Consider the following 71,718-nt stretch of genomic DNA (forward strand, 5'->3'; position numbering starts at 1 on the left):
GCAAGTCGAGCGACGATTTAGCGTTCCACATATCCTGTTTTTCGAAACCTTCTGGAAGGTTCCTGACCGATTCAGGTCTTTTTTATGTTTTTCTTTTTCTTGTTGTTTCTCTTATAGATGTTCAGTGGTTTCCCTATCTTTTTCCCCTTTTTTGCTTTTTAAAAATGTTTACTTTTCAAAATGAAAAGGTTCAGCATTTTTACAAAATGCTCACGTATTCAAAAAAATATGCCGATTTTTTTCAAAAATTGTTTGTGTTTTAAAATATTGTTGAGAACTTCAAAAAATATTCCCATTTTCAAAAGTTGTTCACAAATTCAAAAAATATTTCGAAATACCAAAAAATGTTTGTATTTAAGATTGTTCAGAATTTTAAAAATGTTAGGATTTTTAAAAATTGTTCTCATTTCAAAAAGTGTTCATATTTTCAAAAAAAATCAAGCAACAGAGAATTGATTATTTTTAGGGGTAAAGCTAAGTTTTCTTTATCATAGTCCACATGTTGTGGGATACAATACGGATCGTGAGGATGAGCCAACCAAATGTGGCGTCTCGAACCAAGAGCATGCGAGTACTTAGCTAAATTTCGTGCTTCGCCGTCAACTGCATGACCTTCAAAAATAAAGTTACAATAAAAAGTTGCTGCTAACTTGATCTCTATAATAATGGACCCATAGCGGCCCTGGTTGCCCTTGACGATGTCGCCCACCACTTGCCTGAAGTATGACGAGATGGTGAAATTCTGAAGAGGGGATCCTCCGCCAGGGCAAGGCCTCCCTGAACGCTATCGCCTCCAGTGTAGCAGGATCAAGTAATCCCTCGATGACTAGTGACGAACTCCCAAGATAATTACCTGAAACATTGCGACACACTTCAGTTGCTGATCCGCCTCTTGTTCGCGTGAGACACCCCATCCACATGGACTTTTGCATGTCCAGGAGGTGGTGTCGATGGCCTCGCATGGTTATGTCTCAACCTGGTTATATGCCGGGCCGGACCAGGTTTCAGGACGGGCTTCAAAAGGCCCGAACCCTAGACTCCAAGCCTGAGCCTGACCCGAAGCCTGAGAATACACATTTTCTCAAGCCCGAGCCTGGCCTGAATGATGTTTCCCATTGCTGTTACATGTAAGCTCAGCCCGAATAGTGGTTGGGCATTCGGCGCAGCGAGGAGGCCTCCTTCGGGCCTTCTTCGTGTTTTGGGCCTTGGTGGGTTGCTACTGTGCGGGCTGAACACCTAGGGAGCTGATGTTGTGTATCGCTCATAGCGAGGGCAAATCTTATACGACGCCCTTTTGCTTCGGTTTGTTGAGCAGGGATGTATTAACGAGCTGCTCGGCTCGTTAAGTTCGTGCTCATTAAGACTAGGCTCATTAAGCTCGTTATGCTTAAGAGCAAAAAAACCTTGCTCGGCTCTGTTCATTAGAAGCTTGTTAAGTTCGTGAGCGCTCGCGGACGCTCGTTAACAGACCATGATGTGTTACAGTGTACGGGCTGAGAGTGTAGGTGTGGTTTTTATAAAGGAAGATGGTGACTACATGAGTAAGTGCGCTAGTTTTCAACCTCCTATGGGCTTGGTTGGTTCAATTAGATGGACAGATGCTACAAAAATATTATAACGAAGACAAAAAAATGTATTGTGATGTACTAACGAGCTGCTCGTAAAACTTGTTAGCTCCTTCATTAAGCTCGTTAAGCTTAATGACCTGAAATTGGTTATTGGCTCTGTTCATTAAGAAGCGAACTTCAAGCTTAACAAGTTGAACTATCAAGCGCTTATTAAGCTCGCGAGCTATGAGTTTTTGGTCCAGCCCTAGTCGAGCAAGCACACAGACGGAGCAAGTCGAGCGACGATTTAGCGTTCCACATATCCTGTTTTTCGAAACCTTCTGGAAGGTTCCTGACCGATTCAGGTCTTTTTTATGTTTTTCTTTTTCTTGTTGTTTCTCTTATAGATGTTCAGTGGTTTCCCTATCTTTTTCCCCTTTTTTGCTTTTTAAAAATGTTTACTTTTCAAAATGAAAAGGTTCAGCATTTTTACAAAATGCTCACGTATTCAAAAAAATATGCCGATTTTTTTCAAAAATTGTTTGTGTTTTAAAATATTGTTGAGAACTTCAAAAAATATTCCCATTTTCAAAAGTTGTTCACAAATTCAAAAAATATTTCGAAATACCAAAAAATGTTTGTATTTAAGATTGTTCAGAATTTTAAAAATGTTAGGATTTTTAAAAATTGTTCTCATTTCAAAAAGTGTTCATATTTTCAAAAAAAATCAAGCAACAGAGAATTGATTATTTTTAGGGGTAAAGCTAAGTTTTCTTTATCATAGTCCACATGTTGTGGGATACAATACGGATCGTGAAGATGAGCCAACCAAATGTGGCGTCTCGAACCAAGAGCATGCGAGTACTTAGCTAAATTTCGTGCTTCGCCGTCAACTGCATGACCTTCAAAAATAAAGTTACAATAAAAAGTTGCTGCTAACTTGATCTCTATAATAATGGACCCATAGCGGCCCTGGTTGCCCTTGACGATGTCGCCCACCACTTGCCTGAAGTATGACGAGATGGTGAAATTCTAAAGAGGGGATCCTCCGCCAGGGCAAGGCCTCCCTGAACGCTATCGCCTCCAGTGTAGCAGGATCAAGTAATCCCTCGATGACTAGTGACGAACTCCCAAGATAATTACCTGAAACATTGCGACACACTTCAGTTGCTGATCCGCCTCTTGTTCGCGTGAGACACCCCATCCACATGGACTTTTGCATGTCCAGGAGGTGGTGTCGATGGCCTCGCATGGTTATGTCTCAACCTGGTTATATGCCGGGCCGGACCAGGTTTCAGGACGGGCTTCAAAAGGCCCGAACCCTAGACTCCAAGCCTGAGCCTGACCCGAAGCCTGAGAATACACATTTTCTCAAGCCCGAGCCTGGCCTGAATGATGTTTCCCATTGCTGTTACATGTAAGCTCAGCCCGAATAGTGCAAGAACGAAAGCCCAACCCAGCCCGAATATACATCCGGGATGCAAAACAAAGCCTGAGCCCGCCCTGAGAGGCAAGCCTGACCCGGCCCGGGCCGGGCTGCCCATGATCAGGTTTAGTTCTATCGAGCTGCGTTGATCGGAGGTGCAACTTGTGAGCTCATCGGTGGCTTCTCCTTCAGTAATTCGAGCTCTGTAATTAATCTATTTATGAATGTGTTAGTCGCTTGCAGACTTTGAAAGATTCCTTCGTGGATGGCCTTCCCCCGTGCCGACCATATAGCCCACATCGTTACCGCCAACTGGACAAACTCCGGGAAGCTTACTAATTTGCCCCCAAAGTTCTGTAGCACTTCCGACAATAGCAAATCTTCACATCTGATCGGCACCAGCGAAGATTTCTCCTGGTTCAGTTTCAAACTAGTTGCATGTCCAAAGAAATGTAGGAGCTCCATCAGTACTAGATCGGCATCGCGCCTTGGCGCGGGGTGCCCGTCCCAACACATGGTCAAGCGATTATTAAAGATCAAGCATTAGTGAGAAGGCAAGTTTAGCACATTTATTCAACATAAGAACTAATTTTCTGGTTCAAGATAAAAAAAATCATCATTCACTCTGCACCACAAGCAAGACAACATCAAGTTCAGCACGGTCATGAGATTATAAAATATAATATGTCACAAAAGCAAGCAACATTGGGTTCAGTACAGTCAAGAGATTACATGGCATGATGCTTTAGTAAAAAGGTAAGTTTACCACATGTATTCGACATGACAATTGTTTTCTGGTATATGAGAGAAAGAAGAAACATTCAACACGATCATGATGAGATTATAAAAGCTAATAAGAGAACAACAGGCAATGGAGATGCTAAAACTATACAATACTACGACAATAAGTAGACCCTAAATTCAACTCTTAATGGTTCAACATTCCTCAATGATTCATTATTGGCCAGCATCGACAGCGGTAAGAAAACTCGGTCAATTCGCCACAACAAATACAACCTAAGGACAAGCCATAAAAAATAGACGTGTTCCCAGTTTTCCTGATTCACTCTTCTTGCTCCACTTCTTCACATGGCTTGAGCATCGACAATTTCCTCTCCAACCCACCTTTGCAAGTACAGTTTCTGCAGGTTAATTCCATTGGTGTATTTAACAATAATAAATAGGAATATACTCAAATTGATAGTTTAACTGAAAATTCTACAAAGGATACATTTCATGGATGTGGTACCCACTTCAGCTTTGTATACAATGGTGCGGGAGGCAATTTAATTATAGGAAAACAGGTTGAATTTTGAACCTGTTGGAACATGAGGTCTATGGTTGTATGCCATTTTTTTATGCAGGGAGATAGACCGACATTATTATCATTTATGGGTAATAAACAAAATGGTTGTAAGCCATGTTTACATCTCAAAACTCATGGATTTTGCTATCTATGATTTAGCAAGAAACATCCAACATCTTGACTTACCAGAACATGGATCAAGTATCTAAAACTATTTATTTTTTCAAGGGAAGTATCTAAAACCTTCACTCAAGCGAAGAAATAATCCATGCAAACTGAAGGGAAATAAAAAGGGGAAACGGAATGAAAGGGGTACAATTGTATGCCTAATCATGATCTCAACATATGTGACTTTGGTACATGTATTTCTTTGATCATTTTTCATTTGAATAATCGTGATCTTAAAATTATGATGGTTCAGTTTGATTATAATCAAATAAATTAACCAGCTATGCAAGCATGGTGGTTATCAACAGAGAGCCACATTACACCAGTTCTAAATTTCATGATACGTGCTTACTATATTTTTCTAAGATTGGCATGCATCTTGTTAGAATGATGAAATACATGTATACGCCAGCAGCTAGTGCTCACACGGGAACTGAATTATGCTGATGCATCGCCATGAATATTTTACTGAATATATATGGTGGATTTACTTTGTTTTTTCAGCTGGCATGGACAAAAGTTCTAAAATTGACTTATATGCTACAAAAATATTTACCAGAATTGCTAGGCTTTCCACCGTGAGGATTCTTCCATGCAGGACAAGCCAGGCGAAGAGCTTGCATTTGGGGGTGGCCTGTGCTTTCCAAACCTTAGCAGAGCAGAAAGGCACCAAGATCCAGTTGCTTTCTCATTCGCGAGTAATCCGCATGCCGGTGATGTTTGAGAGGCTCCCCCGCCTCCAGACTCTTGTAGGGAAAAGCCTTGTGTAAACTATTTGTAACACTCTCTTCTTCTACTTGAAAGGCAGCGCTCCTGACAGTTTATCGAAATTAAATAAAAGCAAGGCACAAAGATAGCCCAGAATAACCAATCTATTTGATTCTACTATTGTATAGTAACAGATTACACATATAGATAGCTTTGGTTAAACGCCTTATCATGTGACTCGCTCAAGCATAGCGCTATAATGACCTGTTCAACACCGACTGCTGAAATTTTCAGTATAATCATGGAGTGCTAGAACAATATCTAAATCAACAGGCAAACCTTGGACCAGGCGTGGAAGTGCAGTGAAGTTAGCTTCTCGGAGTTGACTTGACCCATGCTGATATTAAGGCTCTGGCTTTGACCAATGTAGCAGCCACGATTGACAGCCATGCCAAGAACAATTTTCTGCTTGATATCCCAAACAGTCCTGGTTTAATTATAAACGTTTTGAAACTAAAGCATTGGGTGGTCATATTTCACGTACGACAAAAGGACAGACAAAAATTACACAACGGAAGAAATGGAAAGTGAAGCAACACAAATAGATGCTTTTAATTTAAAACATACAGTGTGCGGTTAATATTACCTGAAAGTGAGAATTATTCAGACAACCTGCAATCTGGCGGAAAAGAGGAACCGTGCATTTCTGAAACTCCGCAGGCTGTGTAGCTTCTAGTATCTCTTCCAACTCTCCCAAACACATCACCTCCTTGGTGCTGTTTCTAATGGGCCAATATTTCAGTAGGCCCTTGATAACTGTGTATGAAAGCTTGCAATCTTTTTCGACAAACTGGGTAATGTAGTAAGACAACTGTTGATGGTACATTGCAATGCACTTGGCTTGTGAAGTGGAATCAAGGCCCAGGTAAGGAACAATTCATGCTCTTCCTTAAGTGGCAATACGAATCCGTTGATGACGCTCCCTAAGATCTGCAGTAGCTTAAGGACAATGCTTGGACGGGCATGAATTGCTCCTTACCCGGGTCACGAATACTAAGTGTGTTGTTACAAGTACAAATATATATATATATAATCAATCATTTGTACATCTCTAACCTCTACGCTCTAGCCATGATTACATTGTAACTATGAAGTTCTTAACTTTCTCTTCATTTATAATTAGAACACAACACACTACCTTGATATATCCCCTTATTGACAGAGATCCTAAAAAACATCAAGCACATAAGCCTAAAACAAAACAGTGGTGATTACCTTGGAAAAAGATCACTTTGACCCCTGTCTTTCTACATTAATGAATGAACCAAATTCTACTCTAGATGGCCACATCTTGCCCATTCATATTTTTTATAAGGTGTGATTATAATCACATACCGAACCAAGGTGGATCCAGGTTAAAATGTTTTCGGAAAGATCTAATTTATGCAGGACACAATTGAGCTACTCCCTTTGGACTAAACGGAAGCACTAAACATGGCCATAACAGAGAGAGAGAGAGAGCAGCTGAAGGAAATATGCCCTAGAGGCAATAATAAAGTATTATTTATTTCCTTGTATCATGATAAATGTTTATTATTCATGCTAGAATTGTATTAACCGGAAACATAATACATGTGTGAATATATAGACAAACAGAGTGTCACTAGTATGCCTCTACTTGACTAGCTCGTTAATCAAAGATGGTTATGTTTCCTAGCCATAAACATAAGTTGTCATTTGATTAACGAGATCACCTCATTAGGAGAATGACATGATTGACTTGACCCATTCCGTTAGCTTAGCACTCGATCGTTTAGTATGTTGCTATTGCTTTCTTCATGACTTATACATGTTCCTATGACTATGAGATTATGCAACTCCCGTTTACCGGAGGAACACTTTGTGTGCTACCAAACGTCACAACGTAAATGGGTGATTATAAAAGTGCTCTACAGGTGTCTCCAAAGGTACTTGTTGGGTTGGCGTATTTCTAGATTAGGATTTGTCACTCCAATTGTCGGAGAGGTATCTCTGGGCCCACTCGGTAATGCACATCACTATAAGCCTTGCAAGCATTGTGACTAATGAGTTAGTTGCGGGATGATGTGTTACGGAACGAGTAAAGAGACTTGCCGGTAACGAGATTGAACTAGGTATCGAGATACCGACGATCAAATCTCGGGCAAGTAACATACCGGTGACAAAGGGAACAAGGTATGTTGTTATGCGGTCTGACCGATAAAGATCTTCGTAGAATATGTGGGAGCCAATATGGGCATCCAGGTCCCGCTATTGGTTATTGACCGGAGACGTGTCTCGGTCATGTCTACATAGATCTCGAACCCGTAGGGTCCGCACGCTTAACGTTACGATGACAGTTTTATTGAGTTTTGATGTACCGAAGGAGTTCGGAGTCCCGGATGAGATCGGGGATATGACGAGGAGTCTCGAAATGGTCGAGACGTAAAAATCGATATATTGGACGACTATATTCGGACTTCGGAAAGGTTCCGAGTGATTCGGGTATTTTTCGGAGTACCGGAGAGTTACGGGAATTCGTATTGGGCCTTAATGGGCCATACGGGAAAGGAGAGAAAGGCCTCAAAAGGTGGCCGCACCCCTCCCCATGGTCTGGTCCGAATTGGACTAGGGAAGGGGGGCGCACCCTTCCTTCTTTCTCCTTCCCCCTTCCCTGCTCCTACTCCCACAAGGAAAGGAGGAGTCCTACTCCCGGTGGGAGTAGGACTCCCCCCTATGGCGCGCCTCTCCCCTTGGCCGGCTGCCTCCCCCTTGCTCCTTTATATACGGGGGCAGGGGGCACCCCAGAGACACAACAATTGATCCTTGAGATCTCTTAGCCGTGTGCGGTGCCCCCCTCCACCATATTACACCTCGATAATACCGTTGCGGAGCTTAGGTGAAGACCTGCGTCGGTGGAACATCATCATCGTCACCACGCCGTCGTGCTGACGAAACTCTCCCTCAACACTCGGCTGGATCGGAGTTCGAGGGACGTCATCGAGCTGAACGTGTGTAGAACTCGGAGGTGCCGTACGTTCGGTACTTGATCGGTCGGATCGTGAAGACGTACGACTACATCATCCGCGTTGTGGTAACGCTTCCGCTGTCGGTCTACGAGGGTACGTGGACAACACTCTCCCCTCTCGTTGCTATGCATCACCATGATCTTGCGTGTGCGTAGGAATTTTTTTGAAATTACTACGTTCTCCAACAGTGGCATCCGAGCCTGGTTTTATGCGTTGATGCTATGCACGAGTAGAACACAAGTGAGTTGTGGGCGAGATAAGTCATACTGCTTACCAGCATGTCATACTTTGGTTCAGCGGTATTGTGAGATGAAGCGGCCCGGACCGACATTACGCGTACGCTTACGCGAGACTGGTTTCACCGTTGCGAGCACTCATTGCTTAAAGGTGACCGGCGGGTGTCTGTCTCTCTCACTTTAGTTGAACCGAGTGTGGCTACGCCCGGTCCTTGCGAAGGTTAAAACAGCATCAACTTGACAAACTATCGTTGTGGTTTTGATGCGTAGGTAAGAACGGTTCTTGCTTAGCCCGTAGCAGCCACGTAAAACATGCAACAACAAAGTAGAGGACGTCTAACTTGTTTTTGCAGGGCATGTTGTGATGTGATATGGTCAAGACATGATGTGATATAATTTGTTGTATGAGATGATCATGTTTTGTAACCGAGTTATCGGCAACTGGCAGGAGCCATATGGTTGACGCTTTATTGTATGAAATGCAATCGCCATGTAATAGTTTTACTTTATCACTAAGCGGTAGCGATAGTAGTAAAAGAAAAAGTTGGCGAGACAACAACGATACTACGATGGAGATCAAGGTGTCGCGCTGGTGACGATGGTGATCATGACGGTGCTTCGGAGATGGAGATCACAAGCACGGTGCTTCGGAGATGGAGATCACAAGCACAAGATGATGATGGCCATATCATATCACTTATATTGATTGCATGTGATGTTAATCCTTTATGCATCTTATCTTGCTTTGTTTGACGGTAGCATTATAAGATGATCCTTCACTAAATTATCAAAGTATAAGTGTTCTCCCTGAGTATGCACCGTTGCGAAAGTTCTTCGTGCTGAGACACCACGTGATGATCGGGTGTGATAGGCTCTACGTTCAAATACAACGGGTGCAAAATAGTTGCACACGCGGAATACTCAGGTTAAACTTGACGAGCCTAGCATATAACAGATATGGCCTCGGAACACGGAGACCGAAAGGTCGAGCGTGAATCATATAGTAGATATGATCAACATAGTGATGTTCACCATTGAAACTACTCCATCTCACGTGATGATCGGACATGGTTTAGTTGATATGGATCACGTGATCACTTAGAGGATTAGAGGGATGTCTATCTAAGTGGGAGTTCTTAAGTAATATGATTAATTGAACTTGAATTTATCATGAACTTAGTACCTGATAGTATTTTGCTTGTCTATGTTAATTGTAGATAGATGGCCCGTGCTGTTGTTCCGTTGAATTTTAATGCGTTTCTTGAGAAAGCAAAGTTGAAAGATGATGGTAGCAATTACACGGACTGGGTCCGTAACTTGAGGATTATCCTCATTGCTGCACAGAAGAATTACGTCCTGGAAGCACCGCTGGGTGCCAGGCCTGCTGCAGGAGCAACACCAGATGTTATGAACGTCTGGCAGAGCAAAGCTGATGACTACTCGATAGTTCAGTGTGCCATGCTTTACGGCTTAGAACCGGGTCTTCAACGACGTTTTGAACGTCATGGAGCATATGAGATGTTCCAGGAGTTGAAGTTAATATTTCAAGCAAATGCCCGAATTGAGAGATATGAAGTCTCCAATAAGTTCTTCAGCTGCAAGATGGAAGAGAATAGTTCTGTCAGTGAGCATATACTCAAAATGTCTGGGTATAACAATCACTTAATTCAACTGGGAGTTAATCTTCCGGATGATAGCGTTATTGACAGAATTCTTCAATCACTGCCACCAAGCTACAAGAGCTTCGTGATGAACTATAATATGCAAGGGATGAGTAAGACAATTCCCGAGCTCTTCGCAATGCTAAAGGCTGCGGAGGTAGAAATCAAAAAGGAGCATCAAGTGTTGATGGTCAATAAGACCACCAGTTTCAAGAAAAAGGGTAAAGGGAAGAAGAAAGGGAACTTCAAGAAGAACAGCAAACAAGTTGCTGCTCAGGAGAAGAAACCCAAGTCTGGACCTAAGCCTGAAACTGAGTGCTTCTACTGCAAGCAAACTGGTCACTGGAAGCGGAACTGCCCAAAGTATTTGGCGGATAAGAAGGATGGCAAGGTGAACAAAGGTATATGTGATATACATGTTATTGATGTGTACCTTACTAATGCTCGCAGTAGCACCTGGGTATTTGATACTGGTTCTGTTGCTAATATTTGCAACTCGAAACAGGGGCTACGGATTAAGCAAAGATTGGCTAAGGACGAGGTGACGATGCGCGTGGGAAATGGTTCCAAAGTCGATGTGATCGCGGTCGGCACGCTACCTCTACATCTACCTTCGGGATTAGTTTTAGACCTAAATAATTGTTATTTGGTGCCAGCGTTGAGCATGAACATTATATCTGGATCTTGTTTGATGCGAGACGGTTATTCATTTAAATCAGAGAATAATGGTTGTTCTATTTATATGAGTAATATCTTTTATGGTCATGCACCCTTGAAGAGTGGTCTATTTTTGTTGAATCTCGATAGTAGTGACACACATATTCATAATATTGAAACCAAAAGATGCAGAGTTGATAATGATAGTGCAACTTATTTGTGGCACTGCCGTTTAGGTCATATCGGTGTAAAGCGCATGAAGAAACTCCATACTGATGGACTTTTGGAACCACTTGATTATGAATCACTTGGTACTTGCGAACCGTGCCTCATGGGCAAGATGACTAAAACACCGTTCTCCGGAACTATGGAGAGAGCAACAGATTTGTTGGAAATCATACATACAGATGTATGTGGTCCGATGAATGTTGAGGCTCGTGGCGGATATCGTTATTTTCTCACCTTCACAGATGATTTAAGCAGATATGGGTATATCTACTTAATGAAACATAAGTATGAAACATTTGAAAAGTTCAAAGAATTTCAGAGTGAAGTTGAAAATCATCGTAACAAGAAAATAAAGTTTCTACGATCAGATCGTGGAGGAGAATATTTGAGTTACGAGTTTGGTCTACATTTGAAACAATGCGGAATAGTTTCGCAACTCACGCCACCCGGAACACCACAGCGTAATGGTGTGTCCGAACGTCGTAATCGCACTTTACTAGATATGGTGCGATCTATGATGTCTCTTACTGATTTACCGCTATCGTTTTGGGGTTATGCTTTACAGACGGCTGCATTCACGTTAAATAGGACACCATCAAAATCCGTTGAGACGACGCCTTATGAACTGTGGTTTGGCAAGAAACCAAAGTTGTCGTTTCTTAAAGTTTGGGGCTGCGATGCTTATGTGAAGAAACTTCAACCTGATAAGCTCGAACCCAAATCGGAGAAATGTGTCTTCATAGGATACCCAAAGGAGACTGTTGGGTATACCTTCTATCACAGATCCGAAGGCAAAACTTTTGTTGCTAAATTCGGAAATTTTCTAGAGAAGGAGTTTTTCTCGAAAGAAGTGAGTGGGAGGAAAGTAGAACTTGATGAGGTAACTATACCTGCTCCCTTATTGGAAAGTAGTTCATCACATAAACCAGTTTATGAGACACCTACACCAATTAGTGAGGAAGTTAATGATGATGATCATGAAACTTCAGATCAAGTTATTACTGAACATCGTAGATCAACCAGAGTAAGATCCGCACCAGAGTGGTACGGTAATCCTGTTCTGGAAGTTATGTTACTAGACCATGACGAACCTACGAACTATGAAGAAGCGATGGTGAGCCCAGATTCCGCAAAATGGCTTGAGGCCATGAAATCTGAGATGGGATCCATGTATGAGAACAAAGTATGGACTTTGGTTGACTTGCCCAATGATCGGCAAGCCATTGAAAATAAATGGATCTTCAAGAAGAAGACTGACGCTGATGGTAATGTTACTGTCTATAAAGCTCGACTTGTTGCGAAAGGTTTTTGACAAGTTCAAGGGATTGACTACGATGAGACCTTCTCACCCGTAGCGATGCTTAAGTCTGTCCGAATCATGTTAGCAATTGCCGCATTTTATGATTATGAAATTTGGCAAATGGATGTCAAAACTGCATTCCTGAATGGATTTCTGGAAGAAGAGTTGTATATGATGCAACCAGAAGGTTTTGTCGATCCAAAGGGAGCTAACAAAGTGTGCAAGCTCCAGCGATCCATTTATGGACCGGTGCAAGCCTCTCGGAGTTGGAATAAACGCTTTGATAGTGTGATCAAAGCACTTGATTTTATACAGACTTTTGGAGAAGCCTGTATTTACAAGAAAGTGAGTGGGAGCTCTGTAGCATTTCTGATATTATATGTGGATGACATATTACTGATTGGAAATGATATAGAATTTCTGGATAGCATAAAGGGATACTTGAATAAGAGTTTTTCAATGAAAGACCTCGGTGAAGCTGCGTATATATTGGGCATCAAGATCTATAGAGATATATCAAGACGCTTAATTGGACTTTCACAAAGCACATACCTTGACAAAGTTTTGAAGAAGTTCAAAATGGATCAAGCAAAGAAAGGATTCTTGCCTATGTTGCAAGGTGTGAAGTTGAGTAAGACTCAATGCCCGACCACTGCAGAAGATAGAGAGAAGATGAAAGATGTCCCCTATGCTTCATCCATAGGCTCTATCATGTATGCAATGCTGTGTACCAGACCTGATGTATGCCTTGCTATAAGTCTAGCAGGAAGGTACCAAAGTAATCCAGGAGTGGATCATTGGACAGCGGTCAAGAACATCCTGAAATACCTGAAAAGGACTAAGGATATATTTCTCGTATATGGAGGTGACAAAGAGCTCATCGTAAATGGTTACGTTGATGCAAGCTTTGACACTGATCCGGACGATTCTAAATCGCAAACCGGATACGTATTTACATTGAACGGTGGAGCTGTCAGTTGGTGCAGTTCTAAACAAAGCGTCGTGGCGGGATCTACATGTGAAGCGGAGTACATAGCTACTTCGGAAGCAGCAAATGAAGGAGTCTGGATGAAGGAGTTCATATCCGATCTAGGTGTCATACCTAGTGCATCGGGTCCTATGAAAATCTTTTGTGACAATACTGGTGCAATTGCCTTGGCAAAGGAATCCATATTTCACAAGAGAACCAAGCACATCAAAAGACGCTTCAATTCCATCCGGGATTTAGTCCAGGTGGGAGACATAGAAATTTGCAAGATACATACGGATCTGAATGTTGCAGACCCGTTGACTAAGCCTCTTCCACGAGCAAAACATGATCAGCACCAAGGCTCCATGGGTGTAAGAATCATTACTGTGTAATCTAGATTATTGACTCTAGTGCAAGTGGGAGACTGAAGGAAATATGCCCTAGAGGCAATAATAAAGTATTATTTATTTCCTTGTATCATGATAAATGTTTATTATTCATGCTAGAATTGTATTATCCGGAAACATAATACATGTGTGAATATATAGACAAACAGAGTGTCACTAGTATGCCTCTACTTGACTAGCTCGTTAATCAAAGATGGTTATGTTTCCTAGCCATAGACATAAGTTGTCATTTGATTAACGAGATCACCTCATTAGGAGAATGACGTGATTGACTTGACCCATTCCCTTAGCTTAGCACTCGATCGTTTAGTATGTTGCTATTGCTTTCTTCATGACTTATACATGTTCCTATGACTATGAGATTATGCAACTCCCGTTTACCGGAGGAACAGTTTGTGTGCTACCAAACGTCACAACGTAAATGGGTGATTATAAAGGTGCTCTACAGGTGTCTCCAAAGGTACTTGTTGGGTTGGCGTATTTCGAGATTAGGATTTGTCACTCCAATTGTCGGAGAGGTATCTCTGGGCCCACTCGGTAATGCACATCACTATAAGCCTTGCAAGCATTGTGACTAATGAGTTAGTTGCGGGATGATGTGTTACGGAACGAGTAAAGAGACTTGCCGGTAATGAGATTGAACTAGGTATCGAGATACGACGATCAAATCTCGGGCAAGTAACATACCGGTGACAAAGGGAACAACGTATGTTGTTATGCGGTCTGACCGATAAAGATCTTCGTAGAATATGTGGGAGCCAATATGGGCATCCAGGTCCCGCTATTGGTTATTGACCGGAGACGTGTCTCGGTCATGTCTACATAGTTCTCGAACCCGTAGGGTCCGCACGCTTAACGTTACGATGACAGTTTTATTGAGTTTTGATGTACCGAAGGAGTTCGGAGTCCCGGATGAGATCGGGGATATGACGAGGAGTCTCGAAATGGTCGAGACGTAAAAATCGATATATTGGACGACTATATTCGGACTTCGGAAAGGTTCCGAGTGATTCGGGTATTTTTCGGAGTACCGGAGAGTTACGGGAATTCGTATTGGGCCTTAATGGGCCATACGGGAAAGGAGAGAAAGGCCTCAAAAGGTGGCCGCACCCCTCCCCATGGTCTGGTCCGAATTGGACTAGGGAAGGGGGGCGCACCCTTCCTTCTTTCTCCTTCCCCCTTCCCTTCTCCTACTCCCACAAGGAAAGGAGGAGTCCTACTCCCGGTGGGAGTAGGACTCCCCCCTATGGCGCGCCTCTCCCCTTGGCCGGCTGCCTCCCCCTTGCTCCTTTATATACGGGGGCAGGGGGCACCCCAGAGACACAACAATTGATCCTTGAGATCTCTTAGCCGTGTGCGGTGCCCCCCTCCACCATATTACACCTCGATAATACCGTTGCGGAGCTTAGGTGAAGACCTGCGTCGGTGGAACATCATCATCGTCACCACGCCGTCGTGCTGACGAAACTCTCCCTCAACACTCGGCTGGATCGGAGTTCGAGGGACGTCATCGAGCTGAACGTGTGTAGAACTCGGAGGTGCCGTACGTTCGGTACTTGATCGGTCGGATCGTGAAGACGTACGACTACATCATCCGCGTTGTGGTAACGCTTCCGCTGTCGGTCTACGAGGGTACGTGGACAACACTCTCCCCTCTCGTTGCTATGCATCACCATGATCTTGCGTGTGCGTAGGAATTTTTTTGAAATTACTACGTTCTCCAACAGTGGCATCCGAGCCTGGTTTTATGCGTTGATGCTATGCACGAGTAGAACACAAGTGAGTTGTGGGCGAGATAAGTCATACTGCTTACCAGCATGTCATACTTTGGTTCAGCGGTATTGTGAGATGAAGCGGCCCGGACCGACATTACGCGTACGCTTACGCGAGACTGGTTTCACCGTTGCGAGCACTCATTGCTTAAAGGTGACCGGCGGGTGTCTGTCTCTCTCACTTTAGTTGAACCGAGTGTGGCTACGCCCGGTCCTTGCGAAGGTTAAAACAGCATCAACTTGACAAACTATCGTTGTGGTTTTGATGCGTAGGTAAGAACGGTTCTTGCTTAGCCCGTAGCAGCCACGTAAAACATGCAACAACAAAGTAGAGGACGTCTAACTTGTTTTTGCAGGGCATGTTGTGATGTGATATGGTCAAGACATGATGTGATATAATTTGTTGTATGAGATGATCATGTTTTGTAACCGAGTTATCGGCAACTGGCAGGAGCCATATGGTTGACGCTTTATTGTATGAAATGCAATCGCCATGTAATAGTTTTACTTTATCACTAAGCGGTAGCGATAGTAGTAAAAGAAAAAGTTGGCGAGACAACAACGATACTACGATGGAGATCAAGGTGTCGCGCTGGTGACGATGGTGATCATGACGGTGCTTCGGAGATGGAGATCACAAGCACGGTGCTTCGGAGATGGAGATCACAAGCACAAGATGATGATGGCCATATCATATCACTTATATTGATTGCATGTGATGTTAATCCTTTATGCATCTTATCTTGCTTTGTTTGACGGTAGCATTATAAGATGATCCTTCACTAAATTATCAAAGTATAAGTGTTCTCCCTGAGTATGCACCGTTGCGAAAGTTCTTCGTGCTGAGACACCACGTGATGATCGGGTGTGATAGGCTCTACGTTCAAATACAACGGGTGCAAAATAGTTGCACACGCGGAATACTCAGGTTAAACTTGACGAGCCTAGCATATAACAGATATGGCCTCGGAACACGGAGACCGAAAGGTCGAGCGTGAATCATATAGTAGATATGATCAACATAGTGATGTTCACCATTGAAACTACTCCATCTCACGTGATGATCGGACATGGTTTAGTTGATATGGATCACGTGATCACTTAGAGGATTAGAGGGATGTCTATCTAAGTGGGAGTTCTTAAGTAATATGATTAATTGAACTTGAATTTATCATGAACTTAGTACTTGATAGTATTTTGCTTGTCTATGTTAATTGTAGATAGATGGCCCGTGCTGTTGTTCCGTTGAATTTTAATGCGTTTCTTGAGAAAGCAAAGTTGAAAGATGATGGTAGCAATTACACGGACTGGGTCCGTAACTTGAGGATTATCCTCATTGCTGCACAGAAGAATTACGTCCTGGAAGCACCGCTGGGTGCCAGGCCTGCTGCAGGAGCAACACCAGATGTTATGAACGTCTGGCAGAGCAAAGCTGATGACTACTCGATAGTTCAGTGTGCCATGCTTTACGGCTTAGAACCGGGTCTTCAACGACGTTTTGAACGTCATGGAGCATATGAGATGTTCCAGGAGTTGAAGTTAATATTTCAAGCAAATGCCCGAATTGAGAGATATGAAGTCTCCAATAAGTTCTTCAGCTGCAAGATGGAAGAGAATAGTTCTGTCAGTGAGCATATACTCAAAATGTCTGGGTATAACAATCACTTAATTCAACTGGGAGTTAATCTTCCGGATGATAGCGTTATTGACAGAATTCTTCAATCACTGCCACCAAGCTACAAGAGCTTCGTGATGAACTATAATATGCAAGGGATGAGTAAGACAATTCCCGAGCTCTTCGCAATGCTAAAGGCTGCGGAGGTAGAAATCAAAAAGGAGCATCAAGTGTTGATGGTCAATAAGACCACCAGTTTCAAGAAAAAGGGTAAAGGGAAGAAGAAAGGGAACTTCAAGAAGAACAGCAAACAAGTTGCTGCTCAGGAGAAGAAACCCAAGTCTGGACCTAAGCCTGAAACTGAGTGCTTCTACTGCAAGCAAACTGGTCACTGGAAGCGGAACTGCCCAAAGTATTTGGCGGATAAGAAGGATGGCAAGGTGAACAAAGGTATATGTGATATACATGTTATTGATGTGTACCTTACTAATGCTCGCAGTAGCACCTGGGTATTTGATACTGGTTCTGTTGCTAATATTTGCAACTCGAAACAGGGGCTACGGATTAAGCAAAGATTGGCTAAGGACGAGGTGACGATGCGCGTGGGAAATGGTTCCAAAGTCGATGTGATCGCGGTCGGCACGCTACCTCTACATCTACCTTCGGGATTAGTTTTAGACCTAAATAATTGTTATTTGGTGCCAGCGTTGAGCATGAACATTATATCTGGATCTTGTTTGATGCGAGACGGTTATTCATTTAAATCAGAGAATAATGGTTGTTCTATTTATATGAGTAATATCTTTTATGGTCATGCACCCTTGAAGAGTGGTCTATTTTTGTTGAATCTCGATAGTAGTGACACACATATTCATAATATTGAAACCAAAAGATGCAGAGTTGATAATGATAGTGCAACTTATTTGTGGCACTGCCGTTTAGGTCATATCGGTGTAAAGCGCATGAAGAAACTCCATACTGATGGACTTTTGGAACCACTTGATTATGAATCACTTGGTACTTGCGAACCGTGCCTCATGGGCAAGATGACTAAAACACCGTTCTCCGGAACTATGGAGAGAGCAACAGATTTGTTGGAAATCATACATACAGATGTATGTGGTCCAATGAATGTTGAGGCTGTTTTATTGAGTTCTCGAACCCGTAGGGTCCGCACGCTTAACGTTACGATGACAGTTTTATTGAGTTTTGATGTACCGAAGGAGTTCGGAGTCCCGGATGAGATCGGGGATATGACGAGGAGTCTCGAAATGGTCGAGACGTAAAAATCGATATATTGGACGACTATATTCGGACTTCGGAAAGGTTCCGAGTGATTCGGGTATTTTTCGGAGTACCGGAGAGTTACGGGAATTCGTATTGGGCCTTAATGGGCCATACGGGAAATGAGAGAAAGGCCTCAAAAGGTGGCCGCACCCCTCCCCATGGTCTGGTCCGAATTGGACTAGGGAAGGGGGCGCACCCTTCCTTCTTTCTCCTTCCCCCTTCCCTTCTCCTACTCCCACAAGGAAAGGAGGAGTCCTACTCCCGGTGGGAGTAGGACTCCCCCCTATGGCGCACCTCTCCCCTTGGCCGGCTGCCTCCCCCTTGCTCCTTTATATACGGGGGCAGGGGGGCACCCCAGAGACACAACAATTGATTCTTGAGATCTCTTAGCCGTGTGCGGTGCCCCCCTCCACCATATTACACCTCGATAATACCGTTGCGGAGCTTAGGCGAAGCCCTGCGTCGGTGGAACATCATCATCGTCACCACGCCGTCGTGCTGACGAAACTCTCCCTCAACACTCGGCTGGATTGGAGTTCGAGGGATGTCATCGAGCTGAACGTGTGTAGAACTCGGAGGTGCCGTACGTTCGGTACTTGATCGGTCGGATCGTGAAGACGTACGACTACATCAACCGCGTTGTGATAACGCTTCCGCTGTCGGTCTACGAGGGTACGTGGACAACACTCTCCCCTCTCGTTGCTATGCATCACCATGATCTTGCGTGTGCGTAGGAAATTTTTTGAAATTACTACGTTCCCCAACAGCAGCATCCATAGATAAAAATATGGGCAGAGGGGGGTAGTAAGTCACAAATGGATCTTTTAGAATGATTTATAGGAAAGGCATTTGGGCATGACTTAGTAAAATGTAAGTGGAACTTGAAGAATAATATACTAAGAAAAGAACTCTTGACAGACTAATTATCAAAATGGTTGAGCGATTTACATTAGTACCTTGGGTCTAGCTGCTTGCTCAGGTGTATCTCCTTACTTGGTAATCCCTCCTTAATTCTGCCCACCAATCATCTGAAAGAAGAGACAAGTAACACATTTGAGTAAAACATATATACTATTAAAAATATTCTAGCAATTCTGTCCAACATGTCATGAGAAATATGGTCCAGAGAGCAATCCATACCGATGTTCACATATTTATAGCTCAGTTTCGCCAGACCGGTGTTGATCAATGCATCAGCTGAAGGAAATGAAAATAACAACGTAATTATTTAGTAGTACAATTTGACGGCATATCAAACTCAAGATCGGACGACCGGAAATCAATCGATAACATGCATTTGAAAACATTTCAACGAAAAAAAAAGATCTGCACATGCATCTAATTATCATGGCATTAGCATTTCGCAAGACATGGCATTTCAGTCAATTAACTATCGGGACATTTCCAATATGCAAAATAAGAGGGGATCTAGCTTGACATTTGAGAGACAGAGAGATGGACCTGCAAGTCATCGACAGTCACTATGACGTCGACCTTGACGGCATCATCTGGTACGTGGTGGTGGCGATTCACGCTCCTTAGTCAGTACCTCACCACGCAGCGGCCTGCAAACCGAGACGTCGGAGAGAGAGAGCCAGCTCGAGTAGCAGGAAATATAGAACTACAGTTCATATAGACATATTCAACGCCTCAATGCTTAAATCCCAAATTGGGGAATCCAGGAAATACAGTAGTGCTAAGCTGCAGATTGTTTGATTGTACTTTGTAGCCCTATGCAAAATGAAATGGCTGTACAAAACTATGTATAATTCTATTAACACAAGGTGGTGATTCAGACAGCCTCTCAAAGCCTTTCCAAAATAAGCCTCCCAAAATAATCAACCAAACTGGATGCGCTGAACATTAGAACTTGTCTAGGGATATGTCAAGATGCCTAGGGATATGTCAAGAAGTAGATCACACTGGAAGGCACACACACAAAGAACGGCGCTGGACAAGAGAGTGGTATGCCTAGCCTGTTGTTCGTTCAGATCCTGAGGCACATCCAACACCGTGGACACATCCGACACCTCCAACTCATCTGCGCAACCAAAATCCTGTCATCAGTCAATCCGCCGCTCCAAGTCCCCTAACCCGAACCATGAGTAAACAGTACCTTGCAAGGTATACGTTTACACAAGTCTTCTACATAGGGCATGCACCATAAAAGGAATAGGTGGAGATATTAAGCTACTAAAGCCACAGACAACAGCAAAGGACCGATCTGGTCCTAGGCACAAGAACCAACAATCAACTAAATCATACCGAGTCTACAAGCAGTCCTATGCAGCAAGAAAAGCTTAACAGATTAATACATGTTATCCATGGTAATGTAATATGGCAGAATTGAACCGGCAAACACTCGGACACATTTTTTGTTATCAGGGGCAAGTCCAGGACAAGCAAGGTATACGTGCAACAGGAATCTGAAAAAAAAAACAGAGATTTGTAGCAACATAACGATGATGCGGACCTGCTTTTAAACATGGGAGGGCTACAAACATCAATCGTGTGATGGGTTGACTACAATTAGCAGAGGCAAGCGGTCAAACTAAATAGCCATACAAACATCAATCGTGTGATGGGTTGACTACAATTAGCAGAGTCAAGCGGTCAAACTAAACAGTCTGATACATGGTCGACCATAGAGCAAACATGTACATGTAAAAAATGGCCACTCATGGGATCTGAACAATATGATACACGGTGGATTACACAGCAAGCATCGAAAGGGCTAAATGGACTACTCAACCACAAATCACTCGTTCTGTGCATAACATCAGGCCCAATCACATAAAATCCTGGACAGATCTATAATAGGAATGTATTAGAGTTGACCAAGCAAAGGGGCTCACCTAGCTAGTGGGCGACGCCGTGGAGCGGAGATGCCGGCCGTTGTTCATTAAAGATGGAGAATTGTGTGATGTGCTCTCCTATCCTCTACAGCAGCTGTAGGAGTACATCAATTGCTCTACTCCAAATCGAATTGAAGCACATCAGGAGCTACAAGCTCGTCCCCGCTCCTCTCCTCTGCTGCTACAAAAGAAGAGAGATATTAGAAAGAGATAGAGGAAGAAGAGGAGGAGGAGGAAGGAGGGGCAGGGAATGAACCCACCAGAGGTAGAGAGGAGGCGCAGCCCCATGGCTGCCGGTGTCGGGCCAGGAGGGGATGAACTCTCCTCTTCTACTGCTTATCTTGGCGGCGTCGACGTCGCTCAAGCCCAAGGCCTGCTGTTGCGCCGCCTTGGCCTGCTGCTGCTGCTCCCCGCCGCCGCTGCCGCCGTCGCGCTCCTCGTCCTTCCTCCGCTGCTGCTCGTCGTCGTTGGGAGGGGGGCTCTGTTGCGGCGGATCTGGCCGCCGACGGCGCGGTTCGAGCCGGTGGGCGGCGGCGGCGGCGATGTGGGTGGGAGGAGAGGAGGCGCGTGGGAGGGAAGGGGAGAGGACGCGCGGGGGAGGAGAGAGGAGGCGGCGTCTAGGGTTCAACACAGAGCGGCTGCCCTTTATAAACCTGCACGTGAAATGACCAAAATGCCCACGGCGGGGCAAGGAAATTACAGGGGGTGGCAGGAACGAGACGGTAACTATTCATTGCAGCAGTAACTTTTTTCTCGATCCAGCGGCTGAGATCAATCCGGGGCGAGATCGGACAGTCCAAATCGGATCAAGCAAACCGATCCGACGGCTGAGAGTTACCAAACTCTGAGAGAGCCTGGGAGTGACTGCATCTCTTATTTCTCGATGTCTACCCCTTTTGCAAAAATAACAGCATCATCTTCTTAAAGACCGATTCTCATGCTTGGTCTCCTTGTAGGAAAAGGGGCTAGGGAGCCTTGTTCAGTAGCCACGGCAAGCAGACGATGCAGTGGATCAATGGCTAAACTGAAAAGCAACGGCGACAGGGGATCTCCTTGCCCCAGTACACGGCAGTGCCAAATTTGAGCACCCGGAGTTCCATTGAGCAGGCAAGCAGAGGAGGCCGAGGAAAACAACATGGATATCCGTTCACGCTAGCGAGCACTGGATTCCATTCTCTGTCGAAGTTCTAGAATGTACTCCCAGGAAACTGAATCATAAGCTCTCTGAATGTTCAGTTACTTCTCTGTCAGAAACCTTGAGAATGTGTATAAAATTGTCCTTCTTTTCGAACAGATTTTTGCGTGAAAAAACTTTGTGTTGGCCATGTGATCCTGGAAGCTTGCCGTTTCCTTGATCTCGCTATAGCCTCCAAGCCTATCACATTCAGTTTTAGTTGCTTCCTCAATCTGAATTCCGCGTCAAAAAGTTTTTTGAACTCTGGAGCTGCTGCATTTGGTAGCAAGAGAGGAGAATGATCTGAGAATGATGTTGATGCTGCAGCAAGCTGAGAACCCAGGATGCATTGCCTCCCAGCCCCAGGAGTAGGAGAATGATCTTGTGATGGTTCCGCATCTTGGAAGATGTCAGCGAGCAGGACGAACTGGGGAGAAATGAAGACATGCATGGCCGTGGTGAATCAAAGCTAAGCTTGAGATGCACGCGATCAAATCCGAAGCTTGAACTGAGTTGGAGTGCATTCCGATTTCTTCACGGATCACTCACAGCAGCACACGGCTTCGATCTCATCACGAATCACTTCACAAGTTAAAAGGCCTTGCCCTCTGTCTTCTCTAGCGCACTTCCAATCTTCCCCATCGTCTCCTCTCCTCTCCTCCACCGCGCGCATCCTCTCCTCCACCCCAGCGACCGGCATCCACTGCTCCCATGGAGATTGCCCGCCGGGAGCCCTTCAGCATCATGTCCGGCTCCGGCCGGAAGCGCCCGCGCCCGCTGGAGATCCTTCGCCAGCGGTTCCAGTCAGAGCTCGCCGCGGTCCGTCGCCTCCTCGACGAGGCGCACGCCGTGCTTCCCGCCTCGTCCCCGTCGGCTCCCCGCGTGCGCGTCCCTCCAGCCGTGGAGCCGCCAGCCAAGAAGAGGAAGGCTTCCCCCCTTCCCGTTCCCGTGAAGAAGATGACGTCCAAGGAGAGGAACCAGCTCTACGGGGACCTCGCGAAGCTAGCCAAGCTGTCTGAATCACATGTACTCCCTGCTCATATCTTGGAGCTGCTGAAGAAGCACAGCCGCCGCGGCCTCTGCGGCGATTACATCGAGATCGAGATGCACGCCGTCCAGGACGCGGCCCTTGTGGAGATGCAGAAGCAGCTGGACAAATTCCTTCGAGAGAGGGCGAATCCGACGACGCATCATCAACACAAAAAGATGATGGCCCAAGACCAAGAGGAGGACGAAGACGTCGACATCGTCGGCGGCGTCTCTCCTTTGCCGGTCAGGCCGACACCAGTGCAGCTCGTCGAAGAGGATGGGGTGTACGTAGACATCTGCGGCGACGCCTCACCCTCACCGGTGAAGAATCTTGGCCAAGGTGCAACCATCAGCGGCAGCAGCGGTTCGGATTCTGATTCTTCTCACCAGAGCGTCGACAGTCGTCCAGCTCCGGCAGAGCGCGCCGCCAACACTACGCCTCCAACACGCGACCTGATCGCCCGTGCCAACGAGATTCTGGAAAGGCGGCGAAAGGAGGCGACGTCCCGGGCGAGGGAGAAGGCCCGTCAGCAAGTGCTAGAGATGGAGAGGACGGCAATGCCGAAGGACACCCTAGACGAGGACGTGAAGGCCCTCGGCATTGATCAGCACAACACGGCCAGGCCCAACAACTTGCTGCGACAGATGGGACTCTTTCTCAAGGTTGACGACCACGACCTGAAGCAGCAGCATCAATGCTGTCAAGAAGATTTAGAGGAAGGGGAGATTCGGTTGTGATCGTCGTTTTCTTTCTTAGAAGTGATCGTCGTGGCTAGTAAGAAAGCTTGTAATAGTTCTCCTCTGCTGCTGAACGTGATTGAAAATGTATGAAAATACTTGATCGATTAATTCGAGTCTCAGCTCAGTTAGTGATTTTTACTTTTGTATGTACACATGTTTTGTGGTGTGTGACGACGGTTTTGCTGAATTGGTTGAATTCGTTGTTTTGCTGAATTGCAGAGAGCAGAGGGACATTTGGGCCGGGGCATTTTGTTTATTAACCGTGCTCTGGTCGTCAGGCTGCTGCCATCGCTCTGAACTTCTGAACTTCTGAAGGTTGTTAAGATTTAAGAACTGATTCTGTGGCAGCTAGTTATAGTAGCTAGTTAGTAGTAGTTGTAATTAGTCCAAGAATTGATTTCTGTTCTTGTTTGTAGAAATGAAGAGAAAGACTTTTAGACAGTTATTTTGCAAGTAATTCAAATGTCTCCCTGTTGTTCCCGAACCCAACACTGTATATGGTCAAACATGAAATCTCTACAAAAACTAATTATTTAGGCACGGAGGGAGTAGGACTTTTGCTTATTTGGATTATAGGATTAGGAGATATTGAATCTTTTGGTAAGCAGATCCAGATTTTGGTTCAGAATTTTAGATTAAAAAAAATCTTGCAAATATTACAATATGTTGCCAGTAGTATTCAGGGAAATTTCGACCTTATTTGGACTAGGATTGGGAGATAATGACTTTTTTTCGCACTGTTAACTTTAAGCCTACCCTCAATTTTTGCCATGGATTCACCACTCTCTGGGATGATGGATTTACCTTAACAGGAGATTTATGAGGCCTTTGTGGAGTATTATTTTTTTCCAGATTTTTCTGGATAGTTCATGTTTTGGGCTAAAATTTATTTTTTGGCAAAATTATTTTGTTATTTTGGTCTGTCCAGCCTCTCATTTCTGTCATCCAACAAAGAAACATGTAATGTGTGTTTGGCAAAGCTAAGGGGTATTTGCTGAATTGCAGAGGAAGAAGGAACATTTTGACCGGGGCAGAGCAAACACGAGGCATTTTGTCTATTAGCCCTGAAAGTTTTGGTGGGAGAAAAGGGAGTGCAGGGAGCAGTTCATGGCGGCCGCGGGGCTCGACCGACGGCGAAGGGGGTGCGCTCCTGGGGCAGCCTCTGCCGTTGCTCCTGGGGCACTTGAACCCTTCCTCTCGGACGTGGCACCCTCGTCCTCGAGAGTCCAGTTCAGGTGCGTGCTGTCTTGCGGTTCATCTGTTTGTGGCTGGTGGTGCGCTTCTGGATCGTTCATGGGGCTGTATATGCTGTGGTGCAGGAATATGGCGTCGCTGGCGCGGTGGGTGGAGGAGGGTGGTGCGGCGGAGGTGTTGGACAACAAGGTGAAGCTCTGGCAAGCTGTTGTACAATGTCGAGGAGATCGGGTACGCCACCTGTTTGTTGAAATGCCTTAACAACGTGGCATTGGTTCTGTTTTCAAGTACTTCAACTTGCAGTCTGAGGCTTGTTGGGTGATCAAACTATGCAGGTTTTTGGTAGAAAGAGGGGCATTGGTTCTTCTCAACGACAAGGATGTAACCATAGCAATGGAGGAAATCTATGGAAAGATTGCAGGAGGGAGTTACGGGTGCTCCCGGCTTGCCTTCCAAGCTTACAAGCACTTGAAGTTGCTTGGCTACATTGTTGGGCGATATGGTGTTCCATGGACAATGATATGCGTAAAGCCATATGTTGCAGAACAAAACTATCATAGAAGGTATAGAAGTAGGTAAGGAGATGCAAAAAGATCGCAATAAATGAATTTGGGCTTAGCAGTTTACGGTTGATTTCGTCACCAAATTTGATAGTGCTGATGGTGCCTGAAATGACATCACCAAATTTCTCGAAGTAATGCACATAGATGGGATGTATCCATCCTTTAAAGTGCATCTACCAAATAGCAAATTTAAGAAGTCGTCCCCAGGAGTCCCTAATTTTCTTGTATGTCTGTTAAGGTAATGCTACTTTCCCCGTCGCTTACAAATCGCGGATCCATGCTTTTAAACTTGTGCATTTTTGTTTACATTGATCCGTTCCTTTTGACATGGATGCTTAATTGTTTTTGGCTCATGTGTTTGACATGATTTTAGCTATCTATCGTTTGAAATGTATGATTTCCCCTTTCACTTATATGTTCTGAAACTATGGGATATTTAGGCATGTAGGATGTGTCTATGATGTGTTATTGGCTGTCTTTGCACATGGATATAATTTATCTGTTGTTCACTCTATTCTGTGAACACAGATTTATTTTATTTGTCCATTATACCTGAGTGGTTAGCATGCTTGAGCTATATAAATGCAAGAAATTTAAGCCTACTGTCAAAGGTGATGGATTTTTTTTGGGGAGGTTCTAAGCGCAGTTACAGTCAGCTGAACTCTGTCTTGCAATCAAATTGTGCAATCAGTCATGATTTCCTGTATTTATATGCTTATCATGGTTGCATCACTTGCGACTTATCACGAGTTATCATCGTTTTCTTGACTGACCTTTACCCAAAGAAAGAAATCCGAGTAACAGTAGGTAGCAATGTGCGTAAAGCCATAAACTGTAGAACAGAACTATCAGAAGCTTTAGAAGTAGGTAAGGAGATGCAAAAAGGGTCTCAATATACGAACTTGGGCTTAACAGTTTACGGTTGATTTCGTACAATCTGGTGATTGACACCTCTAGCCATCCTAACTTTTTGTTGTTCGATTTGCCGCAGAAACAAGCCACCCTCAAGGGATGAACTGGAAACTGTGGAGAAGTTCGCCGGCATTCGTCTTAAATTCTGCCAAGTTGATAATGGACGCATCAGCTTACTCTCCTTGGACAGAGTTACACTTCCTACTTTGCCCTGATACATAGATAGCAGCAGGAATGTTTTGTAGTTGTCGCCTGTTCTGGTCCTGTAAGCTGTTAGCTAAGCCTGCCTCAGGGTGTATGTTTCTGTTCCGGTTATCCGCATTCTTGGCAGGACCAAGGAAGGCATCATATAGATCTTCAGGTTCTTGAGTTGCTTGGTTACTGCTGATGATGTCGTTTCGGCTCGTGCAACAGGAAATTTGGTCTTCCGAGGGCGATGAATGCTGCTCTTTTCATTGTCCCTGGCTTGATGTCTGGGTGTGGAGTTTGAATGCTCATGAGTAGCCAGCGTGCCGGAAGCGAAACCGCAATGCAATACCAGATTTGCAGTCCAGAAAACATGTATTCCAGCAAGAGGCCGTCGTACCATTGTCATTAGCTCATGTTTGATCAGTATTGTAACCACTGTTTGTCAATGGATTGGCCATATGCATACAGATAATGATATCATGGTATTGGTACACAGACGTAGCCTACCTGTAATGTTACTTTCAGCTAGCGGATGCCGCATCTCCACTGATACAGACGCTAGGAAGCTCGAGTGCCTGAGCTATCGCTCTTGATCTAAACTTATACGATGCTCTTTAGCCTGAAAAACAAGTAAACTACTTTGAATTTGACTATCAGTTGAAAGAAAATGCTATATATAGTACAATTTAACATGCATAAGCTGAAAGCTGCCCTTCTGTTTTGCAGAGCCTCTCTGGGCATTAGAATTTGTTGCCCTTGTTAGATGTTAGGTATTATGTACTGCACTAGCAAGATGCCCGTGCATTGCACGGAACATCAAGATGCATTTTTTTTTTACAAAACACTTGTTGTGATTGACCCATGCAGGAGTAATCCCATGTGTAAAAACTAATGATATCTCGAGAATTTTATCGAAAAAATGGTATCTCGGGAATTTCATCAAAAAAATGAAAGATGGGAGATAAGGTGAGGAGGAGTGGAGCGTGGTGGTGACTGGTGGTCGGACTGGGCGGAGGCATGGGGATGGATGGCGCCGGCAGGCGACAGCGGCCACCATGCTAGATTGTTTCAAAGACTTTCTTTTTTAATTACTCATCAATGAGGTTGTGGGAGATAAGGATGAACGAGGCAAGGCCTTATCTGTCAATGTGGAGAGAGGTGCGGGTATCTTTTGTAAAATTGTCATAGTTTGCTCTCTATCCGTTAGATATATATCGGACGGTCTATATTACAAAATGGCAGGCACACCATCATCACCAACTCGGTTTTTTTATAAGAGTAGAGATATTGTCAATCTTCTCAATGCTGAAGACAATCAAATTTCACCTTGAACAGTCTGAAATAGACAAGCAAATCAGTGAGCTACAACAAATCCAGAATGAGCTTTAGGATTATTATTTTTCTTGATGGTGTACTAATACTCATGAGTAAACTGAGAACTGAAATCAAATTCATGATGGTGTGCTACTAAGCTTTTATCGATTTTACACTGAGTTTTCTATATACTAATTAGTAGTGTTAGTAAACCAAAGATTATTATTCAAATATTCAAGTAATTATTTTAACATGTGTACAGGGCACCATTAGATTCCAGGGACATTTTGATTTGAAATCCATGCAAGAAACATTCACTACGTATCGAGACTAGAGTTTTTTTGGCTGCGGGGTAGGGGGGGGGGGGGGGGGGGGAGGGTATCGAGGGTAGATTTTATTACTCAAATAATTATTTTAACATGTGGATAGTGCACCATTAGATTGCAGGGACATTTTCAGTTGAAATCCATGCAAAAAACGAGAGTAAGAGTTTTTCTCCTAACTCCACATCGTAGATGCACACAACCACAGCCACATGAATTTGATTTCTTATATCTCCCCCGACACAATTGTCACTATTTAGTGGATGTAATTAAATGATAGTTGGAATTTAGTCATTGGAAATGCATCATAAGTGATATCATGATTGGTTCCAGTGCGTCAAATATATTTAAAGGTCCAGACTGAGGTTTGCCACTGTCAACATTGGTACGTATATATGGTACATATGAACAATTTTAATATATGGCATTCGCCTGCTCGCAAAAATATATATTCATATCCATTTTACCTATTTTTTGTTAACTCTACCTAATCTCTATCTAATAGTAAGTCAGGAAAACGTTTGAAATTTACATAAAGCCCCTTTAGTTTTCTTGACATTAACCCGCGGTCCGGGTTTAATGAGTCGAAGAAAATATTTTGGCTTTTGCAGAACCCCTTGAATTTCTCACGAATCAACCCGCAGTCCACTCGCCCAAACTATAAGTTAAATGCTTAAGTTGTGATTCGAACACGGGACCCTAGCACTGTAGTTGCATCATGCTGGCCACCATCACGAGTAGGTGAGTCCGCTAAATATTTTTTGAACTTAGACGGGTCTGTTATTAATTCCTTAGCCAACCAGGGAATGGGAGGAGAAAATTGTTAGCACTATAATTGGAAGTTAATATATACGTTATTAATGATTCGCATGGAATCAGCCAATGAAGGCGACAGTTCAATTGCCACTTCAATTTAATGGGGCTGACTAAAAAAGGGGAATCTTATGATGACTACCCGACTAATATACCCACCCGAAGGCAGTGCTAGGAACGACATTCCGTATAACACACGACTATTCACACTTAAATAGTCCCACATCGATTTCTTACACTAAATCCCCGCAAAAAAAGATTTCTTAAATATCATCAATCTATATACATTCATAAATTGTTTGAAATATTAACAAGCCCCCTTGGAAATAACGAGGAGAGAATGAGAATGGAGGAGGTGCATCATCGGGCGTTAATCGCACTAGATGACCGGTTGCGTCAATTGACGCACAGTCCCATTTAAAACCTTGAGTGCTTTCAGAATACTTACATTTGTTAGTAACTTCAGGTGTGAGCAACCACTTAGGTACCCACACAAAATCTTTTAATAAAAAATTAATACGAATTTCTTTTTACAAATATATACGTGAGAATATGCAATTTGTAGTCAATCCATTTTCAAACATGGGATTAAAACTGCAGTTTATTTGCATTCTGATCAAACCATGGCGCATATTGTTTATTTGCATTCTGAACCAAGAGGCCACAAAACCTCCTAAACTGAAAAATTCGTCAATGAGTGAGTGACACAAAAGGCAAGCCAACTAATGCTCCATCACAATGTATCCATGAAATACATCATTAAAAAGGGTGTTCTAGCTAGTACCTATCTGCTAACATGGGAGACAATCAAACAATACATTCTAGAAAGCTCATGCCAACAAAGTAACGATCATGGGGGGAAGAAGGTTGATGCTCCCCGGTAGAAAAAATCTGACTTGCTGCTGATGCAAAAACTCAAACCATCAACACACCTTTTTTCCGAGTGAACCAACTCCGAAATACCTCAACCTACATGAAGGAATAAAGACCAATAGCCTCATATCCCCCCAACCTGTTTTCTCCTGTAATTTTCAGTGATTCAGATGCATGAAGAGATATATGCAGCAGCAAGAACAATGAAATAAGAGAAAACGATCTCACATTAGTTGATCCCAAGAACACATAGAAAGTATGTATTTTTTTACGTGCCTGTAAATCGGCAAGTCATCGATGATTGATCTTCTTATAGGGCTATGCGTAAACCTCGAGAGCTGATTCAGTTGGAAAATGAAATGAATCAAACAACTCAAAAAAATGGAAGGCAAAAACTGCGGTAAAGAGATGGTACTGATGACTGTATACATTGGCAAAGTTGCGGAGGTGCGGCTACTGGGCTGCTCTCATCAGGCTATCCATACCCTACCCATGAAATATATAAATGAATTAGAGAAAGGAAAGAGAATAAACACGGCTGAAGGCCGAGCTCATGGTGGGGTGGTGAAACAGTAGTAGAACTGAAACATTCATCAAGCAAATGCCGACTGCCATATGACACAACCAGCAAGGTAAGAAATCGGGTCATGGAGGAGCTCAACCCCGCAGAAATAATCCACCTCTGGGAGAAAACAACAAACTGATGTTGTTGGCAAACCTGAGCAGCCAGCGGAACAATGAACAATGAACCGAACGATCCCGCACCAACACTGGAAGGAGAAGTAAGCAAAAGAGGAAAATCGAACAGCAGGAGGCAAGGTAACGGAAAATCGACGCGGCCATGTACGACGGCTGGCTGGGGCAGCGTGCCGCTTACTGCTGTGGATGTCATCCTCTCCTCCCATAGATAACAACCATGAGACGTCCCCTAGGAACCTGAGCAACCAGCAGCACCGTCGGAAGCGAGGCAGGGCGGTTATGACTGGTTGGAATTTTTTTATGGACTCTACCAACAAGCTGTCCACACACTGACTCCGCATCTTCAGTTGAACCAACAGTCTTCCTATTAGAATTACTTGACTGCAGCTAAAAACAAAGGAATGGGTAAACAAGCAGTTCTCAAAACACATTCTCGAGATTAAAACATCTGATCACTTGATAAACTACTAAATGAGGAATATAGTAGAGCCACCTGAATCAGGAAATCACATGGCTTACATAGATCATTCTTCCCCTGCCAGCCTTCTGGGATTTTCGTCGAACACCTTGTAGGCGTACAGAAATAAAATCTGCACAAGCACAGATGATCCACGACCTGTCACTGCCAACGCTTCCTCCCGATTTCTTCCACACGAGTACCCCCTCTTCTCCGCTCACACGAGTACCCCCTCTTCTCCGCCCCTTCAATAGGAGCTGCAGGTCACCGCCTCCATCTCCCTCACCCCTGCATATCACCGCGACACCGCCTCTCGCCCTCTCTCAACATCCGGGCCACGGAGCAAGAGACGAAGGATGGAGGCGTACCAGGGGTTGATCGTAAATCGAGCGATGAAGGACGAAGACGGCCGCACAGGGGAGGGAGGAGGACCAACGAGCTCAGCAGGTGGGAAGGCATGAAGGAAAAGATCTCACCGCCTCCAACTCGAGCTTGTCGGCGAGCCGTCCTCTCCTGCCCCACCTTAGCAGCTCCCTCATCACCTCCACCAGATTCCCCCTCGTCCTTCCTTGCCTGGCCATCGATGTCCCCTCTCCTCTATAATCCCGCGCCGGCGCCGGCGCCGACGCCTGGGTGGCCGCATCCGTCCTTCTGCTCCGAATCGCGAGGAAGAGAGGGTGGGCAGAGATGGGCCTAGCGAGGAGGTGGCGCCGCCCGCGATGTGAGCGAGCAGGGAGGAGGAGGAGGGACGCGGGGCGGGGCTCGAGGCGGACGGGCGGTTGGAGAGGAGGGAACGGGGATGAAGGAGAAAGCGGACGGGCGGAGCGGTGGTCTTTTCCCTCGCGTGGTGCGGTGCGCTCGCCTGACCCTCGCTGTTTTTTCTCACGCGCGGTCGCGTTGCGGTGGTTTTTTTTCTTCACGTGGTGCGGTGCGCTCGAGCCATTGGTTGTGTGTAGCAACTCCTTCATCCTTTATATGTTCAATGAGTATGCAGAATTAAATGAGGACGTGCCCCTCCTGCATAAAAGAGGGCCTTGCACTATTGATTTGAAAACGGGAATTGTGGTCTCCCACACAATCCTCACTACAATCACGCCAATTTTATCTTCCGTTGCAACGCACGGTCCCTTTTGCTAGTATTAATAAATGGACTATTGCTTCTATCCATCTGTCATTAAAATTACCCCCGAAGTTGATAGAAGTCACCCACTATGCCACCTATAAATAGAAAAACGATTTGATTCGCTACATGGGCCGTTTTCTTTGGTTTATATACGGTGCGGCCCTAATGACACACAACAACACAGCCAACCCACTGGCCAAAGCTTTACTCCCCCATCCAAGAGACTTTAGTTCGACCCAGTGCCGCCCTTTTTTTCACTTTTCTTTCTTTTTGCAAATTCAAATGCCTTTAAAATAATCATATCTTTCAAACCCTAACTCCAAATTTAACATGTTGTATATGAAAATCGCGTAGAAAAATATGTAGATAGCTACGTTCGCTAGCAAAATATAGAGGGTTACAAAAAAAGGCCTCGCTTGGGGCCTAGTCAGCGTCGATTTTGTGCCCGACTTTGAGTATGTTTGCACGCCCACCAATTTGATATATGCCACAAGTCTTAGTATTAAAAGTGACAATTTCCATCAAGTTTAAGCATCGATGGTGTAATTGACTCTTTATTTTATTCCATGGAGGTGATCATATGTGAAGTACACTGATCAACTCGTATTCACACTACACTTGTGGGAGTGAGAGAGGAACATCATGCACTTGTGCTCAGCGTCGGCCACTGCATTGATCCTGACATTGAGGAAGTCAACGGTGCGATCTCCTGCTGCAAATGCATCCCAGTATCCATCGGCCAATGTCTGGACCAAGCAGTTCTTGAACATCGCCGGGCGCTTCTCGTGGACTAGCACCCCCGGCGGCCCTATGATCCTCTCGGGCTCCGGCTGGTAGAACATCGCCAGTGACAGCCTCTCCTTGTCGGCGCTCGTCACCACACGGCGCCACGGCGCCTTGAAGATTGCATTGCTGATGATCTGTGTGCATAGGAATGAGATACTACTCTCTTTCATGATCTTTGCAAATTACAGTAGTTATATGCATGTATACGTACCTCCATGCCCTCGCCGACAACGACCAACAGGTCATTACTGAGCACGGGAACATCAACCCAGTGGCCGTCCTTGAGCACCTGGAAGCCGCCGACGTCCTTGTCCATGAGGAGCAGTGTGATGACAGAGTTGTCGGTGTGCGGCTTCAGCCCGTTCACGAGGTCCGGGCGTGGGCAGGGAGGGTAGTAGGTGAACCTCGAGTATGACTTGAACCTCTCACCCACCATGTTGATGAAGAAGCCCTCCTCCTGGTTCAGAAGCTTTGCCATGGCCTTCAGCACATCCATGGTCACTCTCCCACTCTCTAAGGTGTACTCGTGTAGGAGATCCCTGCAGATTATATATGATCTCCAATATAAATGTAAATAAAAAAGGATTTTAAATCACCGAGGGCAACAATTAATGTGTAGGTCGAGTACCTTAGATTCTGCGGCCAGAACTGGAGCCGCCTCTCGTCCTCCGGCTGGAGCTGGAGCCAGAGCCGGTCACACCAGTCGAGGATCTGCTCGTCGGAGTCGATGCGGTCGATGCCGTACCCTTCGTTCTGGAATTTGACGCCGTCGATCACGTTGCCGCACTTCTGCTTCTCCTCCAGCGGCAGGTGGAAGAACTTCCTTGTCGCCTCGAGGATCTCGTCGAGGAACTCCTTTGGCATGCCATGGCCGGTAACCACAAAGAGGCCCCATGAATGGAGCACAGACCGAAGCTTGGCCGCCTCCTCAACGTCATCGGGCATGGCCAGACGGCTCACGTCCACGATGGGGATGACCAGCTTGGCTTGCTGTGCGACGGTGGTCGGCCTGTTCTCCTCGCTTAGCACGTACCTGATCGGCGGCGCCACAAGTCCAACGTCCACGGCCACCATCTGCACCAGCTTTCCCTGATCCTGATGAACCATCTTGACGCTAGAATAGGTCTTCTAAACCAAGTGCACGTACTCTTTCCTTTGGCAGTCTATATATATAGGCTTCAGGTGTGCGCCTATTTCAACGTTAGGTGACAACCAGCAGCAGTGGCCTGAATCGAGGGAGGGCGGGTCTTCTCAGGTGAGCTTCTCCCTCTCAAGTCAAGTGTAATGCCCCATGCCTTTGGTCACTTCCTCGATTTGGACGATTTCAGGGTTTGGTGTGTGTTGCAATTTATTTGGTATGAACACTAGCATGGGGAATGTATCTGGATGGTGGATTTATCGTCATACCAGATGGATTGGCTTTTGTGCAGCGTTGTTTTTTCAGATTAAGTTTGTTTTACCAAAATTCTTTTGTTACTTACTTTGGTTAGGGATATTTTCGGCATCCAACAAAGAAACATGATAAATTGTAATGTGTCACATTTTATCAATCGGCAAAGCTAAGTTGGGGGTATTTGCTTAATTGCAGAGAAAGAAGGGCATTTTGGCCAGGGAAGAGCTAACATGGGACATTTTGTCAACTATTAGCCTTGAAAGTTTTGGTGATAGAAGGGCGTACAACCGTGCAGGGATTGGTTCATGGCAGCCGTGGCACGCGACCGGCGGAGAAGGGGCCGTGCTCCTGGGGTTGCCTCCCCCGCTCGCGGCTGAAGACGACGGGGAGGAGCAGCACCTCAACCCCTTCCTCTCGGACGCGGCACCCTCTTCCTCGAGAGTCCAGTTTGTTAGGAATAAGCCATGGCCGTCACGGTGGCGACCACGTCGGGTGCGTGTGCGTGCGCGCACCGGACGCGTCGGGTGCAGACTGAGCTGCGTCGGGTCCGTGGCGGGAGTGCATGGGTGTGTGTGTGTGTATGACAGCGCGTGTGTGGGTTGGTTAGAGAGACGCGTGGGGGTGTGACCGCGCCGGGCACTGACCCGGTCGCGTCCCGTTTGCGTGCGTGCGCGTCGGGCGCGGAAGCTGTGAAGCGCGGGGCGTGATGAAGTGGGCAGCGGGGCTGCGTCGGGAGCAGACGTGGGCGTTGGTGCGCGCATGTATAAGCCCCGACCCCGCGTGTTGTAGCCAGTCGCTCGAGTTTGTGGCTTGAGTAAAGCGGCCGTTGTTGCGGCCGGCGGCGTTCGTGCGTCTCGTATATTTTGTTGTGTGCTTCTCGTTCTTCCTCCTTTTCTCTTCTTCAGTGTGTGCCAACGAGAGAGAGAGAGGTCAGTAAAGAGACAGAGAGGTGAGCTAGGGCGGCCACGACTCCAACAATTGGTATTCAGAGCCTCGTTGCGAAGGTGATCGCTGGCGATGTCGCTTGCGGATCGGGGAGCTCGCTGCCGCAGCCCGTTCCCATGCTCACTGGTGAGAATTACATCACGTGGGCGATCAAGGTGGAGGCCAACCGGGATGCGGCCGGATTGTGGGAGGCGGTGGTGCCGGCGGAGGACGCGGCGACGGCGGTGGTTGCCAAGAAGGACAAGCCGGCGCGGGCGTACCTGCTTGGCGCGCTCGCCGAGGATCTCCTGCTGCAGGTGGCGCTCAAGAAGACGGCGGCGGAGGTCTGGAGCAGCCTCAAGGCACGGTTCGTCAGAGCCGATCACGTCTGGGCGGCGCGGCTGGCCTCGCTTCGGAGCGATTTCGAGCTGCTGCGGATGGAGAGCAGCGAGACGCTGGACGCCTTCGCCGGCAAGATCAGCGGCATGGCGGGTCGCTATGCCGGGTTGGGGTCGACGCTCGACGATCCGGCGATGGTGAAGAAGCTCCTGGACTCCGTCCCGGATCGCTTGTACGCCGCCGTCGCCGGAATGGAGCAGTTCTGCGACGTGAACGCCATGCCATTCGAGGAAGCTCTCAGGCGGCTGAAAGCGTTCGAGGAGAGGCTGCGACGGCATGGACAAGGCGGCGACGAGCGGGCAGATGGCCAGCTGATGTACACGGCGGCGCAGTGGCAGGCGCGGCAGCGACGTTAGGGTGGTGGCGGCTTCAACGATGATGGCGGCGCGGCGAGCACGGCATCAGGCGGCGGGAACAAGCGGCACGGGCGATGCTACAAGTGCGGCAAGCGCGACCACTTCAAGCGCGAGTGCCCCCAGCTGTGGAAGGCGCCGGCGGCAGAACATGCACTGCTGGCGGACGTCGACGTCGAGGACGCCGGCCTCCTCTGAGCCACGGCTTAGGGGATGAATGTTAAGAATAAGTCATGGCCGTCACGGTGGCGACCACGTCGGGTGCGTGTGCATGTGCGCACCGGACGCATCGGGTCCGTGGCGGGAGTGCACGGGTGTGTGTGTGTGACAGCACGTGTATGTGCGCGTGTGTGGGTTGGTTAGAGAGACGCGCGGGGGTGTGATCGCGCCGGGCGCTGGACCCGGCCGCGTCCCGTTTGCGTGCATGCGCGGCGGGCGCGGAAGTTGTGGAGCGCGGGGCATGGCGAAGTGGGCAGGTGGGGCTGTGTCGGGAGCGGATGTGGGCGTTGGTGCGCGCATGTATAAGCCCTGACCCTGCGTGTTGTAGCCAGTCGCTCGAGTTTGTGGCTTGAGTAAAGCGGCCGTTATTGCGGCCGGCGGCGTTCGTGCGCCGGGTATATCTTGATGTGTGCTTCTCGTTCTTCCTCCTTTTCTCTTCTTCAGTGTGCCAACGAGAGAGAGGGGTCAATAAAGAGACAGAGAGGTGAGCTAGGGCGTCCACGACTCCAACACAGTTCAGGTGTGTGCTATCTTGTGGTTGATCTGTTTGTGCTGCTGGCGCACTTCTGGACCTTTCATCTCATCGGGTTGTACATGTTGTGGTGCAGGAACGTCGCGTCGCGGGCGCGGTGGGTGGAGGAGGCTAGTGCGGCAGAGGTGTTGGACAACAAGGGGAAGCTCTGGCTGACCACTGGCATAGCACGGGGTGGCAAGCTCTACTACAATGTGGAGGAGATCGGGTACGCCACCTGTTTGATGAAATGCTGTAACATTGCAACATGCCCTGGATTCCTTGTATTTGAAATCGCATGGCTATTACCCATTTTTTTACTAGTTACATCATGTCGCATTTAAAATAGTGCACTAGTGCAACATCATTGTTTAGAGATTATGCATGAATCACATATCATGGTTTTTGTTTTCAAATACTCCGACTTGCGGTTTAAGGCTTGTTGCATGATCAAACTACGCAGGTTCTTGGCAGAAAGAGGGGCATTGGTTATTCTCGATGACAAGGATGAAACCGTTGGGATGGAGGAGATCTATGGAAAGATTGCAAGTGGAAGTTATGGGTGCTCCTGGGATGCCTTCCAAGCTTACACGCACTTGAAGTTCCTTGGCTACATTGTTGGACGATATGACGTTCCCTGGACAATGAAGCATATCTGTTCTGGTGACGTCACCAATTCCCCCGAGAGTATGGATGCCACAAGCCAGAGCTTTGGTAAAGCCAATGGTGCCTGCAACGACATTACCAAATTGCTCATAGGAATGCACATAGGTGGGATGTATCCATCCTTTAAAGTGCATCTACCAAATAGCAAATTTAAGAAGTCGTACCCAGGAGTCCCTAGTTTTCTTGTATGTCTGTTAAGGTAATGTTACTTTTCCTGCCACATGCAGATCGTGGATCCATGCTTTTAAACTTGTGTGGCATTTTCGTTTACACCAATCCATTCCTGGGTTATCTCTTCACACACATGCTTAATTTTTTGGTCATGTGTTTGATATGATTAGTTATATCGTTTGAAATGTATGATTTCCCCTTTCAGTTTTATGTTCTGAAACTTCTATATATTTAGGCATGCAGGATGTGCCTGTGATGTGCTATTGGCGCTCTTTGCACATGGATATATTTTCTATGTTGTTAACTGTCTTTCTGTGAACATAGATTTAATTTATCTGTTCTATTGAACCTGAGTGGTTATCATGTCTGAGCTATATAAATGCAAGTAGTTTAAGTCTATTCAGCCTAATATTAAAGGTGATAAGAGTTTTTTTTGGTTACTAAGCATAGTTATTGTCAGCTGAACTCTGTTTTGCAATCAAACATTGATTCCTATATTTATATGCTTATTATGCATCCATCAGTTGTGACTTGTCACTAGTTCTTTTCTGGGCCGACTATAAATCCGATTCTAAGCCGCAATGAGATGCAAGGCATAAATAGCATAACAGAAGAACTTTAATAGAAGCTCTAGAAGTACTATGTAAGAAGATACAAAAAGGATCACAATATATGAATTTGGGCTCAACAGTTTTCGTTAGGGTTGTGTCAAATATTGTGTATAAGGTAGGTTACAGTTGGACTTGTAATTGTATTGTGTTTAGATAGGATATGGAGTCGTGTCCAAGTAGGACACTTGTATCCTAGGCCTCTCATATATAGCGGGGCCAACATAATAGTACAGAAACGCAGGGAAAGCCGGCGGCGTGTACCGGCGTCTAGGGCGACCTGGTGTGGTATTGTAGCGGTGTCATGGGGAGGAGCGCCCATAGTCAGGCCCCGGGGATGTAGCCATCTCGGTGAATCTCATTAACAAATCTCGGTGTCGTGCTCGTGTGGATTGCTTGGTCCTCGGATCGTGTTGTACTCTTCAAGCAGCGATCGGAACATGCGTGTGTGCTTGTGGCAGCATCTGGCGAGACATGCGGCGATCGGATTGATCGGGCGAGCGTACTGCAGTAGCGGAGACAGATTAATCGGGGCATGTGCTAGCAAGCGGCGGCGGCGCACGAGGCCTAGCGGCTAGCGGGGAGCACAGTCCAAGTAGTGTGTGGCACTTGAATCTAAGTCTCGAGCGTGGGCTAGAAAGATGCTGGAAGTTACAAGGCGTGCCGGATTTGTTTTGAAGCAAAAAAGAGGGACCGAGTCCCAAGAGGAGACGTGATCTCCTTGTCTCCGAGCTGGGCAGCTGCAGCCGTGCACGCGCACGTCGAAAGTAGCAGCGGCTGTAGGGAGACAAGGCACACAACAGATCCAATCGGCAGAAGAAAAGGGCCATCGCTGGTTGTTGCATCCATCGGAATTAGCAAGGGCAAGGCAAAGCAAATAGCTTAGCATACGGAAGTTGAGCCAACGGAGCACTTCATGTGAAGACCAACTAGCTAGATTGCTAGTAGTAGACATAGGTTCTGTTCTTTTACTTGGGGATCACTGGAAGACTGCTCCGTTATTTTTCACAGGGTCAGCCGTACAAAGAACTATGGCGCTATCGGGTATTAGGTTTGAGGTGGAGAAGTTCAACGGAACTGGAAGCCTTGGGTTGTGGCAGACAAGAGTGAAAGATTCGTTGGCACAACATGAATGCTTGAAGGTGTTGCAGAAAGTCATGACAGCTATGATGGTGTTATCATGTGATGGATGGAAATTCGTGGAATGATCTGGGAGCCTGGTCGGACTAGATAGTCTGAAGGATCGACGCAAGTCGGTTGATACAGAAGACGGTGGTGGGATCGGCGCTGACGACATAAGAGCGTGATGCTGATGGTGACCGACTTCTGGGGCGTGGAAACACGTGGCGCAAGCCCGAGAGCTTGTGTGGCTTTGACAAGACTATGGCGCGGGGTTGATTCAAGGTGATGTATACACGGAGCTTGAAGTCGACGGGGCGCGTGGGTGGACTGATCATCTACCATGGAGTCATGTTGAAGCTGGAGCTGGAGTCTGGAGGACTTCACTTGGTGCTGATTGAGAGGCTACGACGTAAGAGCTCAGAGAGTCGAAGCCTATTCAGCGGGGAAAAGCGAGGGACACGTAATTCGGACTGGAGCCCAGTGGTCTGATGGAAGCGTGAAACTCGTCATCGATCGGTGATGATCGATGGTACTCTGCAGTGGGGGTTGAGTGGTGTGGTTTCGTGACCCTTGGGACTCGATCAGGACAGCGGAGGCTCGACGCGATAATAGCGGCGAGGCGTGCGGTTAGCACGGGGCATGGAGACGGGCCATGGCTCTGGTGGTCATACATGTGATGAGACAATTGCGAATTTGACTCGGGATGACTACAAACAATGGTGAAATTCCTTCATGTTTCAGATATGCGGTCAAGAAAGGAGCGGTGATGTTGAGTTCAGGTAACTCTTATGTGTGACACCCAATATGTGAGTTGTTCACTTTCACGCAGGTCAGTGATCGGTGTGTGATGGCGTTGAACTGATACTCTGGAAGTTGGGAGCACAAACTAGAGTAATAAGGAACTTAATTTTGCTCGAGTGTTGACTGTGGTCAAGAAAAGAAGGGACTACAAGTTGCAGGTGGAGTCATATGGAGTCTTTGGAGTAGCAGTGGTTCTCATGGGATAAGCTCAGGTCCAATGTACATGGAAGTTTGACACATGGACGAATTCAAGATGGTGGAGAATATTCGCCAAGGTGGAGTTTGTTAGGGTTGTGTCAAATATTGTCTACAAGGTAGGTTACAGTTGGACTTGTAATTGTATTGTGTTTAGATAGGATATGGAGTCGTGTCCAAGTAGGACACTTGTATCCTAGGCCTCTCATATATAGCGGGGCTAGACACACGATGTAACCTATGCCAACATAATAATACAGGAACGCAGGGGAAGCCGGCGGCGTGTACCGGCGTTCAGGGCGACCTGGTGCGGTATTGTAGCGGTGTCATGGGAAGGAGCGCCCATAGTCAGGCCCCGGGATGTAGCCATCTCGGTGAACCTCGTTAACAAATCTCGGTGTCGTGCTCGTGTGGATTGCTTGGTCCTCGGATGATCGACGGAGTGCCTCAAATTTATTCTAACAGTTTTCAGTTTATTTCATACAACCTGCCGATCGGTATTTCTGGCCATAACCTTTTTTGTTGTTGGATTTGGCACAAAGACAAGCCACCTTCAAGGGATGAACTGGAAACGGTAGAGAACAAGTTTGACGACATTCCTCTTAAATTCTGTCAAGTTGATAATGGGCGTATCAGCTTCCTCTCCTTTGATAAAGTTACACTTCCTAGTTTGCCCTGATAGATAGCTGCAGGAAGGGTTATAGGTTTCGCCTGTTCTGTCCTGTATGCATCTGCATCAGGATGTCTGCTTCTGTGCCGCTTCTCAGGGCCGAGAAAGTTGCCAGGTTGATCTTCATGTTCTTCATTTGTGTGCGGAATCGTGTCAACTCTTTGCTGATTGGTTACTACTGAATACTGGTGATGTTGTTTCGGGTGGTGCAACAGGAAAATTTGGGTTTTCCGACTGCGATGAGTGCCACTCTTTTCCCTCTCTGCCTTGAGGCATGGGCATGGAGTTGGAATGCTCATGAGCAGGATGAGAGCCACTCTTTTCCCTCTCTGCCTTGAGGCCTGGGCATGGAGTTGGAATGCTCATGAGCAGCCAGCGTGTCAGGAAGCGAAACCATGATTTTTTATTCGTTTGGTAACGAGGAGTGCATCACTTTCGTGAGGTTCCCTAACACAGCAGATGGCCTTTAACTTCTAGTTGGAGCTTGCAACCTATAAAGACGTTCTAAATTTTGAAAGGAAGGCATATCAGATTTGCAGTCCAGAAAACATGTTGTGTTCGAGCAAGAGATCATCGTACCATTGTCATTCGGCCAGTCTAGCTCATGTTTGATTAGTACTCCCTTCATCCCATAATATAAGAGCGTTTTTGACACCATACTAGTATAAAAAACGCTTTTATATTATGAAACAGAGGGAGTATTTTATAACCACCGTCTGAGGTGATATGCCACCGCATCTGCTATCATGGTAAACAGATGTAGCCTACATGTAATTTTATTTTTTGCGGGTGAGCCTACCTGTAATGTTACTTCAGCTAGCGGATGCCGCATCTCCACTGATACAAAAAGCACCACTTCCCGAGGTCCTGCCACGCTAGGAAGCTCGAGTGCCTGAGCTATGGATCTTGGTCTAAACTTCTACGATGCTCTTTATTAGCCTGGAAACACAAGTAAACTACTACATTGATTTCGATTGTCAGTTGAACGAAAATGTTTTATACATACAATTTAACATGCATAAGCTGATAATTATCCTTCTATTTTGGAGAGCCTGCCTGGACATTATAATTTGCCATTAGCCTTGTCTAATTTCACCTTGAACAGGTTGAAATAGACAAGCAAATCAAGGAGCTACACCTAATCCGGAATGAGCTTTATGATTATATTTTTTGCGGGACATGATTTTTGTTCTTGACGGTGTACTGATACTCATGAGTAAGCTGAGGACTGAAATCGAATTCATGATGGTGTGCTACTAAGGTTTTATCGGTTTTACACTGAGTTTTCTATATACTAATTAGTACTCACTCCGTTCCATAATGTCGTGCGAATAAACTTTTGAGAAGTCAAACTTTACTAAGTTTGACCAAGTTTGTAGAGAAAAAAACTATATATATCTAGAATAGCAAATACATTTCATTAGATACATCAGAATATGTACTTTCATATTGTATACATTTTGGTGTTGTAGATATAAATAGTTTTCTTTATAAATTTACTCAAAGTTTGCAAAGTTTGAGTTTTCAAAAAATCTATATGCACTACATAATGGAATAGAGGAAGTAGTATTAGTAAACCAAAGATTATTATTCAAATATTGAAGTAATTATTTTAACATGTGTACATGGCACCATTAGATTCCAGGGACGTTTTCAGTTGAAATCCAAGCAAAAAACGAGAGTAAGAGTTTTTCTCCAACTCCACATCGTAGATGCTGTTGAGTAAATAGGCAATTTTTTGACTAATTTAATCCATAAATAAATCACTAGCATGGCATTGACAGAATTAACGACATACTGATTCTGATCTAGACAAGCACGTACTATGCAAACAGTAGACAAATCTACACATAATGGTAGTACTGCTAATATGAAAATAAGCAGGAGAGGGATAAACGCGTTATACCCTCCAGTAGGCCATGCAGAAGGCACGACGGCGGTGGCGGTAGCAGCAGTGTCCTCGGCGGCCTTCTTGTCAGCCTCGTGCTTCTCGGCGGCGAGACGGTTGGCTTCGGTCTGAGACATGGTGATGAAGAAGACGGCGCGGACGTAGAGGAAGTAGCGGATCGGAGGCGAGCAGTCGCGTGGTCGCTTCCCAAAAACCTAATCGCCCCCCTCCCGTACATTATCCGGAGAGGCGGGTTTCGGAGACCTGCTCTCCTGTCGACCGTGTACGCGGCGGACAGGATGGAGTCGCCGGCGGCAGCAACAGCAAAGGAACGATAGTGGGAGGTGCGCGTGGAGCAGATGCGGTCTGTTCGTGGCGGCTAGGGTTTGGCAGCCCACTATCTGATGTCTCAGATCGTGACCCCGGCTGTCAGAAACTCTCCATTACTGATTGGCCAAAATAAGCGCATAGGAGCTCGGCTCGGCTCATTCCCGCAACCCGTGTCGCGTCGTGACGTGGCGAGGCGAGCGGTAGAGGAGGAGTGTGTGAGGGCCTCTTCTCTTCTCAAGCTCCAATGACACGTGGAAGAAAAACCCTTATCAGGAGGTCCAACTCCTCTCCAACTTTCGGGGTGGGACTAAACTTCCCACTACACCTAGTGCCAATTAAATCCACATGGGTCCGTAGAGATTTTCAAAAAAATTTAGATGGGCCTTAGGCCCACCCTAATATTTCAACAATCCCTCACCAGATCTCGAGGGCCCATTGTGTCCTCTGTTCCAATCATTGTTTTGATATACCAACATATCAGTGGAGACCTGTTAAGGTTGAGCTCCACCTAGAGCAAGTAGCTACACTCCTTCACAACTGAACAATGGACTATGCATTGAATTGTCAGTTTGGCGTAAAGAAGTTTCACCACATGTCTTACTAGTACTAGGCTACCGAAGGCGGACCCCTCGGGTGAAGCATATAAGTCACACTCCTGGCCTATTCATAAGCTTGCTAGCAGAGATCACCCCAATCTCATAGACTATGACCAACAGTCAGGCTCATATAGGTGTGTTCCTCCAAAGACCGCTCTGTAGGACAACATCTTGCTTGGAAGCCTTAGAACACATTAAGACAGTAGTCAACCTACCATACAGTATCCGGGAGTATTGCATCTCCAAAGGAGTGGGTTAGTAAAGTTAATCTCCTCAGTTCACCACTGGCTTGTTTTCCCAGGTCCTACTTCACGGGATCTCCGATCACATAGGTTGGGTTACCACCATGGCAACTCATGTGGGTCTCATACCCATCTCCCTCGATGCATTATATCTATCACAACACGCGATAGCCCTTTTGTAAAGGCATCTGCCAGATTCTTAGCCGTTTGGATATAATCCAACGCTATCACTCCGGAGTTTCTTAATTTTCTGACAGCTTTTAATCTCATTCTTATATGTTTGTTGGACTTCATGTTGTCTTTTGAACTCTTTACTTTGGTGATAATAGTCTGATTGTCACAGTTCATAAGGATGGCTGGAACCGGCTTCTCAACCAATGGCAAGTCCATCAAAATATCTCGAAGCCATCCTGCTTCGACACCAGATGTGTCTAACAATGTTTATTCTGCTTCGATTGTCGATCTCGTTAAGATCGTTTGCTTGCAAGACTTCTAGGAAACAACGCCACCTCCAAGAGTAAACATATACCCAGTTGTGGACTTCATCTCATTAGCATCAGAGATACAATTCGCATCACTATACCCTTCAAGTACCGACGGGTCTCCGGTATAGTGAAGTCCATAGTTCATAGTGCCTTTCAGATAGCGCATAACTCTTTGAATAGCATGCCAGTGTACATCATCCGGTTTGGAAACAAATCGGCTCAGTTTGCTCACAGCAAATGCGACGTCAGGCCTCGTTGCGCTCTCTAGCACCACTGCAGGATGCTGCTAACGCGACACTATGATCAGAGTCCCTTCGAGAAACTGTGTGCGATGCAATAATCGCAAACGGTGGTGTATGAAAACCGTCAAAAATGTATAAAACATTTGCGATGACGGATGCATCAAACACGGTTCAGATTTTAGTTGCGTGTGCGATGAAGGGCATATGGTTCAGTTCAATTAACTATTTGCGATGAGGAGGAACAAAAGAAATGGGCAGCCAGATGAAGGCGTGTGCGATACAAATCATACGGTTCACTCGGATAAACTGTTTGTGATTAGGCAACACAAAAGAAACGGGCAGCAGATGAAGGTGTGTGCGATATACATCATACGTCACTCGGATGAATTGTTTGTGATTAGGCAACACAAAAGAAACAGTCAGCCAGATCAAGGTGTGTGTGATATACGCATGCGGTTCACTCGGCCCTTGTCGCCAGTGTGAGACCTCTGTGGCAACCGTTCGCTCCCCAGGCGCCTCTTCATGTACCGTGGCAACCGTCCACCGCCTCTTCGCCTTTCCCTCTCGATTTGGAACTGCTGTCGCACGCTCTTCCTCCCTCCATTTGCCTTCACCCTTCCTTCTGCCATTGTTCGATCATCTTCTCCATGGAGGGAACAGGCCGGAAATGACCCCATTATTCTTTCCCCGGTCTGAAAGATGACGTGGTGGAGGAACACATTGATCGGTGTGACGTCATCACCTCGGCTAGCATGGCAGGTTCATTCAAGACCATTCTCAACTCAACTAATAACATCATTACAAGGAACCCAAGGGTCCAGGAGCAGTTTGATCTCCCCTATCTTCTTCGCCATGACCCTGCTGACTGGCGCGGGGATGAGGGAAGCCTCGCCTTGTGCAAGTTGATGCCGCTTGATAATGATACGTATGATGTTAAGATGGCATCGCTTGAGGGCAAGGCTTGGGCAGGTGCAAATGGAGATTGGGTTGTTTATATTGGGTACAACTGCGAGTGGGAACTTGTGAATGTGTACACTCGTCACCGGGTTCCACTTCCAAAAATCTCAGACGACTGCCCAAAGGATGAGTACACCGGTATTCTATGTGAGTTCAAATACAATCATGGTGACTGTCGTCTACGGAAGATAGCAATTTGTCGAGTTCCCAACCGCTCTTGGGATTACACGAACTATGAAGTTGTTGCTATCTTCGACAAGCTTGTTGCCGTCCTTACTTCCACGCCTCGATGGATATTGCTCAAAAATCAATTTCTGTACATGGATGAGTACTGTGATGCAATTCAATACGAGGGTCTTGTGTTTGCTGCCACCACTCGTGGCACTGTTTTTGCATGGAATCCTGATGCTTTTGGTACGTTTATCTTCCACCGTAATTATAATTGTTTCATCCACATGCCTGCGGGTTAGCTACTTTTCCTTTACTAATTAACTTTCTTGTGTTTCCAAGGTCCTGTGAACATTCCACCACCTATACTTGAAAATTTTTATAACCAAGGGGGAGATGACGATGCTGATGATCACGAGCATGAGGACGAGCAGGACCCATATACTCAGTGGCACCTAGCAACTTATTCCGATGGATCACCTCTTCTTGTCTGTATACAGGGCACTGCTGATGTTACTAAGGAAGCACGTGTTGTCTCGCATGGTCGCACTCTCCGGACCTATTCCAACATCCGTTGCAGGGTATTCGGGATGGATACTAGTGTAGTAGTGCCAACACCTTCTCCCTGGTTCAGTATTGGAAGTCTTGGAGGAAACTTGCTCTTCCTTGGACAAAACTATCCAATGATGGTGGAAGGTGATCCAGCTGCTGTTGACACAACGTTACTACCATTTATGAGAAGCAACTGTATCTATACCTCGGAAATTGCTATGCTTCCCTACCGCCTCAGCCTGGATGATCAGTCCTATGTTGGTCTCGAGATTGATAGTAGCTAGCCCTTCCCAGAGAATCACTTCTGGTTCAAAGCAAGCGTTTCCAACGCCGACGAGTGTTTGAGCTGAAGTTCATTTCATCGCTTTGTTATTTGTTGTGTGAGAAAAACTTTACTGGAATGTTTTGTTGGAAATGATCTATAATCCAACGTGTATCCTTGTTGTCGTTGTGGGTTGATGACTTGTTGTATGTAATCAATGGTACATTTGCATATGTGGCCATCAACTCAGGCCTGCTAGTGGTGTCCATATGAACAGTGCTAGTGATTTTACTTGCAAAAGTTATATAGTGCTAGTGATTTTTAGCTGCATATTTTGACAAATCGCAGTGTTACAAGGTTGACAAATGGCAATGTTACTAGATAAACAAATGTCAATCTTTCCAGTTTGACAAATGGCAACATACCCAAAATGACAGATATGCAAATCTTACCCAATTGTTTATACGTGGTTGCACACGGGTCATGCAAAACAACCGTTTGCGTTGAAGGGATGCAGAAATCCTGCTCGGCACATTTTCCCTTGGCTTCCTAGGGAAGCTGTCGGTTTGCATACGGGTGTTCTAACTAAAACATTTGCGATGAGTGTTTTATATTTAAAAACCATTGACGTTTTTTTCAAAAGAAAATCGTTTGATAAGTCTGTACATTAAGAGAGAAAAACGCAAGTTCGTCCAAACCATATCTTTCACTCAGTCACACTGCGAATTTATATTCATATGATCGAGAATTCGAGATACAATATTAAACCCCAAAAAAACTATTTCCAGCGGCGGCGGAGGCGGCGTGCTGCGCCGTCGTTGTCGTCCTCCGGGACGCCGTTGTTGAAGTCTTCAAGGCAGCACAAAATGTTCTTCACTTGTAAATCAAACATCATGTCGTTCCGCGATCAATGGGCGGGGCGCGAGAGGACGACAACTGGCGCCGCTGAGAGGTAGCGATCGACGGCAGCGGCCCATGCCACTGAGGAGGGCACGGGCATGGGCGCGGCGGGTGCAACCAAACGCACAGGGACCGGCGCCAAGGTGGGTGGAGGGGCGCGCACGGGCAGGGGCACGGGCGCGCGGGTGCAGCCAAACGCACGGGGTCGGCGCCACGGTGGGTGGAGGGGCGCGCACGGGCACATGCACGGGCGCTGGCGTTGGCATGTACACGAGCTCGCGCGGGTCCGTGGAGACCTCGCTGACGCCCGCGGCTTCGAGCTCCGCGATAGTGCTCGGCGACCAGCCCGTCAATGCTACGGGGATGGTCGCTGGCGCGAGCGTGGGGATGGGAGCTGGGACGGGAGCGGGGGCAGCAACCACCGCGGCCAGCTCATTTTGGGCCATGTCCATGAGGCCCCATTCCTACTTATTTTTGATCACCTCCGGCTCGGAGTCGACTTCACCAAACTTGAATAGTAGTGGCAGATGATCATTCTGTGCGATGGCGTTGGTGTAGGTCTGCGGGAGGGAGGGGAATGGGAGGCGAACAGTAAGGCCGCCTGTATTAAACAGCGGCTCGGGCGCCATTAATGGAGAGGAAGGCGGGCGGCCATCTAAGTCAAAGGGCTCACTTCCCAGTAAGCCTGCGCAGCGTACAGCTTGCGCGCTTCCCGGTGAGCTTGCACATTGGAGGACAGCTTGCACGCCTCTCGGTCAGCCTGCGCACCGGACAGCGCTCGCACGCCTCCCGTTTAGTCAAGGTCAAACAGCTGTCCGCACGGCACCACCTACAGCCATTAAAACCAAGACACGTGGCGTCACGTGAATGGTTAACAGAATGCACACTGTTTGAATTATACAAACGTTTGAGATATTAAAGTGGCAGCTATTGTTTCAAAATGCCTTTGTTGGCTGTCGTTATTCGAGGGCGCCTTCTCTCAAAATGGACACGAAAAATGCCACAACATGTCGGATGCCATTCCATGATAGCATGCCAAGTTTCATGAATTTCAGACGAGTTTTGGATTTACTAGAATTTAAAAACCATGCATCTCAATGTTTTGCTGGCAATCAACGGTTCCCTGGTGTTTGAAATTCATTCCCATTTCTTGCATGGGACCTAAGCATGCAACCAAGGACACATATTTGATTTTCCAACCAATTTATATGCACTGGAGCATGTGCATGTAGTTCAAATTTGAATTATGCACATAAATGCATTGAAAACTTAGTTAATGCATAAAAATATCCAAACGAACCCCGAAAAATCCCAAAAATTGACACAACACTCCTGTTGTTCTATGTTGACACGAGAAAAATATTTAAAGCAAGAAGAGGCAATGGATATCGTTTTGTCCCCAAAGGTGGGACGTTCCCTACCGAAACCATCATGCTTCTTGTGAGAAGCTCTGGTTTGTGAGAAGCATATACCTGAACCTGCCCCAAATGGGACACATTTTTACCGCGGCATGTTGATGCTGATCCATGATAGCATGCCAAGTTTCATGAATTTCAGACGACTTATGGATTTACTAGAATTTAAAAACCAGGCATCTCAACATTTTGCCGGCAATCAACAGTGCCCTGGTGTTTGAATTTCATTCCCATCTCTTGCATGTGACCTAGAAATTCACCCAAGGACACACATGTGATTTTTTAACCAACTTTAGTGCATTGGAGCATGTGCTTGTAGTTCAAATTTGAATTATGCACATAAAATGCCTGGAAGTCCCAGTTAATGTATAAAAAAGGCCAAATGAACCATGAAAAATTCCAAGATTAAACACAACACTCCTGTTGTTCTATGTTGACACTAGAAATTTTTTGAAAGCAATAAGAGGCAACGGATATTGTCCCGTCCCCGAAGGTGGTACGTTCCCTATCGAAACCATCATGCTTGTTGTGAGAAGCTCTGGTTTGTGAGAAGCTTATATCCAAACCTGCCCCAAATGGGACAAAATTTTCACCATGGCATGTTGATGCCGCTCCATGATAGCATGCCAAGTTTCATGAATTTCAGACGAGTTTTGGATTTACTAGAGTTTAAAATCAGGTATCTCAATGTTTTGCCGGCAATCGACAGTGCCCTGGTGTTTGAAATTCATTCCCGTCTCTTCCATGGGACCTAAGCATGCACCCAAGGACACACGTGATTTTATAACCAACTTTAGTGCATTGGAACATGTGCTTGTAGTCCAAATTTGAATTATGCACATAAAATGCCTAGAAAACCCAGTTAATGTATAAAAAAGGCCAAACGAACCCCAAAAAATTCCAAGATTAAACACAACACTCTTGTTGTTTTATGTTGACACTAGAATTTTTTTTAAAGCAATAAGAGGCAACGGATATCGTCCCGTCCCCAAAGGTGGTACGTTCCCTATCGAAACCATCATGCTTGTTGTGAGAAGCTCTGGTTTGTGAGAAGCTTATACCCAAACCTGCCCCAAATGGGACAAAATTTTCACCACGGCGTGTTGATGCCGCTCCATGATAGCATGCCAAGTTTCATGAATTTCAGACGAGTTTTGGATTTACTAGAATTTAAAAACCAGGTATCTCAACGTTTTGTCGGCAATCAACAGTGCCCTGGTGTTTGAAATTCATTCCCGTCTCTTGCATGGGACCTAAGCATGCACCCAAGGACACACATGTGATTTTTCAACCAACTTTGGTGCATTGGAGCATGTGCTTGTAGTTGAAATTTGAATTATGCACACAAAATGCCTAGAAAACCCAGTTAATGTATAAAAATGGCCAAACGAACCGCGAAAAATTCATTCCCATTTCTTGCATGGGACCTAAGCAAGCACCCAGGGACACATATTTGATTTTTCAACCAATTTATATGCATTGGAGCATGTGCATGTACGTAGTTCAAATTTGAATTATGCACATAAATGCATTGAAAACTCAGTTAATGCATAAAAATGTCCAAACGAACCCCGAAATATCCCAAAAATTGACACAACACTCGTGTTGTTCTATGTTGACACGAGAAAATTTTTGAAAGCAATAAGAGGCAATCGATATCTTATCGTCCCCAAAGTTGGGACGTACGTTCCCTACCGAAACCATCAGGCTTGTTATGAGAAGCTCTGGTTTGTGAAAAGCATATACCCAAACCTGCCCCAAATGGGACAATTTTTTTACCACGGCATGTTGATGCCGCTCCATGATAGCATGCCAAGTTTCATGAATTTCAGACGAGTTATGGATTTACTAGAATTTAAAAACCAGGCATCTCAACGTTTTGCCAGCAATCAACAGTGCCCTGGTGTTTGAATTTGATTCCCATCTCTTGCATGGGCCCTAAAATCCACCCAAGGACACACATGTGATTTTTCAACCAACTTTAGTGCATTGGAGCATGTGCTTGTAGTTCAAATTTGAATTATGCACATAAGATGCCTAGAAAACCCAGTTAAAGTATAAAAAGGGCTAAACGAACCCCGAAAAATTCCAAGACTAACACAACACTCCTGTTGTTCTATGTTGACACTAGAATTTTTTTGAAAGCAATAAGAGGCAACGGATTTCGTCCCGTCCCCAAAGGTGGTACGTTCCCTATCGAAACCATCATCCTTGTTGTGAGAAGCTTATACCCAAACCAGCCCCAAATGGGACAAAATTTTCACCACGGCATGTTGATGCCGCTCCATGATAGCATGCCAAGTTTCATGAATTTCAGACGAGTTTTGGATTTACTAGAATTTAAAAACCAGGTATCTCAAAGTTTTGTCGGCAATCAACAGTGCCCTGGTGTTTGAAATTCATTCCCATCTCTTGCATGGGACCTAGAAATTCACCCAAGGACACACATGTGATTTTTCAACCAACTTTGGTGCATTGGAGCATGTGCTTGTAGTTCAAATTTGAATTATGCACATAAAATGCCTAGAAAACCAGTTAATGTATAAAAAAGGCCAAACAAACCCCGAAAAATTCATTCCCATTTCTTGCATGGGACCTAAGCATGCACCCAAGGACACAGATTTGATTTTTCAACCAATTTATATGCATCGGAGCATGTGCATGTAGTTTAATTTTGAATTCTGCACCTGAAATGGCTAGAAAACCAGTTTAATGTATAAAAAGTCCAAATGAACCCTGAATAATTCCAATTCTTTTACGACACACATATAGTTGCATGTTCACTTCAGATAAAAGGTCTAGCAATTCAAACAGCGTCCATTGCCGCTATGACCCCATTTTGTAATTAAAATGAAGTAGTTCCCACATAGTTTATTACCAGCAACCGTGTGAGATGTAGTACAAAATATCTTGGAGCACTTTCGGTGTATAGTACGCCTATGGATTACGCGAGAAGGTGCGTCGGCTACAGCCCACAGCCGGTTTTTCAAGCACACTAGCTCGCTCCCCAAATACTCCCGCCTCTGCATCCCTCGTAATCTCGAAAATATTACTGCCTCGTAATCTTGAAAATATCTACCGCCTGGAAGGTTTTAATGTTTGATAGCACACGATTAGTATGTACGGACCGTGTGCGATGTCTGTTACTCCCGCTCTGCTTCAGTCCCTTGGTTCAAATTTTCAGTAGCCCCGGCATTTTACTCCCGCCTCTGCATCCCTTGCAATCTCAAAAATATCTGCTCGCCCCTGATCCAAATTTTCAGTAGCCCCGCCTTGTTACTCCCGCCTAGTAAAATTTTCAGTTGCCGTAGTATTTCCTCAAACACAACCTTGCCCCCCGCCCCCCACACACCCCAAAACCTCCGCGCACATAGACACACACAACCCTCAAAACCATTGGTAGGTCGCCGCCATCGCCGGCGCCTCCATCCTCAACCTCTGCCTGTGTGCCGGGGAGCTCGAGGAGGCAATGGCCAAAAAGAGGTTTATCGCGGCCTTTTTGCTCGAGAAGGTCCCGTTCGTCCTCCGCGGGCCTGATCCGTCGTCGCCGGTCCCCCGATCCGCCCGCCGCCGCGCCCCTATGCCGGTTCGAGGACTTCCCCCTCCTCCCTCGGACCCGGCAACTGACGAAGTCCTACCTCGGGGTCCGGCGGCGGCGGTGGGGGATGTGGGTCGCCGAGATCACAGATCGAGAGACCCACACCCGCCGGTGGCTCGATAGCTTCCACACGGCCGAGCTCGCGGCCATGGAGTATGACCGCTGGCAGGTCCACTTGATGACGACATGTACCTAGGGTAGGGTCATAGTCGTGACCTAGACACCCTCGCCAAGGACATTCACCTAAAGTCAGAGGCATTCAAGGGATACCATCATCCACTCGACCAGAAACATCCGACTCGAAAGACTCAAGTTCATTCGACCAGGAAGTACTCACTCGATCGTAACAAGAATCACTCGACGGATAGAAGATCTAAAGTCACTCTGTATGGCAACGGTCAGGCGTTACTCTGTAGACTTAATGGTCATTCATGTATCTTTATTGCTGGCGTTATCAGTAATGCCCTATCTTTATGTACCTTAAATCCTGTGTAACTGAGGGCCGGAAGGGCCTGGCGAACTCTATATAAGCCACCCCCCCTCCTCAGGGACAAGGGTTCTTGTCGGTGTCAAAACCGGCAGATCTCGGGTAGGGGGTCCCGAACTGTGCGTCTAAGGCGGATGGTAACAGGAGGCATGGGACATGATGTTTACCCAGGTTCGGGCCCTCTCGACGGAGGTAATACCCTACTTCCTGCTTGATTGATCTTGATGATATGAGTATTACAAGAGTTGATCTACCATGAGATCGTAGAGGCTAAACCCTAGAAGCTAGCCTATGGTATGATTGTTGTTGTCCTACGGACTAAACCCTCCGGTTTATATAGACACCGGAGGGGGCTAGGGTTACACAGAGTCGGTTACAAGGGAGGAGATCTACATATCCGTATTGCCAAGCTTGCCTTCCACGCCAAGGAGAGTCCCATCCGGACACGAGACGAAGTCTTCAATCTTGTATCTTCATAGTCCAACAGTCCGGCTGTCCAAGGACCCCCTAATCCAGGACTCCCTCAGTTCTCACCCCCTGTAACTCCACACACGTAATCCAATCGACCGAGCTCCCGAGCACCGAGACGTAGGGCTGTTACTTCCACTGTGAAGGGCCTGAACTGGTAAATCTCGTGTGTACAACTTCGCCATAGCTAGGATCTTGCCTCCTCATACCTACCCCCATTCTACAGTCAATCTTAGAACCACGACAGTTGGCGCCCACCGTGGGGCAGGTGTCTTAGCGACTTTCTGGTGAGGTTGCGATTTTTTCGATTCCCATCATCATGGTTTCCGGCGGTGGATTGGCTGAGGGCCGCGAGATCCGTCTCGGCGCGCTCGTCTTCGTCGCCGACGACTCCGCCTGGCTCCAGGAAGCTCCCCTCGACGTCGAGACGCTCCCCGTCCGCGGGGCGACGCCCTTTCGCGCGTGCGTTCGCAGCGTCCTTCTACGGCAGCCGTCGACCCAGTATCGGTCGGCTCCCGTGGTGTCCTCGCTCCCCGCTGTTCGCCGGCGCAACCGATCCAGTCGGTCGCGGCTTCAGCGGTGGGTGAAACACACGGTGGCACGTCAGTCGGCCACCCCACAAGTCGCGGCGATCGAGCCCGACAAGTCTCTCTACGGCCTGTTCGACTGGCTCCGTCGAGACCCTCTCCGAATGCGACAGCAGCGACCCGGCAGCGGAGGTCTTGGTGGTCAATGCGCCGCACAGCCCACCTGGGTTTCGTCATGATGGCGGCGGCGACGGCGGCGACCCGCCACATGTTCACGAGGAGTATCATCCCGAAACCCTTTCCTCGCAGCAGAGGGAGGAACTTCACCGCCGCAACGAAGAAGTGCTTCACACATCTATCGTCGGGGAGACCTCCGAGGCTCGGGCCTTGGTGGCAGCGCGCTTGGCCACTTTGGCTGAGCGCACTCGTCTGGAGAACCTTCAGCATGCACTCGACGAGCGTGCTCGGCAATGGATCCCTGAGTTCAGTCGATGGCCATGACAGCTTTTCCCACCTCAGCATCAGGTATACCGCACTCCGATTCAGAATCTTACAGCTGCAGCCCGCATAGTAGAGTCCATTCAACCTTCCCAGTCGGAGGCTGGAAGAGGTTTGATGCAAATCCGGGCTTTACTTCGGGCAGCAGGAGAGCAGAACACAACAGTGTCTCAGTCGCGGCATAGAATTCATAGCAGGTCTGTAATGGCTGATACAGTTCAGTCGGCACATAGCCCAAGATCGCCCCTGAGGCGTGAAGGATGTGGGCATCGCCAAGAGCAGTATGTGGGTCAGAATCACGAGCAGTATGATCACCGACTCGGCCGTGATGATCACCGTCGAGTGCCTTCCCCTCCTCCGAGGAGTGGATCATATGTGCCCCGGCAGTATGACGACAGGCGCCCACACAGTGGCGAGCGGAGAGTTCCAGTCGACCCTAGAGAGCTAGGTTTTGATGCAAGATCAATTCTCGTTCAAGGTCTGGTTGCCAGAAACAGAGCTCATAGAGAAGGACTCGGCAGAGATCGTCCGACTGGAAGCAGAGTGCATGTCTCAGGTCCCGAGTGTTTTAGCAGAGCCATCAGAGCCGTGGAGATCCCTCCCAACTTCAGGTTGGCGACTGGGGTTAGTAAGTTTACCGGTGACTCCAAGCCTGACACTTGGCTGGAAGATTACCGAGTGGCTATTCAGATCAGTGGTGGGAATGATGAGGTAGCCATGAACACGTTCCTTTGATGTTAGAGGGTTCAGCCAGAGCTTGGTTGAATCAGTTAGCCCCAGGCAGTATATTCAGCTGGGAAGAGCTAGCCGAAGTGTTTGTCAGAACTTTTGAAGGTACATGCAAACAACCAGCAGGGTTGGTAGAATTGCAACATTGTGTTCATAAGCCGAATGAGACTTTGAGAGATTACATTCAGAGGTGGACCACTTTGCATCACACAGTGGAAAATGTATCTCAGCATCAAGCAGTTTGTGCCTTTAAGGAAGGCATTAGGTATCGAGAGCTTAACCTGAAATTCGGTCGGACAGGAGATATGTCTCTGACTCGGATGATGGAAATAGCCACTTGGTATGCTAACGGAGAAGAAGAAGATCAACTCCGTAGTTGAAAGAGCAAACCAGTCAGTCAGGACACCGGTGGAGGCAATTCCAATCGGAAACAGAAGCGTAAAGCTGAGCCTGCAGGACCTGGTGAAACTGCGGCAGTGATCCAAGGAAAGTTTAAAGGGAAACCCAAGGGGCCCTGGACCCCCAAGAAAGTGAAAGATCAAGCAGGAAATGATGTGTTGGATTTGCCATGTGTCAGTGTACAAAAGAAGGGGTGCACCTTTGTACCCCTTTACCTGTGCACGGGCAGTCGGAGCCGCGCCCACGGTCACACCAAGCAGAACAGGGGAGGTGAGCCAAGGTAAGACCGAAGCCCAAGATAACCAGAGCAACGTCGAGGCCAAGACCACAAAGAGCAGAGGGACGAAGCCGGTTCCCCCGGCAAGACCCTTGCCGGGGCAGCTCGCCCCACACCAACAGAGCGAGCCACCCTTGAGCGCACGGTCCCCAACACCATCATCCACGTGGGGCCAGGGCTCGGGAGGCACCTCTGTGGTGGCATGCAGATCTTTGTGAAGACATATTCAAGATCAGATGAGGATTAGAAGACAACGATCCTTGGCAAGATCCTTGCCGAGGAAAGCCACGAGACCCCCGACAAGGTCCTTGCCGGGGACGACAGCGTGCCACGGCAAGACCCTTGCCGGGGCACCCGGCAAGGCCCTCACCAAGGACGCCAGCAGGGCCACCGCCAGGACTGCGCCAACCAAGTTTCCACCATCGTTCGCATCTAGCTGCCAGCTCAACCAGCTGAGCAGGCACCTACGTGGCAACATGCAGCTCCCGGGCCAACTCGTCAAGCGCCTGTGTGGCGGCATGCAGATCTTCGTGAAGGCTCCACCACCACGCCACCTCAGCTGCCTGCCTGCCTACATGGCACCACATGCCTCACTGGCCAGGGCACGTGTCGAAGCGAGGAGGAGCGGCGACGGACGGGACGGGCCTCGCCCCCGTCCCTGATAAAGCAAGAGGACACCTAAGCTACGCATTAAATGCGTCTTGTCCTGTAATACGAGCGATAAGCTCATAGCACTGTGCGCCTTTCCACCTCCTGTGTGCCACTGTGGCAGCCCCTTTCGACTATAAAAGGAGGCCCATGGCATACTGGAGAAGGATTCGGCTCTTTCGAACCACGCACTCACCACAGCTAGTTCGAGAGCTCAAGAACTCTCTGAAATACACCCACCAAAGCAGGACTAGGGTTTTACGCATCCTCACGGCCCGAACCTGGGTAAACGATCCTTGTGCTGGCTACTGATCCTACTCTTCTTGCAACCCCGTGCGCCGGCAACCGTAGTAGGGATTCCCGTGATCCCATAGGTGTCGTTTCCCCGACATCTTTGGCGCGCCAGGTAGGGGGCGCAATTGTGAGAATCTGGTCTAGTAGTTAGCCCAGCAGTTCTTCATCGCCATGGCTCCCAAAAAGGAGACAGCCAGAAAAAAAGAGCGCCGCCTGCAAACGCGAAGGACGCCAGTGCGGCGACAGAAAAGCTAAGTCATTCAGAGCCTTGAGTTATTTCCTCTTATACATAAGGTTATCGTCCTCGGAGATCTTGCCTATGTGTGGAAAACCTGCACGCGAAGGGGCCTTTCCACGATTGGCAAAGCCCTTGTTCTGTTTCGAGTCCGCTCAACAGCTCAAAGCGGCCGCGTCGAGAGTGGCGGGGTAGCCTTCCGCACCTAGCAACGCTCCCGACTCTAACTCGAGTGAAGCTCGACAGTTCGGGCGGCTGCGCTATGGGCGGTAAGGTGGTTCGCCCGGCTGCAAGCACACCCGGCAGGCCAATGGGGATCCGTCCCCAAGACGCCGCCCTGGGTTTACGCGCCGGCAAACCTATCCAGTTAACATAGGGTGGACATACGAAGGAAAATCGAACAGGAAAATAACATGCATGATACTAAAAGTGTTGCAGAGTTATGTTACATCAAATTGTTGTTGCGGTTCTGACTAGAGATAGCAATTGTCTTGGTTGTGAACCTACAACGGCGATAAAAAACGGGGTGCCTAATCCCCGCGTTGGCCCTCTACCCTCTGGATTTCACCGACACGGCTGATGATGGGCTTGATGCGCTCCCTGAGCGGCGCGAGGTCAGTACCCTCCGGCAAGCTCTCCAGCGCGGCGTCGAAGTCGAGGTCGGGGTACCAGTACGCCACCTTGGTGAGAACCTTGGTCATGGCACCCTGGCAAAGCCTCCGGGACTTGTCGGCCAGTGAGGCCGCCCGGTTGGCGTGAAGCCGCTCCAAAGCGCCGACGACCTTCTCAAAGAACATGGCCAGGCTGCAATTGGCGCTCACGCTCCACTCCGGGGCATACCTCACGTCCGGCATCCCCATGGTGGCCAGCTGTGCGGCAGCCTTGTTGGCAACAGCGGCAAGGCGGTCGAGCCAGTGGTTCTTGCCCTCCATGTGATCCATGAAGTTGAGGGCCTCGTTCTTCCGCAGCTGCTTCTCGTCCTCCAGGTTTTTGGTCAGGGTCTCCTCCCGGGCCCTGGCCTCTGACAGCATCTTCTCGAGACCCTCCAGCTTCAGCTTGAGGTCCTGGATGGAGTTGTTAGCCTCAGAAAGCTCCCCGGCCTTGCTGACGACCGCGCCCTGCGCCTCTGTCAGGGCGCTGTTAAGTGTGTCCTTCTCCTGGGACAGCTTCAGGGCTTGCTCCTTCAGCCCATCGCGCTCCACCTCCAGCTCCTTCTGTTGGAAATATGCCCTAGAGGCAATAATAAAATGGTTATTATTATATTTCCTTGTTCATGATAATTGTCTATTGTTCATGCTATAATTGTGTTATCCGGAAATCGTAATACATGTGTGAATACATAGACCACAACATGTCCCTAGTGAGCCTCTAGTTGACTAGCTCGTTGATCAATAGATAGTCATGGTTTCCTGACTATGGACATTGGATGTCATTGATAACGGGATCACATCATTAGGAGAATGATGTGATGGACAAGACCCAATCCTAAGCATAGCACAAGATCGTGTAGTTCGTTTGCTAGAGCTTTTCCAAATGTCAAGTATCATTTCCTTAGACCATGAGATTGTGCAACTCCCGGATACCATAGGAGTGCTTTGGGTGTGCCAAACGTCACAACGTAAATGGGTGGCTATAAAGGTGCACTACGGGTATCTCCGAAAGTGTCTGTTGGGTTGGCATGAATCGAGACTGGGATTTGTCACTCCGTATGACGGAGAGGTATCTCTGGGCCCACTCGGTAATGCATCATCATAATGAGCTCAATGTGACCAAGTGTTTGGTCACGGGATCATGCATTACGGTACGAGTAAAGTGGCTTGCCGGTAACGAGATTGAACAAGGTATTGGGATACCGACGATCGAATCTCGGGCAAGTAACGTACCGATTGACAAAGGGAATTGTATACAGGATTGATTGAATCCTCGACATCGTGGTTCATCTGATGAGATCATCGTGGAACATGTGGGAGCCAACATGGGTATCCAGATCCCGCTGTTGGTTGTTGACCGGAGAGTCGTCTCGGTCATGTCTGGATGTCTCCCGAACCCGTAGGGTCTACACACTTAAGGTTCGGTGACGCTAGAGTTGTAGAGATATTAGTATGCGGTTAACCGAAAGTTGTTCGGAGTCCCGGATGAGATCCCGGACGTCACGAGGAGTTCCGGAATGGTCCGGAGGTAAAGATTTATATATGGGAAGTCCTATTTTGGCCACCGGAAAATGTTCGGGATTTTTCGGTATTGTACCGGGAAGGTTCTAGAAGGTTCCGAAGTGGGGCCCACCTGCATGGGGGGACCCACATGAACGTGGGTAGTGGGGGCAAGGCCCCACACCCCTGGTCAAGGCGCACCATGATCCCACCTTAGAAGGAATAAGATCATATCCCGAAGGGATAATATCAAGATCCCTAAAAAAGGGGGATAACAATCGGTGGGGAAGGGAAATGATGGGATTTCTTTCCCCCCTTTTGCCAATGCCCCAATGGACTTGGAGGGCAAGAAACCAGCCCCCTCCACCCCTATATATAGTGGGGAGGCGCATGGGAGCAGCACCCCAAGCCCCTGGCGCCTCCCTCTCCCTCCCGTGACACCTCTCCCTCTCGTTGAGCTTGGCGAAGCCCTGCCGAGATCCCCGCTGCTTCCACCACCACGCCGTCGTGCTGCTGGATCTCCATCAACCTCTCCCTACCCTTGCTGGATCAAGAAGGAGGAGACGTCGTACCCAACCGTACGTGTGTTGAACGCGGAGGTGCCGTCCGTTCGGCGCTCGGTCATCGGTGATTTGGATCACGACGAGTACGACTCCATCAACCCCGTTCACTTGAACGCTTCCGCTCGCGATCTACAAGGGCATGTAGATGCACTCTTTTCCCTCTCGTTGCTAGAAGACTCCATAGATTGTTCTTGGTGATGCGTAGAATTTTTTTTAATTTCTGCAACGATCTCCAACAGTGGCATCATGAGCCAGGTCTATGCGTAGTTTCTATGCACGAGTAGAACACAAACTTGTTGTGGGCGTAGATGTTGTCAATTTTCTTGCCACTACTAGTCTTATCTTGTTTCGGCGGCATCGTGGGATGAAGCGGCCCGGACTGACCTTACACGTACGCTTACGTGAGACAGGTTCCACGGACTGACATGCACTAGTTGCATAAGGTGGCTAGCGGGTGTCTGTCTCTCCCACTTTAGTCGGATCGGATTCGATGAAAAGGGTCCTTATGAAGGGTAAATAGAAGTTGGCATATCACGTTGTGGTTTTACGTAGGTAAGAAACGTTCTTGCTAGAAACCTATAGAAGCCACGTAAAAACATGCAACAACAATTAGAGGATGTCTAACTTGTTTTTGCAGCATATGCCTTGTGATGTGATATGGCCAAAAGGATGTGATGAATGAAATATATGTGATGTATGAGATTGATCATGTTCTTGTAATAGGAATCACGACTTGCATGTCGATGAGTATGACAACCGGTAGGAGCCATAGGAGTTGTCTTTATTTTTTGTATGACCTGCGTGTCATTGAATAACGCCATGTAAATTACTTTACTTTATTGCTAAACACGTTAGCCATAGAAGTAGATGTAATCGTTGGCGTGACAACTTCATGAAGACACGATGATGGAGATCATGGTGTCATGCCTGTGACGAAGATGATCATGGCGCCCCGAAGATGGAGATCAAAGGAGCAATATGATATTGGCCATATCATGTCACTATTTGATTGCATGTGATGTTTATCATGTTTTACATCTTATTTGCTTGGAACGACGGTAGCTTAAATAAGATGATCCCTTGCAATAATTTCAAGAAAGTGTTCCCCCTAACTGTGCACCGTTGCGAAGGTTCGTTGTTTCGAAGCACCACGTGATGATCGGGTGTGATAGATTCTAACGTTCGAATACAACGGGTGTAAGCCAGATTTACACACGCAATACACTTAGGTTGACTTGACGAGCCTAGCATGTACAGACATGGCCTCGGAACACGGAAGACCGAAAGGTCGAGCATGAGTCGTATAGAAGATACGATCAACATGAAGATGTTCACCGATGTTGACTAGCCCGTTCTACGTGATGATCGGACACGGCGTAGTTGACTCGGATCATGTTTCACTTAGATGACTAGAGGGATGTCTATCTGAGTGGGAGTTCATTGAAGAATTTGATTAGATGAACTTAATTATCATGAACTTAGTCTAAAATCTTTACAATATGTCTTGTAGATCAAATGGCCCACGCTAATGTTGCCCTCAACTTTAACGCGTTCCTAGAGAAAACCAAGCTGAAAGATGATGGCAGCAACTATACGGACTGGGTCCGGAACCTGAGGATCATCCTCATAGCTGCCAAGAAAGATTATGTCCTAGAAGCACCGCTAGGTGACGCACCCATCCCAGAGAACCAAGATGTTATGAACGCTTGGCAGCAGCGTGCTGATGATTACTCCCTCGTTCAGTGCGGCATGCTTTACAGCTTAAAACCGGGGCTCCAAAAGCGTTTTGAGCAACACGGAGCATATGAGATGTTCGAAGAGCTGAAAATGGTTTTCCAAGCTCATGCCCGGGTCAAGAGATATGAAGTCTCCGACAAGTTCTTCAGTTGTAAGATGGAGGAAAATAGTTCTGTCAGTGAGCACATACTCAAAATGTCTGGGTTACACAACCGCCTGACTCAGCTGGGAGTTAATCTCCCGGATGACGCGGTCATTGACAGAATCCTTCAGTCGCTTCCACCGAGCTACAAGAGCTTTGTGATGAACTTCAATATGCAGGGGATGGAAAAGACCATTCCTGAGGTATATTCAATGCTGAAATCAGCGGAGGTGGAGATCAAAAAGGAACATCAAGTGTTGATGGTGAATAAAACCACTAAGTTCAAGAAAGGCAAGGGTAAGAAGAACTTCAAGAAGGACGGCAAGGGAGTTGCCGCGCCCGGTAAGCCAGTTGCCGGGAAGAAGCCAAAGAATGGACCCAAGCATGAGACTCAGTGCTTTTATTGCAAGGGAAGTGGTCACTGGAAGCGGAACTGCCCCAAGTACTTAGCGGACAAGAAGGCCGGCAACACCAAAGGTATATGTGATATACATGTTATTGATGTGTACCTTACCAGCACTCGTAGTAGCTCCTGGGTATTTGATACCGGTGCGGTTGCTCATATTTGTAACTCAAAGCAGGAGCTGCGGAATAAATGGAGACTGGCAAAGGACGAGGTGACGATGCGCGTCGGGAATGGTTCCAAGGTCGATGTGATTGCCGTCAGCACACTACCTCTACATTTACCTACGGGATTAGTTTTAAACCTCAATAATTGTTATTTAGTGCCAGCTTTGAGCATGAACATTGTATCAGGATCTCGTTTAATTCGAGATGGCTACTCATTTAAATCCGAGAATAATGGTTGTTCTATTTATATGAGAGATATGTTTTATGGTCATGCCCCGCTAGTTAATGGTTTATTCTTAATGAATCTCGAACGTAGTGTTACACATATTCATAGTGTGAATACCAAAAGATGTAAGGTTGATAATGATAGTCCCACATACTTGTGGCACTACCGTCTTGGTCACATTGGTGTCAAACGCATGAAGAAGCTCCATGCAGATGGACTTTTGGAGTCTCTTGATTATGAATCATTTGACACATGCGAACCATGCCTCATGGGTAAGATGACCAAGACTCCGTTCTCCTGAACAATGGAGCAAGCAACCAACTTATTGGAAATCATACATACTGATGTGTGCGGTCCAATGAGTGTTGAGGCTCGCAGTGGCTATTGTTATGTTCTCACTCTCACTGATGACTTGAGTAGATATGGGTATGTCTACCTAATGAAACACAAGTCTGAGACCTTTGAAAAGTTCAAAGAATTTCAGAGTGAGGTTGAGAATCAACGTGACAGGAAAATAAAGTTCTTACGATCAGATCGTGGAGGGGAATATTTGAGTCACGAATTTGGCACACACTTAAGGAAATGTGGAATAGTTTCACAACTCACGCCGCCTGGAACACCTCAGCGAAATGGTGTGTCCGAACGTCGTAATCGCACTCTATTGGATATGGTGCGATCTATGATGTCTCTTACCGATCTACCGCTCTCATTTTGGGGCTATGCTTTAGAGACTGCCGCATTCACTTTAAATAGGGCTCCGTCGAAATCCGTTGAGACGACACCGTACGAATTATGGTTTGGGAAGAAACCTAAGCTATCGTTTCTAAAAGTTTGGGGATGCGATGCTTATGTCAAGAAACTTCAACCTGAAAAGCTCGAACCCAAGTCGGAAAAATGCGTCTTCATAGGATACCCTAAGGAAACCATTGGGTATACCTTCTACCTCAGATCCGAAGGCAAGATCTTTGTTGCCAAGAACGGGTCCTTTCTGGAGAAAGAGTTTCTCTCGAAAGAAGTAAGTGGGAGGAAAGTGGAACTTGATGAAGTACTACCTCTTGAACTGGAAAGTAGCGCAGCTCAGGAAGATGTTCCTGTGGTGCCTGCACTGACTAGAGAGGAAGCTAATGATGATGATCAAGGTACTTCGGATCAAGTTACTACTGAACTTCGTAGGTCCACGAGGACACGTTCCACACCAGAGTGGTATGGCAACCCTGTCCTGGAAATCATGTTGTTAGACAACGGTGAACCTTCGAACTATGAAGAAGCAATGGCGGGCCCAAATTCCAACAAATGGCTTGAAGCCATGCAATCCGAGATAGGATCCATGTATGAAAACAAAGTGTGGACTTTGACAGACTTGCCCGATGATCGGCGAGCGATAGAAATCAAATGGATCTTTAAGAAGAAGACGGACGCGGATGGTAATGTTACCATCTATAAAGCTCGACTTGTCGCTAAGGGTTATCGACAAGTTCAAGGGGTTGACTACGATGAGACTTTCTCACCCGTAGCAAAGCTGAAGTCTGTCCGTATCATGTTAGCAATTGCCGCATACTATGATTATGAGATATGGCAAATGGACGTCAAAACGGCATTCCTTAACGGCTTTCTTAAGGAAGAATTGTATATGATGCAGCCGGAAGGTTTTGTCGATCCTAAGAATACTAACAAGGTATGCAAGCTCCAGCGCTCCATCTATGGGCTGGTGCAAGCATCTCGGAGTTGGAACATTCGATTTGATGAGATGATCAAAGCGTTTGGGTTTACACAGACTTATGGAGAAGCCTGTGTTTACAAGAAAGTGAGTGGGAGCTCTGTAGCATTTCTCATATTATATGTGGATGACATACTGTTGATGGGAAATGATATAGAATTCTTGGGAAGCATAAAGGCCTACTAGAACAAGTGTTTTTCAATGAAGGACCTTGGAGAAGCTGCTTATATATTAGGCATCAAGATCTATAGAGATAGATCAAGACGCCTCATTGGTCTTTCACAAAGTACGTACCTTGACAAGATATTGAAGAAGTTCAATATGGATCAGTCCAAGAAGGGGTTCTTGCCTGTATTGCAAGGTGTGCAATTGAGCACGGCTCAATGCCCGACCACGGCAGAAGATAGAGAAAAGATGAGTGTCGTCCCCTATGCCTCGGCCATAGGGTCTATTATGTATGCCATGCTGTGTACGAGACCTGATGTAAACCTTGCCGTAAGTTTGGTAGGAAGGTACCAAAGTAATCCCGCCATGGAACACTGGACAGCGGTCAAGAATATCCTGAAGTACCTGAAGAGGACTAAGGATATGTTTCTCGTTTATGGAGGTGACGAAGAGCTCGTCGTAAAGGGTTACGTCGATGCTAGTTTCGACACAGATCTGGATGACTCTAAGTCATAAACTGGATACGTGTATATTTTGAATGGTGGGGCAGTAAGCTGGTGTAGTTGCAAGCAAAGCGTTGTGGCGGGATCTACATGTGAAGCGGAATACATGGCGGCCTCAGAGGCAGCACAAGAAGCAATCTGGGTGAAGGAGTTCATTACCGACCTAGGAGTTATTCCCAATGCGTCGGGCCCGATGACTCTCTTCTGTGACAACACTGGAGCTATTGCCCTTGCCAAGGAGCCCAGGTTTCACAGGAAGACCAGGCATATCAAGCGTCGCTTCAACTCCATTCGTGAAAATGTTCAAAATGGAGACATAGATATTTGTAAAGTACATACGGACCTGAATGTAGCAGATCCGTTGACTAAACCTCTCCCTAGAGCAAAACATGATCAACACCAGAACTCTATGGGTGTTCGCTTCATCACAATGTAACTAGATTATTGACTCTAGTGCAAGTGGGAGACTGTTGGAAATATGCCCTAGAGGCAATAATAAAATGGTTATTATTATATTTCCTTGTTCATGATAATTGGCTACTGTTCATGCTATAATTGTGTTATCCGGAAATCGTAATACATGTGTGAATACATAGACCACAACATGTCCCTAGTGAGCCTCTAGTTGACTAGCTCGTTGATCAACAGATAGTCATGGTTTCCTGACTATGGACATTGGATGTCATTGATAACAGGATCACATCATTAGGAGAATGATGTGATGGACAAGACCCAATCCTAAGCATAGCACAAGATCGTGTAGTTCGTTTGCTAGAGCTTTTCCAAATGTCAAGTATCATTTCCTTAGACCATGAGATTGTGCAACTCCCGGATACCATAGGAGTGCTTTGGGTGTGCCAAACGTCACAAGGTAACTGGGTGGCTATAAAGGTGCACTACGGGTATCTCCGAAAGTGTCTGTTGGGTTGGCACGAATCGAGACTGGGATTTGTCACTCCGTATGACGGAGAGGTATCTCTGGGCCCACTCGGTAATGCATCATCATAATGAGCTCAATGTGACCAAGTGTTTGGTCACGGGATCATGCGTTATGGTATGAGTAAAGTGACTTGCCGGTAACGAGATTGAACAAGGTATTGGGATATCGACGATCGAATCTCGGGCAAGTAACGTACCGATTGACAAAGGGAATTGTATACGGGATTGATTGAACCCTCGACATCGTGGTTCATCCGATGAGATCATCATGGAACATGTGGGAGCCAACATGGGTATCCAGATCCCGCTGTTGGTTATTGACCGGAGAGTCGTCTCGGTCATGTCTGCATGTCTCCCGAACCCGTAGGGTCTACACACTTAAGGTTCGGTGACGCTAGAGTTGTAGAGATATTAGTATGCGGTTAACTGAAAGTTGTTCGGAGTCCCGGATGAGATCCCGGACGTCACGAGGAGTTCCGGAATGGTCCGGAGGTAAAGATTTATATATGGGAAGTCCTATTTTGGCCACCGGAAAATGTTCGGGATTTTTCGGTATTGTACCGGGAAGGTTCTAGAAGGTTCCGAAGTGGGGCCCACCTGCATGGGGGGACCCACATGAACGTGGGTAGTGGGGGCATGGCCCCACACCCCTGGTCAAGGCGCACCAAGATCCCACCTTAGAAGGAATAAGATCATATCCCGAAGGGATAAGATCAAGATCCTAAAAAAGGGGGATAACAATCGGTGGGGAAGGGAAATGATGGGATTTCTTTCCCCCACCTTTGCCAACGCCCCAATGGAATTGGAGGGCAAGAAACAAGCCCCCTCCACCCCCATATATAGTGGGGAGGCGCATGGGAGCAGCACCCCAAGCCCTGGCGCCTCCCTCTCCCTCCCGTGACACCTCTCCCTCTCGTTGAGCTTGGCGAAGCCCTGCCGAGATCCCCGCTGCTTCCACCACCACGCCGTCGTGCTGCTGGATCTCCATCAACCTCTCCCTCCCCTTGCTGGATCAAGAAGGAGGAGACGTCTTCCCCAACCGTACGTGTGTTGAACGCGGAGGTGCCGTCCGTTCGGCGCTCGGTCATCGGTGATTTGGATCACGACGAGTACGACTCCATCAACCCCGTTCACTTGAACGCTTCCGCTCACGATCTACAAGGGCATGTAGATGAACTCTTTTCCCTCTCATTGCTAGAAGACTCCATAGATTGTTCTTGGTGATGCGTAGAATTTTTATTTATTTCTGCAACGATCTCCAACACCTTCACCTTGCCGGCGTGAACCTGGGCCTGGGCATTGAGTGCATCTTTGTGCCTCTGCTCCAGCTCACTGGTCCGCCGCAAGACAAGATTCTCCACCTCTTCATCCTTGCCGCGAAGCGTGGCGGCAATGTTCTCCTCACGCGCGGCAAGGTCCTCCTCCTGGGAGTTCAGCACGGCCTCGTGCTGGGTCCGGGCGGCCTCGGCGGCCGCGGCCAAGTTCCTCGCCGTCTCTTGGGCTTTCTCGACGTCGGCGAGCTTCATGGTGAGCTCCACGTCGCGCTTGGCCAGCTTGCCCTAGGCAGCCTTCAACTCCTTGTGAGCCTCGCGGAACCAGTCCTGCGTCTCAGCAACGCGCTTCTGGAGGTCCACCTCCGCCTTCTCCACCACCGCCGTCCTGGACTTAGCTTTGTACAGTCGGGCGCGGTGGAGCGCCTGGAGCTTCCGGTAGCTGGCGCCCATGGCGTGGAGGAGCCTCTCTTCCTACGAGCCGTCGCCGCCAACGCTTGGCTCGTCGACGACCTCAAGCCCGGCGGCGGCAAGCACTTCGTCGTCAAACACCTCTCCCTCGACGGGTGTCCTGGTGCTCGACATGCCTGGAAGGTGGACGAACAAGTCATCACTCACCCTCAGGTACCGGCCGGAGCCGGAAGCGGCAGAGGAGGAAGGCTGGTCATCAGCCACCTCCTCCTCCTCCTCGGCAGCGGCCCTGCCGGCCTCCCCGATAGGCCCCTGCCAGTCTCCTCAGCGGTGGCCTTGCCGGCCTCCCCGGCAGGCCCCTTGGCAGCGTCCTCAGCAGCGCCCTCGGCGGCCTCCTCAGCGGCGATCTTCTCGGCGTCCGCCTCGGCGGCCTTGGCGACGTCCTCAATGATGGCGTCCACGTCCTTTGGCTCACCGAGGAGGAATCTGGACACCGATGAAGGGAGTGAGGCAAGGCCAAGACCAAGAGCCAGAAAGAAAAAGGAACAGGGACGAACGGCGAGCGACTTACCAGCACCAGTACCAGGCTGGGAAACGGAAGTCCCCTCCCCGCCAACATTTGGCGTCGAGGCAAAGCCGCCGGCGCCCAAGTTCTTCTCCTCCTCCTCCACGTGCGTGGGCTCGGTGCTTGGCGCCCTTGCCGGGGACGCCCCTCGGGGCGGTGTGGTCGATTGGGGCAGCGTGTTGGGAGTAGCCCTCTGCGGCTCCTCCTACTGCTGCTCTCCTCCTACATACCTGACAAGGTCAGCACCAAAGTGTCGTGCCCCTGACACATGTCGACGGGGGAAGAGTGATGAACTTACGCTGGGGGCTATGCCGGAGGCTGCTGTCCGGGCTGCTCAACACCACCAGTGGCGCCCTCGAAGTACCAACCGGGGGCTGGCCACCCGCCGAGACCTTGTCCCTCTTCACTCTCTGGGCCAGCGTCTCCACGTCCCTGTGAAGACGAAGACAAGTCAAGACGGGCGACACAGATTGAGGAGGCAGAGATAACAAAAAGGAACCAGATACTTACTCGTCGTCCGCCTCCTCCTCTGCTGTCTTTCTCTTCCTCCTCGGGCTGAGGGATCCATAGTCGAAAGTGACCTCCGCGTCAACATCCGCCGGAGGAGGAGAAGGAGGCAGTGTCTGGACACGCCTGGATGAAGAAGGGGCGGCTGTCTTCTTCTTCACCGCGGCCTTCGCCGGCTTCTTCGCCGCTGCGGCCCTCGTGTGGCGCCCGGACCCCTCCAAGGTCAGCTGCGGCCGCGCAGCCCTGCCGGGCCGGACCGGCTCGTCGGAACTAGCCTGTCGCAGGACTCGCCCTCTCCCCATAGCCGGCATCGGGCCTGCAGCCTCGGCCTCCTCCTCCGACGATTCGCCGACCACATCTTCAACCAGAGGGGCTCGGTGTCGGTGCTGCTGGCTTCCCCGGCGGCCGCCGCCCACCGGGCGAGCTCCTCCTCCTCCGCAGCCGTCGCGGCCTTGTCCTCCACACCGCCAGCGCTGCCGGCCTCCTCGGCAAGCTGTGCCTCCCTCGCTCTGGTGGCGATGTAGTCCAGTTCCGCCTGGGTGGTGTCCTGGACGAGCAGCCACTCGACGTCGGCGTTGACGTACCCCTCGTGCAGGGTGTCGAAGAACTGCTGCACCTCGGCGTCATCCGGCTCGGCCCAGCTCGGGTCAGGCCCATGCGCGTTGCAATCCGGCTTCATGGCGATGATGTCGGTCCGGCGTGAATTGTTGCACAACGGGACCACCCCCGTCGGCAGCTTGAACAAAGGCCCCTTGAGGACCTTGCCGGCCTTCGCGGCGGCCCTCGCGACCTTGCCGGTCCGCTTGGCCACGCCGTCGCGGCTCACATCGAGCTGGAAGAGCCGCTGGCAGAAATGGGCGTGTCCCATCACCGTGAAGTTGTGACCGAGGCCGGGACGAAGCCGCATGATGTCGGCGGGGTTCGTGAAGAGCCTGGCTGGCCTCCCCTTGTTGTCCAGTGGAGCAATCCGGCGGCGGATGAAGTCCGCCCCGATCATCTCAAGGGTGAGCCCGGCCTCGGTGAGCCGGAGGATCCTGGTGGTGGCGACCGTGAGCTTCTCGTCGTCAGCGTCGAAGTCACTCCAATCGCTTCTGCGGACCGGCGGCACCCGGCGAACTTCACAGAACGCCGGCGGGTCCTCCTCCTCGATCCAGCACCACCGGCCCCGCCATTCTTCCCACTTCTCTTTCATGGCGCCCTCCGGATATGCTCCCTTGGACCTTGAGACCCAAGCGATGCAACCGGAGATGGCGCCCCCTGGTTGGATCCGAGGGGAGAAGTAATGGCGAAAGAGCGCCGTGTTGGGGTGTCCGGCGAAGCCCTCGCAGAGATGCGCAAAAAGGGCCATGCACGCCACCGCATTCGGGGTAAAATCCAGGAGGCGGAAGCCAAAAGTGTGCATGATGTCGCTGAAGAAATCAGAGAAGGGAGGACAAAGCCCGCAAGAAAAATAATCGACGAAGAAGGGGTACCGATTTGGGGCAGCCTCGGCGTAGTCGGCGGGGATGACGCGTGTGGCTGGATGCCCCGAATCCCCCCCCCCCCCGTCTTCACCCCCCACAGGGGCCTGAAGGATTCCCAAAGCTCGAACACGTCAACTGTTAAGGGGAAGAAGGCGGACTCTCTGGCGGCTCCGCCGCTCCGGCGTCCTTGGCCACTCCCTTGCCCTTGGTGGATTTTGGCACCATGGCGGCTGGGGAGGGGGCAAGACAGAGGACGACGGGAACGCAATGGCGGCGAGCAGGGGCAAAGCTTGAAGTAGAAGAAGACGAGTGGAAGCTTTCGAGATTGGGATTGCGCGAAGGGTGAAAGGAACAGTGCGCTCGCGGTTATCCCTTTTTATGGGGAAACCGCGGGTCACGCTGCCCATTTACTGTGATGTGACGCATGCGTGCAGGAACCGCCCCACGCATGCCGCCCACGTCACGCGCACCCCTCCACGCCACGCCGCGCCGCGCGTGGGTCGTGGGAAGCACAGCGCGCAAAAAGTTTTACCGCGGTAAAAAGCGCCCCGCCTGCCCGCGCACCGTTTTGGGCCTGGCCCAACAACGTGTCGCGCTTATGTGTGGCCCAGGCCCGGGGGCTCCTGTCGTTGTACAAAAGAAGGGGCGCACCTTCTTACCCCTTTACCTGTGCACGGGCAGTCGGAGCCGCGCCCACGGTCACACCAAGCAGAACAGGGGAGGTGAGCCAAGGTAAGACCGAAGCCCAAGATAACCAGAGCAACGCCGAGGCCAAGACCACAAAGAGCAAAGGGACAAAGCCGGTTCCCCCGGCAAGACCCTTGCCGGGGCAGCCTCAGCAGCCCCGGCAAGACCCTTGCCGGGGCAGCTCGCCCCACACCAACAGAGCGAGCCACCCTTGAGCCCACGGTCCCCAACACCATCATCCACATGGGGCCAGGGCTCGGGAGGCACCCCTGTGGTGGCATGCAGATCTTTGTGAAGACATATTCAAGATCAGATGAGGATTAGAAGACGACGATCCTCGGCAAGATCCTTGCCGAGGAAAGCCACGAGACCCCCGGCAAGGTCCTTGCCGGGGACGACAGCGCGCCACGGCAAGACCCTTGCCGGGCCGCCCGGCAAGGCCCTCACCAAGGACGCCAGCGGGGCTACCGCCAGGACTGCGCCAACCAAGTTT

At 47.8% G+C, this 71,718-nt stretch overlaps 1 protein-coding gene, 2 long non-coding RNA genes and 2 pseudogenes across 10 annotated transcripts; 2 read left to right on the forward strand and 3 right to left on the reverse strand.

Moving 5' to 3' along the window:
- Positions 1-3,788: 3,788 nt before the first annotated feature.
- On the reverse strand, positions 3,789-21,800 carry LOC120965207 (uncharacterized). 6 transcript variants are annotated; one of them, XR_006664344.2, is made up of 9 exons: positions 21,451-21,800; positions 21,191-21,368; positions 19,797-20,376; positions 19,476-19,532; positions 19,292-19,363; positions 5,802-5,931; positions 5,495-5,642; positions 5,004-5,260; positions 3,789-4,115 (listed from the first exon to the last, which is right to left on the reverse strand). It is a non-coding gene; the product is annotated as an uncharacterized lncRNA (long non-coding RNA). The 6 variants fall into 6 exon arrangements; XR_005757662.3 differs by having other exon boundaries at positions 5,802-5,937; XR_006664346.2 differs by having other exon boundaries at positions 5,802-6,005.
- A 3,334-nt stretch (positions 21,801-25,134) lies between these two features.
- LOC109772611 (uncharacterized) lies at positions 25,135-27,258 on the forward strand (annotated as a pseudogene).
- Positions 27,259-30,042: 2,784 nt separating this feature from the next.
- Positions 30,043-32,707, reverse strand: LOC109772592 (uncharacterized). 3 transcript variants are annotated; one of them, XR_012185008.1, is made up of 3 exons: positions 30,745-32,410; positions 30,592-30,653; positions 30,043-30,464 (listed from the first exon to the last, which is right to left on the reverse strand). It is a non-coding gene; the product is annotated as an uncharacterized lncRNA (long non-coding RNA). The 3 variants fall into 3 exon arrangements; XR_006664348.2 differs by having other exon boundaries at positions 30,043-30,653; positions 30,745-31,401; positions 31,508-32,396; XR_006664347.2 differs by having other exon boundaries at positions 30,043-30,653; positions 30,745-32,707.
- Positions 32,708-33,070: 363 nt separating this feature from the next.
- Positions 33,071-34,511, reverse strand: LOC109772603 (protein SRG1-like). Its single transcript, XM_020331287.4, has 3 exons — positions 34,009-34,511; positions 33,592-33,919; positions 33,071-33,514 (listed from the first exon to the last, which is right to left on the reverse strand). Exons 1-3 carry the CDS (start codon positions 34,485-34,487, stop codon positions 33,191-33,193), a joined length of 1,131 nt encoding a protein of 376 aa, XP_020186876.1. The 5' UTR covers positions 34,488-34,511; the 3' UTR covers positions 33,071-33,190.
- A 567-nt stretch (positions 34,512-35,078) lies between these two features.
- Positions 35,079-41,421, forward strand: LOC109772612 (tRNA-splicing endonuclease subunit SEN54-like; annotated as a pseudogene).
- The last annotated feature ends 30,297 nt before the right edge of the window (positions 41,422-71,718 follow it).

The sequence above is a fragment of the Aegilops tauschii genome, chromosome 5 (genome assembly GCF_002575655.3).
Source record: "Aegilops tauschii subsp. strangulata cultivar AL8/78 chromosome 5, Aet v6.0, whole genome shotgun sequence".
Taxonomy (NCBI): Eukaryota; Viridiplantae; Streptophyta; class Magnoliopsida; order Poales; family Poaceae; genus Aegilops; species Aegilops tauschii.

What these genes read in the sequence shown, in the direction of transcription:
- LOC109772603 (XM_020331287.4), bottom strand. Translation starts at nt 34,487, where the DNA reads ATGGTTCATCAGGATCAGGGAAAGCTGGTGCAGATGGTGGCCGTGGAC. An exon ending in TTCTGGCCGCAGAATCTAAG is followed by an intron (nt 33,920 to 34,008) that starts GTACTCGACCTA and finishes TATAATCTGCAG; the next exon opens with GGATCTCCTACACGAGTACA. An exon ending in TTGTCGGCGAGGGCATGGAG is followed by an intron (nt 33,515 to 33,591) that starts GTACGTATACAT and finishes CTATGCACACAG; the next exon opens with ATCATCAGCAATGCAATCTT.